At 51.8% G+C, this 60,948-nt stretch overlaps 2 protein-coding genes across 4 annotated transcripts; both read left to right on the forward strand.

The window, feature by feature from the left end:
* The first annotated feature begins 14,139 nt into the window (after positions 1-14,139).
* JDP2 (Jun dimerization protein 2) lies at positions 14,140-35,829 on the forward strand. 3 transcript variants are annotated; one of them, XM_068946598.1, is made up of 5 exons: positions 14,227-14,303; positions 22,694-22,732; positions 25,831-26,054; positions 31,186-31,290; positions 32,180-35,829. In XM_068946598.1, exons 3-5 carry the CDS (start codon positions 25,854-25,856, stop codon positions 32,363-32,365), a joined length of 492 nt encoding a protein of 163 aa, XP_068802699.1. In that variant the 5' UTR covers positions 14,227-14,303; positions 22,694-22,732; positions 25,831-25,853; the 3' UTR covers positions 32,366-35,829. The 3 variants fall into 3 exon arrangements, with proteins under 3 accessions (XP_068802698.1, XP_068802699.1, XP_068802697.1); XM_068946596.1 differs by lacking the exon at positions 14,227-14,303 and adding an exon at positions 20,491-20,669; XM_068946597.1 differs by lacking the exon at positions 22,694-22,732 and having other exon boundaries at positions 14,140-14,303.
* A 14,404-nt stretch (positions 35,830-50,233) lies between these two features.
* Positions 50,234-56,729, forward strand: BATF (basic leucine zipper ATF-like transcription factor). Its single transcript, XM_068946600.1, has 3 exons — positions 50,234-50,867; positions 52,750-52,854; positions 56,082-56,729. Exons 1-3 carry the CDS (start codon positions 50,802-50,804, stop codon positions 56,289-56,291), a joined length of 381 nt encoding a protein of 126 aa, XP_068802701.1. The 5' UTR covers positions 50,234-50,801; the 3' UTR covers positions 56,292-56,729.
* Positions 56,730-60,948: the final 4,219 nt, after the last annotated feature.

Below are 60,948 nucleotides of genomic sequence, written 5' to 3' on the forward strand. Positions count from 1 at the left end.
AGCCCTTCCTCAGCTACAGACTGTCTTCCTCTTCCTCATGCTGTGAACAGTTCATCTTTCAGTGTCCCTGAGACTGAAAGGACAGAAGCAGTACCAAGTGCCCTTGGGCCAGCTTTCCATCATAAGAACCCACATAGCTCACCCAGAGCCAGCTCAGTGCGTGGAAAGGGATCGTGTACCACAAGTGCCAGGAAGACTGGGCCAACATGGGATAGGGCCAGCCTGCAATGGCAATGTACCTGCAGTGGAAAATTGAAAGTCAGCTTCTTTTCCAGTTGCTTCAGATCGGTGAAGGGAGCTCCAACAGCAGCATGCACACCACATGCAGTAAAAAAGGTTACTGGAACTCCTCTAGCAATGTCACCTGTCACTTTTTTCCTGCTTCTGGACAGCCTGGCTGAGAGCTGACCAGCTGCCCCATCACCAGCAGGCCCGTGTGTGCTGCAGTGAACCTCTCTTTAGTGACAGGGTACCTAAACTAAGCAAGCATGGGTAACCCTGAACTGATGTGTACTGAAATAGCTCTCGCTTGTGGTTGCTGAGCTTGTGTGATGCTGCTCAGAAATCTCCCCAGCAAGAGAGCAAGCTAATGCTGCCACAGGAAGAGGAACCACCATCTCCCCACAGTAACCATTGCCCCACAGACCCTGACCCTTCCCTTCCTACAGTGCCAACCAGCCTGGCTTTGCAGGACTCTGACAGGAGCAAGCACTGGGGGCATGGTCATCCCTTTACCTTCCTCGGCTCCGTGGCTAGAGCCAGCCATGTCCTGCTGTTGAAGTCCAGTGCTAAAATGTCCAAAAGATGAATGGAGAGTCCTATGAGACTAATGCTGGCAGTAATCTGGAGTGCAAATTTCCCCCTGTCCCTCCCTAAAGCAGACCTGCCCTGAAAGCCATGAAGGGCATGGATAAGTTAACTCTGCAGCTGGGAAGACATGTGCGATTTGGCGAGGATAGGTTCTTTCCACAAAGGCTGCTATTTCTGCATGACCTAATCTGGGTTTGCTGATTCTTTGCACTGTGAGTCACAGTGTGCATGGTCCCCTGGTCGCTGTGTCGGGGCTGCAGGACTTCACAGTGGCCTTTTGCTCTTCCCAGAAAGAACAACTGACTTTGGTGCCATGTGGTGCTTGATACTTTCCCCTTTACACGTAGTAAGATCACCATCGTTGTGATCTGCAGTGATAGTGGATTGACATGGCAAGACCTGCTCAACAACAAGCAACATGTTACCTGGCCAGGGCTCACACTAGTTCAGAGCAATGCCTGTATGAACAGTTTCTCTAAAATATGTGTTTACAGCTCTCCATAAGTGAAGGCCTTGGAGAGATGCAGCAGCTAGTGTAGGGCAGCCTGTCTCATCAAGGTAAAGCTTTACAGAGCTGTGTGGAGGGGAACAAAACTTGGTATAAAAATAAAGCAGAAGCTGGTTACCCATGGCAAGGAGAGGGCTGCCTTCCTCATCAGCCTGCCCAGCACGCATGGAAAAGCATGTGCCACCAGTAAGCCCGGCTCCTCAATCTGAGAGCTCTCCACCCCAGCCCACAGCTAGTGCGGCAGCTGAACCCTGAGACTCTGCAGATTCCCAAGCTGCCAGCGCTGGGCCCTGGGTACCAGATTAGCTCTTTTTATTTCCTTTCATTTAGCAGGATCCTGCAGAGCTGGGCAGCTGCCAGTCAGTCTGTCAAGACGCAAACTATTTTGGGAATTTTTATGATGGAACAATATTTTTTCGGTAAACAAACGGAAAGCTGTTAAACAGGGACCTTCACCTCACAGCTCCTGGTTCAGCTCCCTCACTGCTGCGATACCACAGTGACTGTACTGTCCACTCTGCAGAGCTCCCTTCATGGCTCCAGCAGGGGCAAAACAAATAGCAGCTTTTTTCCCCTTTTCATGAACTCCTCAACAAAAAAAAAAAAAAAGAGGAGAAGAAAAAGAGCCATTTTGGTTTTAGCGGCAGAAGCATTTTCTTGGTGGAGTTAACCCCTCGTGCACCCGAGGGTATGCTGTATATTGGCTCATTAGTGGTGCTGAGACTCTGTGTGCTGTGTTACCCAACTGTGCAGCATTTAGCCACATCCGAGGCTGGATTTCCTTGGGACTGCTGGAATCAAATCCAACCCAGCAGTGACACAGGGCTGATTGCACAAAAGGAAGATTTCCTTTTTTTAAGTGTGTTAATAGGAAGCCTTGATGGAGTCAGAGGGTGCATGAATGAAGATGTTTGTACAGAAGGATGAAGCAGGGAAAAGAAAGGCAGAAATCTGTGGATTTCTATAAACGTGGATTACTAAAATGGAGGTACCACATTTCTCAGGGCAAGAACCCATAAGGGGCCAATTAGTCCTTTTTGCTGACTTCGGCTAAAATTGATTTCATGATTCCTCATGTATCTTTGGCAGTGGAGAACCCAGTCTCACGTGGGGTGTATCTGCCCCGGACTTTTGGGGAATTGGTTGATGCCAATCAACTGGAGTGAGCCAAGACATTTGTATGCACTAGTCCGCTCCACACACGTTTTGTCCACGTCACAAAGGCTTGTGGTTTTTCTCAGTTCCTGGAATGTCCAGTCCAGCTTGTACAACAGTGTTGGCTCACGCAGGCCCTACTGGCAGTCCGTTAACTCCACAGCAGGCAGATCGCTGAAGTGTCTCGAGGGATGGCATTCTGCTTCTCTCCTCTGCCCCTTGTTCCACTGTCAAACCCACCAGGGAGTTGTAGCGTGCCCCATTGAAAACTCATAGAGTGGGACCTTTGGCTTGCCCCATCCTGATTCTGCCCTGGGATCTCTCTTGTAATTCATTAACTGTTCTCATTCTGCGACTCGGCTACTAATGACTTTTTCAGAGAAGCCTTCAATAAAGTTGCCAGCGAGCAATTGCACCTTCTCCCTGGCTAGCTGCCTTCCCTTCTCCATGGGCAGTAGCAAGCTCTGCACTTTCCTCTCATCCTCCGGTTTCTCTGGTTTCTTCTGTTTGCTTTTACAGCCTCAGCAGGCCAGCAGAGGAGCCTTTGCCCCTTACCCTGCTCCGTCTCGCTCTGACACTTCCTGGAATTCCTCCCATGCTCGCTCGTACATGTGAACCTCTTCTCACTTGCAAGTCTTTAAAACCCTCCCAGGCCAGCTTCCTTACCCTGTTATTACTTCTCTTCCTGCCCTTTACCCAGAATGGCTTTCTTTGGCTTTGCATTGAGTGTCCTGCCCTTTGCCTTATAGGAGAGGAACTTGTCTGGTCCCACCGTGCAAGCCCCTTTGCTGTATGCTAGGGATGAGAGTCCCAGGAGTGCTCGGAGGACACAACATGAGCGTCTCAGGAACTGTGGCAGGGCACTATAGGAAAGATGCACACCGATCCTCGAGCCCCCTGGCATTTAGGGCAGCCACATTCTGCAGATGGATATACAGAGACCAATGTGCTTAAGTCTTTTGGATCCTAAGTCTTCATGCACTTTAAACAGACACATAAGCTGTCAAAATCCCTGTGGCTCCTATTTCCTGTGATTACCGCTTCTACCGTCTGTTATTGGAGCCCCACTCCTATTTCCTCTTCCTGCTTTGGCTTCTCTGTCTTTACGCACTAACTTCCCTTCTCTTCTTCGCACCCTTCATCTCAGCCCCATGAAGTTCAGCATGCTTATCTCTCTGCTCCATCTGCCTCTCAGAGAACATACTCTGTCCCTGACAGACAACCCAGCTCCCCTCCTCTTTATCTTTCTCCTGAATTGGTCTTGCTCTTCTGTAGGGCCTTATCTCTCTAGTACTCAGTGACTTACCTAAACCAGCATCTCTTATGCCTGTCACTCCCATTCATCCCACTCAGTCTCATTCCTTCCCTAAAGAAGACTTCACTTTCTGCTGCAGTGTTATTCCTCCAGTTTTCATGAACCTTTGTATCCCTCAGGTCCAACTGCACTTTGCCTTCTATGCTAGCCTAGGGGCTGCACTCCATAAAGGTAGCCACATTGGAGAGGGAGATGACAGGAAAGTGCAGGACAGTCCTACAGCAAGTCATGCCAATGTAATGTGTTCCCCTGGTATCTTATGCCTGTCTGGTCTTAGCCAGTAGTTTTCCAGCCCTTTCTTCTTAGTGTCAAGCCCTTAGAGCCAGCTTTACGATCCCCCACTTGAGTCTGAACACTGATCACATGCGGCATAGTAGAATACAGTGTCTTATCCCAGCTCCTTCTCTGCTGCAATTCAGCCACAGCTGCTTATAGCTCTAGAAACTACACACCAAAAGCGCTCTGCAACTAACCCTAGTAATGATACCACTCCCTCAGGTGCAGGCACTGGGGTGATGGAGTAGTTCCCTGAGCAGGATCAGGTGCGTGAGCTGTCAGTGGGCCTCCAGTCATATAGCTAACATCTGGAGCTCTCACACCCTTGGTGCTGGGGGTGGGTTTCAGACAGCTGCCAGCCTACTGCTCGTTTTCTTTTCAAAAACATCAGTCAAAATATCTGAGCTTTGGGAGGCCCATCTAAGAGACAGCTACCCCTAGGGAGGAGCTGATGACTTCAGCCCTGGTGAATGATATTGCTACGGATGCCCAGGGTAAATGACAAAGCTTAAGGCAGTGTTGTGTTCAAGACTATGGCCTGGCGGCCTCAGTGGGGGTATCAGGAGGCTGCCAGAGAAACATTTGCCCACCTCACATGTGCCCAGTCTCTATAGCTCCACGCGGTCATAGGTGAATTGGCCCATTTGTTGCTAATGGATAGGGCCGAGTGAAATTAGTGTGGCTTTTCTGTGGCCATTGTGGCTCTTCTGGGCTATAAGACTTTGCTGGATAGAAGTTGAAGGTGCATGAGTAGAAGGGCCTTTATATAGGTGTTTTCCTTTGCCTATGGTTTCCCCAGCCACAGAGTGGTTGTGGCTGTTCCTTCAGACAGATTGTAGGTAAATACACCCACAAGGCTGGAAGGAGCTTTGTCCCTCTGTGGCTGTGACAATACCTAGCTGGGCCATGGGGTCATTTTGGCTAGGGATCCTTACACAAGAGTGCTTCTGTATGTGAGAGGAGCAAGGAAAAGGTCTTGAACAGTGACACTGGCAAAATCAATACCCTTTCCAGGAGCTTGAGGGCCTGCCTTGTCTTTGCTCTGTCTGCCTGTGCCTCTGTGAAGGACATTCTTTCTCTCAGCTTCCAACCTGCAGGCATCTCCTGGTCCTCTGTTGTTTATGACACTGCAGTTTGTTGCCTTGGAAATAAGTGCTGTTTTATTCCAAACAGAGCCTACAGTTTCACAGCGCAATCAAGCGCAAGGAGCAGATGGTTTCCCCCATCTCTTCTGTTGTATTTCCCATTATCCTCATCTACAGTTGGATGACAGGAATCTATGATTCAGTACAGATATCTGTGGCCCGGCTGTATCTACCAGTGTCAGCTGGGAAGCCATGTTTCTGCAGGACATGACATGTCTCTGGGTCTAGCATCACTATTTTGGCTTCTTGTGAATGGAACTTGACCAAAAACCTAAAATAAACATCTTTTCTTGCTGACTTCAGTGGTGTCTATGAGCAGTGGCAGGAGGAAGGTTTAACACCTGCAGTTTCTATTTCCCAGGGCTCTGTAGTATCTCTTCAAAGGCTTTCAGCCCTCTGCAAGCTCATTTCACTGTTTTATATGTTGAACTTTGGACAATACATCTCTTGCACTCTGTGCAGACACTGTATTGTCCTTCCCTGCAGCTCTCTTGGGCTGAAGCTCTGCTGCAGTTTGGCGACAGCTGTGCTAGGTAGGACTTGGGGAAATGGGTGGGAGCTATGTCATGATGCAAATGTCTTTTCCTGGAAGCAGTTTTCAGAAGAGGTTTTGATACTGGGGCGTAGTGGGGTCATGGGTTCTAATAAGCACATGGAGTGCCAGAGAGATGTGGGCTCAATAGGGCTTTGGAGCCCAGGGGATCCAAAAAGGCTGGGGGAACCAGCTGTTCCAAGCCTGAGATTAATTGCTCTGCAAACCGTTCTGTTTTCATTCCTCAGCTTTATTCTGTGTGATTCAATCTGATTTGTTTGAATCCTGTTCTGAGGCTTATGTCCTACCCAGCACTTTGCTGCCTGGATGATGTCTTTCATTGCCAGAGCAAATGGAAATGAATAAATTTAGGCTGGAGATTAACAGGATGTTTCTTCCTTTCAGAGCAGTGAGATCCTTGAACAGCCTTCTAGTGGGAACAGTGACAGCAAAACCCAAATTGTTTTCAAGATAGAGCCTGGTCAGTTTATGAAGGGGATTATATAAGTGATGTTGTTAGAGCTGGTGGCTGGATTCAGTGATCCAGCATGCCTTCCAGTCCTACCTTTCCAGGAGCTGGAAGGCAATCTATGCAATCTATGTTTAAAATTAGTTTGAAGATGGGAAGATTGTCCTCAAGATTCAAAATGTTCTGCATTACAAATGGGAAACAGATGAGAGATTATTGAAAACTTTGATTCTTGGTAATCCTTTCCTAGAAGCAGGCAGGCTGCAAAGCCAGGGCTGCCAGTAGGCAAGCAAGGAGGTTGGTTTGTGGAAAGGAGCAAAATTCCTGTAGTTTGGAGTGGAGATGTGGCATGGGGAGGGCAAGGAAGGAGGTGCAGGTGCAGGGCTGGAGTAAGAGGTGAGGGGAGGCACAGACCCATGAGATACAGGTGGCAGGAGGACAAAGGAAGAGAGTTGCTATTCCAGTGTACGCGTTATCTGACTCTGCTTATCACTGAATTTATCCTTTTTGCAATGAGTATCTGACTAAGGCTGCTTGTGCTGCTGCACCATTAATCTGTGGCTTTCCATTAACAGGCAGGTGCTTGTACCCGGGAGACCACCGTGCTGAGTGCCAGAGATTCCTGGCATTGGGTACTACGGAGTTAAGCAGCCAGGCTGGAGTGTGCAAACAAACAGCAAGACCTGTACTAACAGCACTGCTTTGTGTCAGTGGGAAGCACAGGCACCAACTTCTTCCGATTTCTCACCTGTCCAGACTGGTACAGAGATAAAATGCCTCTTGGAGCTGCAAAAAAACCCACACCTATTTACAGTGGATTCCCCAGGGCCCTCCTGTGGGGTATTAACCCTTTATTCCCAGGGCAAGAATTTCCTGTGCTTTCTGGGGAAATGAAGGTTTTTGGCACGAAGGTTTCCCCCTGCCATCCCTGCGGAGTTGAGCTCTTCCCCTTCTGCTGCAGAGATTTCCTGTTTGTTGTCCAGGGCATTGGCCCATCCTCTCCCTAGAGCAGGACACTGCTTTTTCTTTCCTCCCCATCTGTACAGATATCTCTGTCCCTTGCATAACTGTGCGCTGGGGCTCTTTTGTGGGAGCTGGGCTTCCTGACACAGCTCCTTCCTCCTGAAAGCAGAACTTTCTCCGCTGTGTTTGGGTTGAACCTGTGATTGCGTCTCTGTTTGTCTCGGATCCCACCAGGTTTCCCTGAGATACCAACTCATCCCCCCTCCTTGAAGTATCCTTGTTCCCTTCAGTCTTTTTCCTGGTCTCACTGTTTGCTTTCCCTCTTTTCCCTGGTTTCTGAGTTTTCTCAGAAGGAATTCCATGCTCTGGCCTCCTCAGGCTGGAGTGTTGTGTTGTTGTTTTTCCTTTCGTCGCTATGGGCAGGGATTTCAAATACTGAGCCAAAGAGAGGGAGGGAAAGAGGGAGGCAGTGAAAGAAGGAGGGAGTGCAAGGGGAGGGACAAGGAAAGTCAGGAAAGTGAGAAAGCAAAGTGTGCAGGAGAGTGGGGTGAGGAAGCCGTGGTGAAGGAATGAAATGCAGAAGGAGCAGAGAGGGCATTGGGGAAAGAAAGAGTTTTGCATAAATATGAAGGAGAGCTTTTTCATTGATTGTTTTGCTGATAACACTATTGCAGCAGACAGCAATATGCAGAGGAAGACAAGGAACCATCCCCCCTCCCCCCTGTCTGCCTGAGATGTAAGGCTTGAGAGGTTATTCAAGGCAAAGATACATCCTTCAGAAAATGACCATCCAATGCTAGAACAGCCAGTAGGAGCACAGACTGCAGCAGGGAAAACGTAAGATGGGAATTTGGTGGGTAAGGAGAGAATGTGGAGCACAAAGACCCAGAAAATAGCAGGACCTTCTTTAAGTCTGTTGAGAGTAGGAAGCCTGGAAGGGGGCTGGCAGGTTTTCTGTGGACAGGGAGGAAGGTAGAGTGGCTGAGGAAGATTAAGGCGCTGCAGAGAAGCTAGAGGATTCCTATGCTATGAAGAAGAAAAGATAAACTCCCTAATAGCACAGTTCAGCTGATAAAAACGATGCACCCTCAGGCAGTGAGAACTTACAAGAGGAAACTGATGTGTTAGAAAACAGCAGTCCCCAGGACCGGGCACTAACACCTCCAGAGCAGAGTGACCGACAGAAACCAGCAGCTGTGCACAGAAGTAGGGGAGGGCGGAGTGAGCAAAATGTGAGCCAAGGAAATGCAGACACAGGTCTTCTTTTGATGCCAGGTAAGTTGCTGGATTCGTGATTAAGGATCTGCAGGTCCCCTCTGCACACCCACCTGGTCTGCAAAATTGCAATGTTAAATCTGCAGCTCACTTTCTTGTGCAAAGGAAAATCATGCTCCTCCGATCTGCTGGAAGTTATGGAGTGTATCACTGTTGTAGGAAATACAGCACAATGTGGATTTTCACTGTCTTAACAGTGTCTTTCAAAGGAATTTGTCCATGAGACCATGCAAGCTCAGAGCAGTTCATGTTGGGGCTGTGCAGAGATGGTTCTATACTAGGATGGAAGCTAATCCAGAGGATATTGTAATGCCATTCAGTGAATGTGGGATACACCTTCATCTGCAATACTCTGTATAACAATCTCATCACCCTCGCTGGAAAAGATACAGGAGATACAAGCAGTTACTGAAAGTTATTAAAAAGATGAAAACACTTCCATATGAACAGAGATTGCAAGGAATGCAACATTTCAGTTTATAGAGAAGATAAATGAGAAAGGGATATGAATTAGATAGGACTATAACTTTTTTAAGGAAAGACTATATTCTTCAAAGTCTAAGTCAATGCCTAACTAACAAAGACAAAAAGGAAATTCCTCTCTAGAGAGGTTATTCCATAACTGTCCGACATAAAGATTATTTAACTTAAGGATCTAGCGCTGTCAGAGACAAGCTCTTGGGCAACATTTGTCAGCTCCAGTACTAAAACAGTCCTGTTTTTAGAAATAAGCAGCCTGGGGATCAATCAGCCCATAGTCCAGTGTCCATTAGGGTGCTGTCAGTCCAACCACCATGGCTATGACTGCTTTGGGCCCAGCACTGACTGCCAGCAGCCCAGCCCCAGCTACTTGCCTCCAGCTTCCCAGCAGTGACCTGGGGGAATTTACTGTCCTCTCACTCCTATTGCTTGTGTGAGTCGTCTCGTCATTCCGCAGCCCAGTTCTGCAAAATGACTGGAAGTAACTTAAAAAAAAAAAAAAAATCAGACAAATCAGGTAGCGAGGGATAAAGGGAATAGCTAACTCAGAACTAAATGGTGGCCAGTGGGGCTGATGTGATATGTAACCAGAAGTGGCCAAAGGGCAGTACCTCTTGACTCTGATCGGCACCACCCTCCCCTGTAGGTTGAAGCTGCCTTTCCTGCTGTAGATAGGTGCTGTACTCTGGCTTAAGGAGTTCAAGTGAATTTTGAAGCCCTAGGTTGCATCCTTCAGAGGAGGCTTTTCAATACTGACCATCAGGTTTGCAGATGATACTAATAGTGAAGGCAAAGCAAAGAGTCAGGAATAAGAGAACCAAATTCCCGAGGATTTGGATGTTTTAGGTGGATGGGTGACAGATGGAAAGCACTGCTTAGCATAGAAAATGTTAGATGATTAGTGTGGGGGCAAGGAGCCAGTCTGAGGAATCTGAGTTAAACAGAGCCACAGCAGAGCTCACTGAGCCTAAGTGGGTGGAAGGGAAATCATTAACCCTGTCAGCTCTGCAGGGAGAGGCAATAAGAAAGGGAATCCACATGGAGGAGGTGAGTGTGGCTTTATGTCTGTCCAGACGTGTTCCATGTGCATATTATTGCCCTAGTCAGCCCTAAAGAGGTTATAGAAAGGGGATGATACTAGACTGGCTAACATCCCGATTAGACCTAGAATAGTAATTAGTATCATGCATTAAGACTCTGCTCAGAAATGCCATGAAGAGATTTAGGTCTAGGTCTTGGCTTTCTTGGCCAAGAATGTCCCAGTGCTGTTACTGCTTGCTCGTCTCCACTGATGGTGGCATCAAGAGGGCACAGAGTGCAAGCAAAGGGCACAATGATAGCATTGCTGAGCTTGGAGGACATGACACGTTAAATGTCAGGGACCATCAGGAGCCTCGTCAGCGTTCTGGCTCTTGGCACTGTGCCATGGATGGAACTAGAATGGTAACTATGATATTGAGAAACTTGGCAAAACGGGCTAGTACTTGCTCTGCTTCCCCTGCCTACTGTTAGAGGGCATGGGCCTGCCCCAGGGAGCATCCAGTGCTGGTGTGAGACAGCAACCAAAGGTGGCAAACAGTCGAGAAGAGAGGGGCGAGAAGGACAAGGGTTGCAGCAGTACAGTCACATGATGTCCTGGCCTAGGCCTGAGCACGGCTTACCAGCTGCACAATTCATACACCTGTGGGGAAGAGACAGAAACACATGCTAATAGCTGACTGCTACGTTGAAGGCAAAAAGCAAAGACTTTTTTTTTCCAAGGACTGATTTCTTTGCAATCAAATTCCTGTGCTGGTGCAGCTCTGTCTTGCTCTAGAGTTCACTCCGTTCCTGACAAATTTTTGCCCCCCGTGTTGTGTTGTGGGGCTGTGTTTTAACACCCCTAAGCCTTCGCTTCCATGCACTTTATTTTGAGCAAAAATATGCAAATCATTCTTTTTGTTTGAGAAGAAAACCATCTTCCAGCCAGTGAGATATTGGCAGCTTTTTATATTTTGTGCAGTGGGACCTTTGCTTTTTTCCCAGCCTCTCCTGTCTCCATTGCAGATGCCGCCATTCCCACTTGGTTAATTTGTCCTTGTCAGCACATGTTTCCACAGCAGTGGCAAGACTGGCCAGCCCTGGTAGGGCCAGCTATGTTTACCCGGCCGCTCTGCGTCCTTTAGTGAGCGGTGTGTTGTTGGTGACTTTTTTGTTCACTTTTGCCCACTGAAGCCACAAATTCTAAATGAATTCTTACGCCTTTTCTAGCCCAAATGAAATTGTATCTGAAAAGTAAACATATTTTGTGTTTACATGAGGCAAAACTCAGCTTGGGAAAAGAACAGTTCAGGCACAGGCGGCTGCAAGAACTAGGAAAATTCCCTTGTGAGACGAGAGTTCCCAATTCAAGAAAAAATGATGCAAGTTTGTCCCTTTAAACGTGCGTAAGCACTGTCCTGGAGAAGGATGCTTCCCTGAAACTAGCTCTGAAACAGTTAAGTTAAACGGTTAGGACTAGGATTATCATAATAATGGAGTCTCGGCTGCCCCCAGGACCTGCAGAGGGGAAGCTCTGTAGGAAAGACAATGTAGACTGAAGCGAGATTCAGGGAGATTCAGCTATACCCTCACCTCACCCCTCACCCCTCACCCCTCACCCCTTCCCCTCCTGCCTTCAGCACAGTCTAGGGTACACAGCTTTGAAATCAGTGCACAGCAAACATGCGCTGCACCCAGTTATAGCTGCAGTGCCTGTGTGGAGAGCCTGTGAGATAAGGAAAGCCTTTCTCTGCCTCCTCTGCCTCCTGGCTCACTGGCCTACGGCAAGGGAGGTGTGGCTCACAGAAGATGGCAGGGACTGTCCAGCTGTAGCCAGGAGCTAGTTGCTTTAAGGCAAGAAGCTCCGGTGCCTGTGTGGAGTCAGGGCCAGTCCCATTCAGACCCATAGGTACAGGGCCCCTGCTCTCATCCGTTGAGGGCTGAGTAAAGGAGAAGAGGAGCACAGATGAAGAGGTCAGCACTGGAGGCTGGGGCTGTAGATGTGTACATTGCAATGGGGCATCTCAGCACTGCCCCATAGAAAAAAGGGAACACTAGCAAAGGAAAAACTAGAAAGGGGTGGAGGAAAGAGAGGGAACAGCTGTCTTCCTTCCAGCCCTCACTTGAGGGCTCACTTTCCCGCCTTCCCCAGGACAGAGGAAGGGCTGCTGGAGAGGGGCAGGAGGAACAACACGCTGGATGTTGCTCAGCGAAGTCATCAGCCTCCTCTGAAATTCTCATGTTTTTCCCTCTCCCTTCCCTCAGGACGCAGGAGATGCTGGGGAGCTGCCATGTTCTGCCCCAAAGGCAACTCGCGTGCAGATCACCAGAGAGTGATATTATTTGTCAACCGCACTGGGATCCTTCCAGCTGAAGGCACTAAAAAAGTGCCTTAAAAGTGCCTGTCCTATCTGATGTAGGAAGGTGGAGGAATGTATATGGGAAAAATATATCTCAGCTTGCACTTTTCCCTTCCCCCCCGAGATAAAGTGGCAAGATTAAAGAAATTGTGGGATTCTCTGCAAGGGTGTGTAGGAAGGATTCTGCCTCTCTGAATACAGAAAGGTGAAAGACTAGCAGCATGAGGACAGTGAGAATGAAGTGCAGAGCCAGGCTGTTACCTTTTTCTGTGGGACAACTTGGGGCACAGCATATCTTATACTGAACACATTTATTCTGGTTCCCTGTTCCTGCTCAGCCCAAGCTCCCCTACCTAGTTCTCTCTTTTTCCCTGAGATGCAGATGAAGAAGAGGATGGGGCTGAAAGTGCTGGCAATGGGGAACTTGTCCATGACAAAAAGCATGAATCACTAGTCGTGAAAAGAGACGGAATTTGTGAATGATGAAAAGAAACAAGGATAAGATAGGAGAAGGCAAACAGGGTGGGATGGATGGTGTCTGTCTGTCTCTGTTTAGCTGTGCAGTTGGGAAGGATAGGGCAAAGAGCTGGCAATAGTGTTACACGACTGCTCCAGCCTGTACTGACCTTCCCATGGGGAAGGTATTCCTGTCCTGAAACGGAAGGAGTTGCTTTAGGAGCAACAGCACCAGAGCACCCAGTGCGTGCAGCAGGTCCGGCATAGCCCTGCGGCTGTGCAGAGCTTCGCTTCCCAGAAGAGTTTGGTAGATGCAGGTGGGAAAGGGCCAATGTTGGAGAGGAAGAGGAAGCATGCAATTCAAATTCATGCAAATAAGTTACCAGGAAGGCCCTGTCCCCTGTGTCCTCTGCCTGCTCCTTCATCTCCATCTGACATCTCACTGCTAGAGCATGGGGCAGTGTGAGTGTGCCTCAAGCAAAAGGTAAGATGGGATGTCCCAGTGATGAGATAAGGGGAAAAGAGCAAAGCCGCTGGGCAGGGGAAGCCTTGAACCCCTCCGCTTCTCTCTGGCTCCTCTACATCCGAGCGGAAGGGCTGATACAGCTGAGACTGACAGCCCTTGCCCTGTGTACGGGGTTGTGGATGGAAGTGCAAGGAGGTGCAGGGGGAACGCAAAGAGGAGCACGAGGGACACACAGGGGTGGGTGCAGGGCACTTGGAAGGCCTTGCCACTGCTGGTGCCGCTGCATCTGGCCGAGAGGGTGAGGGTGGTGGGACATGGGGCTGTGGAGCGCTGGGGTGTGGAAGCGTGAGGAGCCAGGATGCAAGGTGGCAGTGGGGTGCTGGGTGTGGGGTGCTAGGGTGAAGAGATGTGGGGGTGCTGGGTGCAAGGTGTAGAGGAGTGGGGTGCTGGTGTGTGGAGGTGCTGAGTGCAGGGTGTTGGGGTGCTGGGTGCAGGTTGTGGATGTGGGGGTGCTAGGGTGAGGTAATTCAGGGGTGTGGGGTGCTCGCGTGTGGGAGTGAGGGGGTGCTGGTTGCTGGGATGCGGAGCGCCAGGTGAGGCAGCGTGGCGAGGCAGGGATGCTGGGTTTGGGGTCCCGGGTGAGGAGCAGTTGGGGTATGGAGGTGCGGGGATGCTGGATGCAGGGTGCTGGGGTGAGGCAGTGCAGAGGTGTGGGGGTGAGGTGGTGCACGGCTGCGGGGTGCCGGGTGCCGGTGCGGCCGGGCTGCTCCCACCCCCGCGCGGCGCTCCGCTCCCCGCCCCGCGGCCCCGCTCCCCCGCCCTCCCTGACGTGTGGCGCTGGCAGCCCGGCCGGTTCCGCATTCCCGACCCCTCCCCGCAGCCCAGGGGCCGCTATATAACCGGGGCTGATGCAACCCACCCCGCCGCCCGCCACAGCCTGCGGGAGGCGCGCACCGGGGCGGCGGCGGCGTCAGGGGGAGCCCGGGGGTCGGGGCAGCGGCGGCGGGGCCGAGCCTGCAGCCCGCGGCCGGCCCCTGCGGCCGGGCACCCGGGCAGCCCGGTCCCCGTGCACGGTGGGTGCGGGCGCGGCGGCCCGGGGCGGGGGGGGCAGCGCCGTGCGGGGCCGGGATTGCGGCGGGGGGCGGTGCGGCGCCGGCGGCGGGCTCGGCGGGGCGGCGGCGGCGGCGCTGCGGAGGCCGGGGGGGGCCGGGGCGGCGCGGCGGGCGCTCGGCGCGCTGGGGGGCCCGGCGCGGCGCGGCGCGGCGCGGAGCGGAGCAGCCCCGGCAGCCTGCGGCGGCCGGCGAGGTGCTGCCCCCGGGCGGGGCCCGGCTGCGGCGGGGATGGGCGCACCGCAGAGGTGCGGGGAGACCTCCTGGGGGGGGGAACAGAGCCGCAGATGCGCATCAGAGCGGGGCTGTGCCCCCCTCGCCCGGACCTAGCCCTTTGGGGGGGGGGGAGGTTCTAGCCAGGTGCCCGTGTTGCTTTGCTGCTAGGGTGGAGGGGAATAGGATTTGGGTGCCAGCGGTGTGCTCCACTTCACCTGTCTGCCCGGTGTGTGGGTGCCCCGCGGGTGAGCGAGGGGATCCGGATTACATCTGGCTGCCGTGTTTGCGCTGCACGGAGCATTGATGTTGCAATGTGCTATGCTTCCAGCTTGCAATGCCCTGGAAAGGAAAGGGGCCCTCGAGACTCCCCCGCTGCTCAGTCCCAAGTCCGCTGTAGCAGTCAGGCATGGAGTTGAATGGAAGTTGCATTCTTTTGCACGGTCTGCTCTAGGAGGCACTTTCTTTTTCCATGGCAGGGAAATAGGTCTGAGAGCAAATTGGGGGAAAGGGAGAAATACCGGGGGAGAGAGAGCGAGCGAGCAAGAGCCACATTATGTTTCCATTTTCTTTAATGAAGGCCCTGTGGAGGTGTATTTGAAAACACAGGGTCTCCTATGCCTTCAAGGAGGGTGAGAACACTGTGCTGGCTGGTTCCAGGGCCATATGCAGTGTATGGTGGCCAATGAAACAGGGCCTGGCTCGTTCTGTTGCTTGTCTTGGCAGCCTGCTTCATGGCTTGTATTACCAGCCCTGGAACACAACCACTGCCAAACTGTGTGTGTGTGCGCGTGTGTGTGTGTTTGGACTCCGAGAGCTCAGCAGAAACAAATGCTTCAGCACTCAGACCAGGAATTTTTAGCTAGTTTCTTGAAGCTTGCATGAAAATCTCTATCTGGAGGCTATTGCCAAAGTCTGTACTGGTTATTTGCTAGTTAGTGCTTCCATGGGGATGTCTGGGAATACCAGTTGTTGGAGTTCAGATTCTTAGCCTGAATCCCAATGACTTTAAAAAAGGGAAAAAGCCAGTCTGGGGGATGAGTGGGTGGGTGCCGCTGTCCAAGTTGTCCCTGTGTCAAGCAGTGATTGGCTGTCCCAGGTTTTCCTGGTTTTCTGGGGTTTAACAAGATCTGAGAGTTAAAGTACAGGTTGCTGCCTATGTTTCCTCACTGGAACACCTAGGGATGCTTCTCCCTCCTCTTTACAGTTGAATGTTTCCCTCCTGACAGGATGCAAAGGTCTTTGTGCTGTGGCCCTTACTAAGGGAGAGCAGATACACCCTCACACCTCCTGCCTCTTCTCCTGCCATCTCCAACTGAGCAGTACCTAACTAGACAGCACTGAGCATTTACTAAGTGGTCTCTTTCCCTGTGCTGAATTTGATACTTTAACTGCATTGCCTGGGCCAGGCACTTGGCAGCACTCAGTGTCTTGAATGTGAAGCTGTTCAGAGACTCTTTCCACTGCAGTAAGTTGTGCCTTGTGGATCACCTGGCCCCAGCTTGCCTGAGAGAAAGGGAAGGAGAGCCATGGTGTGTGATACTGACCCTGTGCCAGGTGGCACATGTCCTCAGTGCCAGCGCAGCAAGGAGGGTGCATGGCAGACATGATGCCATCTGTCTCAGGCTGCCTGCATGGATTGCCCAGTTGCCTGGAGTGTCCAGAGTATTGATCCAAACATTGCAAGGTGTTTAATGTGCAGCCAGGTAGCTGAAGATCCATAGGGGTGTCTCAGCATAGCAGGCTATTGCAAACTAGCCAGAGATTATCTTAATATGGGTTAGAGGTCTTTGTGGATGTCCCTGGAGTTCAGGGAATAATTTTAAGGAATTTGCAGGGGGCATTATTGTCTTGGAGCCTGTGCTTGGCCCCTGTGGTTAGTGAGCTCTGTGCTGCAGGAGGGCTGTTGTCTTGAAGAAGATTCCACCCTGACCACAATGTGGCCATGAAAGGTCCCAGGGGATTTTAAGAAGTCAGTTGTGAACCTCAGTGTTTGAGCTGTAGCTGAACTCAGATAGGATATTTCCCCCTTTGAACTGTTTCAGTCAGAAATAGGATAGCTTTTACCTTCCTGCTCCAGGCTGCTGTTCAGTGCGTGGTGCAGCATTATTTAATATCTGCCACATTATACTCCAGAAAGAACTGATTAATTGTAATCTCTGTTGTAATAGCTGTGAGGAGTGTTGGTGTGCCAGGCACTGTACAAAACTTGCTGTTACAGGTTGCTTACAAGTCAATCACTGCATTGCAGTGGTGGGGTAGTGTGATGCTGAGCTATAGCTTATTACTAATCTGTGAGGGTAAGAATTACAATGCCGGGGGAAAAAGAGCACTCGAGCTGACTGCTTCAGCAATGGCAAAGAAGGGGTTATTTCTACAAGTTGAGGACTGGCGTACAGAGATGAAGGTAGTGATGAAGTTCAAGAGGTCTGAGTTGGTGGGAAGAAGAAATGGAGCAATAGATTTGCAGGGCTGGGAAAGGTGGCTCACCCTGGTGAGCTGGAACCAGATGATACCTGTAGAGCAGGTGTCCCTGTGACTGTGTCTGGAGGGCTGTAGTGGAGCCCCAGCAGAAGGCTTGGTGTCACCTCCTCCTGTTTGAAGAACTGAAGGATGTGGGGTCACTCCCAGGAGGTGCAGCCTGGTGGCCTTGTGTGTCTGTTCAGCAGTAATGGGGAATAATAAGCTAAAGCATCAGGTAGATGGGGTGAGGGGGTGATGATGCAGCTCTCAGCTGGATGGGAGCTGCAAAACTGCACTCTTGCCGAAGAGAGGACGTCTGCTCTGTGCTACTGTTTTGGTGAAGCGTAGGGAGATGTGTGCTGCTGGAGAAGAGGGAGGCAATGAGGCTCTGGCTTTCAGGAAGGCTTTCACAGCCTTCTGTCTGTGAATGACTTGCCTTCTCCCTGCCATTTGTGTGAGACTAGACATTCAGGGCTTAGGCAAACTGTTTCCACTCAAGAAATAGGTTTAGACTTCTACCTCCTGAGGAAGTGACCTTCTCAGGTGCTTCTTCTCCTTAGCATTTTAGCTCCAGCGAGTGGATTGCAGGGTCCAGGGTGGGACATGACATGCAAGGGTGTTCATAAACTCTGCTGTTCCCCTCCCACCTTGTGGGGTTGCCTGTGGGAGGAGGGGGACAGCAAGGGCAGCTGGGGGTGTCTGTGGGAAGGGCACAGATTCTCTTCTGGCTCTGCAAACCCAGGGTCTGGCTGAAGGAGGTGTCTCTCTCCCTTGGGACGGAAGGTAGTGTGATACTGTAATGTCTGGCATACAGAGGCTGGCATGCTACAGTTCAGCACACCTTGTAGACCATGCTGTAGGTCAGGCCTCAAAGCGTCCTTTAGAGAAAGTGTTACAAAGCTTTTGGGGAGATTCCCCCTAAGTGATCTTATGTCCTTGGTAAAGAGGCAGCATGCACAGTTTTATCCCCTGGGTTCACTACAGCTCTTCAGTGCACTCCAGGTGTTGGATTCCTCCGTATTAATAGGTTCAGCAGATTAATGGACAAATGCATGGTGGTTGTTACTGAAGTTCATGTTTGCCAGCGCTAAGATATAGGTATCTGAAAGGACGGGTTACAACCATGGGACTTGGGTACTACTGTGTTCTGATGATTGGTAAATAACTTTGACACTGATCACTGTGGCCTCTGGTCAGTGATGCTGCATTCTTCTATGGCGCTGGAAGTTACTGTTTTTAAAATTAGACCATGAGAAGCTAGATAGGAAATGGAGTGACCTGCTTATAAGCTGCTCTTTGAGACTAGATGCAGCTGATGCATCTATAACAAGCCAGAGAGAACAGGTGCTTGAGAATGGAAGAGTATCACATTTTAGACAACAGAGGTAAACTAGAATTGCATGATTCAGGACCTGTGGCACTAGGAATATGGGCTATTGGCTTTCTGGCTTCAACTTCATAGCGCTTACATGGCATTCACAGAGGGCTGAACCTTGAAGCGGTGGAAGGTCTATAGGCTCCAATGACTGACAGCCCTCTGTAGTCTCCACAGCCAGAAAAGTCCAGATAGAAAGAAGCAAGTGGCTCTGTGCTTCAGAGAACAAGTGATAGGCAAATGTTCTGTCTTTGTTTAGAAAGTTGCATTCTTGAGGCATGAGAAGTTGGGCATGTCAGGAAAGGACTTTCATATAAATCATCCTTCTAGCAACACAAGGGGACTAGGAAGATGAATGTAAAACATACAGGCTGAGCAAACTTGATAGCCAGGAGCTTAAAGTTTTTGTTTTTTTTTTTAAAAAAAAAAAGGACAAAGCCATAAAATTCTAAGGGACCAGGAAGCTGCTTCACGTGGATTGTAGCATTGGTTCTGATCTGTAAAGCACAACTATGTTTATTGGCCAGGAGCAGAGGAAGGGCCAATTGCTATGACTTAGAGGCTGCAAGACAATACATACAAATGGCAATTCTACATTAAGTGATAGCACACTGATGAAGAGATCCAGTATCACTTGTATGGTGGCTTGCAGACTTTGGCAGTCTTCTGATGCATGGCAACTGATGTGTAGTGGCAGACAGCCAGATGGAGCTTGGAATGAGAGAACAACGGGCAAGTGCGGCCTTGGTTCCTGCAGGCAGAATGGTGAAAGACTGGTAGGACAGACTTTGCTCATCTCTGCACTTACCATGGGCAGAGGAGAAGCACATGGGTATTTACAGAGTGCTGGAATCGCCCAGCTGGCAACATCTGGTGCTGGGCTGGCTCTCTGGGTGTTGCAAGGGTACTTGGATTAAGTACTGCAGATGTCAGAGCATGTAAAAGAGCTCATGCTGGAAGGAGACCACAGTCTCACAGTAGGACACCAGAAAGCTGCTGTCTATAGACAGCAAAATTAAAAATAAGGTTGCAAACTGCCCCTAGTCCCACTGAGAAAGCTGACAGCACAGATAAGATAACTAATAGAAATTTAAACTGCAGTGACTGGTGACTGTCTGACCTCACTCTGACATGATGTGATCCCCTCTGTATGAGAATGCTGTTGATGAAGCAGCAGCTGCATCTGGCTTACAAAGAGGCAAATGGCTCCTTTGAGTGAGGATGCCTGGGGTGGTCCTGGGGGAACAGTGGATACAAACTAAGACCCAGGGATACGAATTTATGATTTCAGCATGGGTAGGCAATCCAGTTTTAGTCCATGGGTAAGAATAGTACTGCAGAGGTGGCAGGAGGGGTGTGAATATAGGCTGGCAGCCAGAATGCAAGCCCCCAGGGACACGAGGTTACATGGATTATGCCTACACATGTTAGAATTATGCCATAACTGCTCTGCAAACATCAGCTCCTTCAGAAAGAGTCCCCAGAAAAAGCAGCAGTGAAATATCAGTTTAGAAGAAAATCAAACAAAGACTTGAACAGTGAGGAAAAAGAACAGGAGGAAATGCAAGGATAGTAGTCACTGAGAGAACTGAGCAAATGCATGGGACAGTGACAACTCTGTAAAGCATCTTCCCACTAGTTAGAGAACTCCAGTGACAGGAGAAAACCAGAGTATTGCACACTGTGTTTAAGAAATAGGCCAGTGTTACAAACTATTGACCATAAAGACATAAGGGGGACAAAGCACTGAAGCACTCATCGCTGTTGTGAAAGATGCAGCAAAAGCAAGTTGAGAAAAGGAAGCTGTACTATTGTCAGCTTCTGGGGATGAGAGTGCTGATAAAATAACTGAACTTGCCAACAGAGTGGATGACCAAGACCAAAAAACCCAGCAATGCTTAAAGCAAAGATTCAAAAAGTGATTGCAATAATTAGGAGGGGTTATGGGCCTTTTAGCAAAAGGTCAAATCTTGTAACAGCATTTTAACCAGCACAACAGTAGTTTGGAGGCAAAGCTGAGGAAATGCAAACTGAATTTTGACCCAGGAAATCATGTGCTGAAGAGACTTTTTTTTTTTTTTTTTGCTGTAAGGTTAGCTGCTTAAGAAAATTGAATGAAACAAGCTGCTCGTCCTTGAACTGAAGTTTTAAGAAAGCCTTCTCTGTCTCATAATTTGCTCTGGAGCACCTTGAAGTGTTGTGGCGCAAAATAATGAATAGCATCAGTGCTGAATACATAGCTGCAGTGAATGTAAACTTGGGCAGCTGGTGTCACACAGGTACCGATGTCAGATGTAAGACTACACATTCTTATTTGCTCTAGCTGCTTTGCTTCGCTCTTTGCTCTATTATGTGAAAAAGCATAGCTGACACAATGCAGGAATTGTGTGGTTCAACAGTAGGACACCAGAAAGCTAGGTTTTACTGAAGACATAACTTTTTTCAGCTCATGTAAAGAGACATTGAAAGGCTTCCTGGCATAGAGAGAAAGATCATCATAATCCTTTATGAAAAGAACAAATTAATAAGAATCCCAGCAACTCCCAGCTAAGGCACCATGCTAGAAAGTGAAGGAGTACAGAGGTGGGTTGGTTCATATTCCCTTGCCATGTTTGTTATTGCAAAGGAATATCTAGAAAGGAATTATGAACTAGCAGGACAGCAACAGTATTCACGAGCTCAAACAAGATCTGGCTGCTGGAAAACTGCATCTTAAAGGTTGCACTCAGATCTTGAACTTAACTGTTATTTCTGCACTACCACACAACTGTGGTAAAAATATGCCAGGCTACAGGCAGACATTAATGTTAATGTTCCCCAAAATAACTGCCTCTTGAATAAGACCAAGGTATTAAATAGAATTACATAGCTTGGCATTTGTGACATGATCCAGGTACAGGAACTCTTTACTTCTAGAGTTATCCAGAGCAGAAGGTGGAAAACCTGAGACTTGTGCTGGGTTGAAACAAAAGCCTCTGCTACAGGCAGAAGAAACAAAAGGAGTTGAATGAGAGAATCCCTCTGATCAGCAGTGAGCGACAGTGTCTGCAACTGAATGGCATCAGGGACTGTGCTGGATTAACTGTTGCTGTAGAGTAGGGTGATATCTCTCCTGGTTCCCTTCTTATTTCTGTGGCTATAGTCTCGCTGGGAACGGTTTTAAATTCCCCTCCAAGGTCTAGCTCAGCTTGACTCTTGGCAGTTCTCACTGTGTTCCTGAGCTTCCTGATCCCTAAGCAATGGCTCGCTTTGAGAAGTCCTTGAAGTCTGCTCCCCTGTTCCCACCTAGTTCTCTGATCATCCTGATATGCAGGTTCCTTTTCCTCCAAGTAGGAGCTCTTTGGTGTTTTGGTTTGGATAGCTTCAGGTTCAGTTTACATTGATGCATATGTTATCTGGGCTTTGTCAGTGCAGCAACTGGATCTAGGATAAGTTTTTAGATCATAATAGGTATTAGGCCAGTTCCTTTACTCTGAGCTGTGCCTTGTGTCATGCTTTGGTACAAAGGCTATTTCAAAGCATCTTAAGCCACCACCTCAAAGAGGAAAGCTGAAAAGGTGGGACAGGGAAAACATAGGTGATGGGCAGGAGTCCACTTCATTAGATATTTAGCCAGCATTCCCTATGGAGCTGCCCAGGTGTAGACCACTCAGTGACAACCAGGCACTCAGTGACCTGGTTGTTCCACAATCAGGAAAACAGATTTACCATTTTTACCCCTTGTATTTCATAAATTATGGTGACCATGGATTGTATAGCTGAGAACCTACCTGTTAGGCCCAGTGTGTGGGTCCTGAGCTGCATCCTGTAGTGCAAGAAAATTAAAATCGGGCCCCCCCAAGTCCAGAATGGGATTTAAGTATCCAGCTCTAGGCTCAAGTCCCTTCCCAGGCTGAAACATAAAAGGATGGATCACAGCCCAAAATCAGCATGTGCCGGAGCAGTTCTCACAGTATTTGCCTGAGGGAAACATCAAGGGGATGTTCATGTGCTTCTGCTACTGACTTCCACCCTTCCCCCACCCCATAAGCTCAAAGTCTTGAGGTCGGGGTATGCACCTCCATGGGATTCCCTGTGAGGAGATGGCAGGAGGTGGTCCGTGCTGCGCTGTTCTCATTGTGCTGCTTTGCCAGCACACTGTGTCACCTTAGCAACACAGCTAGGAAATTTTGAGCTCCTAAATACATATAATTATCCCAAAATGGTAAATTGAATTTGTGGGGTTTTTTTGTGCTGCTCAGTCTTGCAATGGTATGTCCTGGGAAGAGTGTCTCAAGGTCACCTACCCTTTGCCTTGTCACAGGTACTTTCCTGCCGAAGAAGGGACAGTTTGAGGAAGATGGTAAGGCTTTTGGCACAGTCCCTGAACACATGATTGCATTTTCCTATCCAGAGTGCTGCCTAGGGTAGGAGAGTGCCTGGTTTCTGGAAGAGGGAAGCCTCATAGCCCTCTATAAGCCTAAAAGGGATGAAAGGAAAGGAGCATGCTGCTTCAGGGCTCTGCTGGGTGGGGGTGTCTCCTGACACTGTACAACATTACCAGTTCCAAATGTGGAATTACAGCTCTCTGGCTTAGAGATAGTTATGGGAGAATGAGTACTTTAGATTGTTTTAGGTCTTTGGAGCTTCAACCAGTTGATGTTTAGCCTTCTCCAAGGTCAAATATTATTACCAAGTATTCTTTCTCTTTTATTGCCAAATGGGCAGGCGTACGTTTCATCAGGTAGTATCACTGTTCTTTAGCTATTACTCCTATCTCCTTTCTTTCCTGTCTTCTCCTTTTCAGGCTGCACAGTCCTTGTGCAGATCACCTCCCCCCAGCCTGGCTTCCTCTCCGCACATACCAGTGCTGCCTTACCCTCCCCTTTCTGTTCTTTTCTCTCAAAAGCGATGACCAGGGCAGAGTGCTTGCTTCCTGTTTGCGGCACACTGCCTGCTTACCGTAGTGGTCTCGCTGCGTTTGCTTTCTATGTTCTGTCTCCAAGTCGCACTGGTTCCTGCAGCTGTCTGTTGAGCAAACTCTGTCTCGGAGCAGCTTGCATCGGCACCTGGGTCTCTTCAGTGGCAGGTTAGAGCATATAGCAGCTCATAGCTTATCACAGCTCGTAGGCTCTCTCTGAGGCGAGTTCCCTTGTCAGCAGTAGCTGTATATCACTTATTACCCTGCTGCGACCTCTGGAGTTTTCATAAGCCTCCTTAGTCTTGCCTAACCTGAATGATTGGCTTTTCTTCCACCCCCCCCCCCCACCCCCTTCACTGCTCATCTCCTGTTCGCTTACATTACCAAGCATACCACATCTGAGTAAAGACATATGCCAGTGCCAAGAAATGCTTAAATTCTCTGCTTGTCATGATTAACCTTCAGCCCTCTCTTGCACTCAGTTTTATCTGTTTGCAGCCTGTCAGGAACACAGATTTGCTACCCCAGGACAGCTAGTGTTGAGCCAGCTGCCGCAGTCGCTCAACGCTCAGTCTGTGCCTCCGCTTAGCGCAGCCATACCGCATGGACCAGAAGTCTGCATCGCCCATTACCTGGACTCTCAGTGGCTGATAGTGGGGGCTTTGGGAGGGAGTAGGGCAAGTATAGACCACCCCTCCCTTAACATGCTTCCTTGCTTGGACAGTCAGCACTGTAGGACCTCCCAGAGGTTTGTGTAGACTGATTGACAGGCCTGGTTGGGCTCCTCTTCAGCAGGTTTGCCTGTCTGCTCATTGAATTCTGGGTTGGGACCAGCTGTGGCGGTTGTGGGGGCTGCTCAATGAGATTTCTGGTTAGCCTAGTTTTCTTTCCACCCAGCTCTCTGGGTGCAGGACATCCCTGGTCCCTAGGTGCCTCCTTGCCTTGGGGGCACGATGGGGCAGAAGCCTGGAGGCTCCTGGAGTGCACTGCTACCGGCCCGTTGGGCAGAGCAAGGAGGGCAGCACACAGGCAGTGACGTAGTTGTGCTGAGGGGAAAAAAAATGGTTGCTGTGTGGACAGAAGTTGATTCTGCGTGTTGTAACTGGGCCACTTGTGAGCATCTCAGGCCCGTTACACAAACGAAGATGTAATTATGTTGTAGCCAATAGCCACCTGCTCCCTTTGCCTTTTGGCTGGCACAGCAGCTCCAGTTCTGCAGACTTATTTTAGATCTATTTAAATAATTTGTATTTCTTTATTTATTGACCACTTGTTTCTCACATTTCCTGGCAACTCCCTTCTGGTTTTCCAAAAGTGACCTGCCAGAGCTTGTCCCAATCTTAGTCTCGTTCAGGCTGTACTTTCTTTCCTGGGCAGAAGAAGCTTTTTACACCTTGCTCTGTTTTCCCCTCTCCTCCAGCTTTTGTTTCCTCATGTTTGCACTGGGAGATGTTTGTTCTGTGGCAGGTTTTTCTCTCAGCAGCTTTTTTGGTCCTTGCATGCTTTTTGTCCCAGCCTTGACCAGCAGGCTGAGCCTGCCCAGAAGATATCCTGCCTGAGGCATGTTATGGTCCTCTTAATACCACTTTCTTCCAGTCCTAATACCTGCACATTAATCGAAACTCATTTAAGAGTGAACATTGATCTTCTGCACTACAGAGAAAGGTGTCAAAAATAGTCCACAGGACTACATCGCAGTTATCCTGAAAGAGTCTTTGTAGTCAACTTTGTTTTCTGGTGCTTTGCCTCGCTGGTATCTCTCCTTCCTGATCTGCAGGCCAGTAGCATGTCCCTTCTGGTAGGATTAATAATTTTTTTTCTGTCACCCAGGTTCTACATAGTCCTCACCTTCAGCATCCCCTCCAAGGACATCTCTGCATGGCTGGCACAGTAAAGCTTGCCTGTCCTTTTCTTCCTTGGTAGTTCAGAGGCAGGATTTGCAGAATCCCTGCTGAGTGCTGAGTTGAGCTGTGTTCCCTGTCCCGCTCGCGTAACCCATTGGAGCATGGGCAGGTCTAATCCCTTGCTCCCCTGTGTCCTTGCTGCAGGTTGCTCCTGTGTGTGAGACACTGGGAGAGGACTCCACAGTGCATAATGGTTTCTCTGTCCCCTCAGGAGTCCCAGCAGGATTTGTGTTGGCAGTTAAGCTGGTGATGGCGAATAAGAGCTAAGAAACAGCTCTGGCTGCCACCTTGTTCTCTTTGCAGGACACAGTGGTGTCCTGGGTGGTCTTGTACAGGCTGCCTGAGGTAAAATTCCCCAGATATTCCCTGGGGTTCAAACTGCACTATGGAGGAGTGCAATTTGGAGTGGAGGAGCAGGCTTGCCTCCTTCTGGGGCACTGGGTGTTTCTCACTTTCTTGGTAGCTCTAGAGAGATTTGTCTCTGAGTACAGGATGTGCCTTGCAGTATGGTGCCCTATAGGCATGGGGAAGTGCATCTGCTTTCCCTCGTTCACACCTGGTTAGATGTTAGATTGTGGAATACACTTGACTTGTGCCATGTGGGTTATAATGGGCCATATCTCTGTTTCCCTCTAGCCTGCGGAGCTGTTTCCCCTGCTATGATGCCAGGGCAGATTCCCGACCCGTCCCTGACGGCTGGTGCACTGCCTGGGCTCGGCCCCTTGACGGGACTGCCTGGCACAGCCCTCACTGCGGAGGAGCTGAAGTACGCTGACATCCGTAACATCGGGGCTATGATCTCGCCACTCCACTTCCTGGAGGTGAAGCTTGGGAAGAGACCCCAGCCTGTGAAAAGTGAGGTGAGTCCTGGGGCTGTGGACAGCCCTGCAGACGGAGAGCAGGGGAGAGAGCTGTCACCCACACACAGCCTGCCCCATGTCCCCCTCCTGTCTGTGCTTGGGTTTTTTGCCAGGGTGGCTGGTGAAATGTTGTACAAGTTACTTATGCTGCCTCTTTGGTGATGTGCATGTGTGTTGGCAGCTGGACCACCAGCCTCATCCTCCTGCTCCCTGCCCTGCACCTTATTGTTGAATTTCTGTCCCTGTAGCATGGGCTGGGAGTGGAGGCCTTGGTGTCCCAGGCCTGGTTGGTCCCTTGCAACCTTTGGTAACCAGCTAAGTTTGAACTTGGTCTATGGAGCAGGGTCTGACACAGCCAGCCTTTGCCTAGGCTGGGACAGGCCTCCAAAGGAGGAGCTGTGCATCCTGTCAGAGGGCTTGCATGAGAGGAGCTTGCATCCTGTCTCCAGTGAAAATGAGCTCTGGTGCTACTGGTGTTGACATTGCCTTTTCCACTGGGATGAGGTGTGTGGGAGAGCAGTGCTTAGTGGGAGGCAGTGACTTGCTTTTGCTGCAGGCCCTACTGGCAGGGGCTGCCTCTCTGGCCTGCTGCTGGGGAAGGGCACGGGCTTTATCTCAGGGCTCCTGGAAAGGGAAAGGCGGGCAGCTTCTGCTCGTACCCCAAGCTGTCACATCAGAATTAAACTACAGGGACTTGAGACATTTGCACAGCATTTTATTTTTGTGGTTGTCTCATATTTTGGTTGTCTATGCTGACTCCTCAAACCTCACTGTATGGAGCTATTTAGAATTTGCATCTCCCATTCCCTCAAATGGAGTGGGAAATCCATCAGTCTAGAGGCCCCAAAACTGTGAGTGGCTTCTGTCAGCAGGTCCAGTAAGCAAACCTTTTTGGTCCATTTGTTTCTGTGAGAATATTTTGGGCAGTCCCACATGAAGATAAGGTGTTGTGCATTGTCTGGAGATGCTTACATGATGTGAAGTGACCCGTGATGATGCAATCAGCTGAAGAGAGCGAAATAGCAGTACAAAGGAACAGCCCAGTGCCTGAGCAGGTGCTGATGGTTGCTTTGGCCTTAATTCTTATGGTAAGAGCTCAGCAGCACCCAGGCCTACCTTCAGGGAGGATGCCTGTTCCTTCCTTTCCCCCCTGTTCCTTATGGTAGATTCCTGCTGGGAGAACCAGTACGATAGAGTCCAGCAGATGACCTTTCACTGGAGCTCTGTACCCAAGATGATGTCAAATTAGCTCCTCATATAGCACAGAGCCATGTGAAGCTCACCTGGGTGAGCAGCGCAGGACACGTTGGCAGCTCTCTAACAATAGGGGCTGAGGCTAGGAAGCTGGAGGATGCTATCAGAAGGGCTCAGGAATGCTAAAGGCTCTGCTTGCTCTATCAGCAGGGCAGCTGAATTGGCAGCTGAAGCTAAGTGCTACCCGACCTTTTGGCATGCTGCTTTTGCGGCAGCTTGAACTGCAGATTCCAGGGAAGCCTTGCAGCTGGCTGGGGATATGCTAGCTGGCTGGGTCTGGCACTGGGGGTTGGGGAGAGGTGGTGGCTCTGGCCTGTGGATGGGAGTGCGGTAAAAGGCATGATATAAGCAGTAAAGAAGAGCTGTGTAGCTTTGTAGCTATGTGGCTGAGAACATTGGATGTCATGTAACAGGAGGTGCGAGAACCATGTAGCCTTATGCATTGGGGAAGAAGTAGGGAGCCTGTCTATAGGCTCTGTGCCATCTTACCAGGACACAGCCTCTCCTGGGGAGTCTCGGGCACCTCTGAGGATGGCCCTGCAGCTGCTGTTTGCCCTTGGCACCTCTAAGCATGGGGATGTGGTCTCATTAGGCCCTGTGTAACAGGGACAGGGTGGTTCTGCCCCACAGCAGGCACTGAAAGTGCTGAGAGTCCTCCAAGCCAGTCTTTCAGACACTATGTGGAGGAAAGAAAAGGAGAAATCCATTGGCAGGCTCTGACCAGCCCCCAGATGGGTGCCATCCCTGCAGCATGTCCCTTCCCTGCATGGCCTGTGAAGCAGAGGAGTTGAGGACAGCAAAGAGAGCTGCCCCTGGCACATGTTTTGCTGAGAAAGCCTGAGAGAGCTGAAGCAGTAGCTGCTTATTCCATGAGTAGCCAGGAAGCAACCCACACACAGCGCTGCAATGTGGCCTGCAGCCTCTTTCCTCTTGTAGGGCCCTGGAGCCCGGGGTGCTGGGTACTGGCAGGCCACATTCCTCTCTGGGTCAGGCTTGGGAAGGCTGGCTCCTCCCTGCCAGAGAAACAGGCAGTTATGGCCACTGTACTGGCAGGAGAAGCATCTTCTGTCAGGGGTGTGTGCCTGTATGAGCATATAGAAAGTGTGGTGGGTGCTGAGAATGAGGCTGGGTCCCAGCTCCCCTGTAGGGTTGTAGAGAGCCATGCTGGGTGGACTGCCCTCCTCGCTGGTCTAAACCAGTGCAGGGTGTTCCCTCAGGGACAGAGGTGGCAGTCCTGGCCTTCAGGCTGATGGAATTCATCTTTGTCCCTAATAGCTGCAGACTGAAAGAATTCAGGAGACAACTCAAAGCCACCACACCACTGTGCTCCCTTGGAGCTGAGCTACTGAAACATGTTATGGGCTGATACATCATTGCCATCCCTTGTGTTTCTAACCTGAGCCAAGTCCCAGCCTCCAACACCAGAGCCATGTGACCTTTTTGAGCAGAAACGGAGGCAGAAAAGGAGATCTTGAAGTCACAGGAGCTGTGGACAGAAAAAGGCAGAGCCAGGATTTCAGACTTCTGCTGTTTGTGCTGAGCCACCCTCCTTGAGCAACTGTAGGCCCCATGTAATATGCTGTTTGCCAGGCCCTCTGTGGGGTGGAGGAGAAGCTCTTTTACTGATGTGTGTGATATGGACAAGGTCATTTGTTTTTCCCATTCAGGTGAAATGAAGCAACAGGGCATGGAAATGTGTCAGTCAGTTCCCAGAGAGACAGCAAGGCTTGTGCTTTTGCTCTTGCTTCCAGTCCCTGGTATAACCAGGGATCTGCTTTGCAGGAAATCTTTGAGCACATGTTCCCTCTCTGCACCCTTTTCCTAGTAACTTCTTGGCTATTTTAATTCAAGGATTATCTAAGGGGTAGAGGAGTGGCTGGTAAGCGTGCAAAGGAGAACCATGACTGTCCTGAAGTCCACCTCATCTTGCAGCTCTTCCCAAATCTGTGCAGGGTTTCTGTGTCTTCATGGGTAGTATCTGGACTCTTCCAGGAGGCCAGAAGGAAAGAAGTCAGCAGAGCATGGAGTTAGAGCCTTCCTGTTCACTTCTGCTAATACAAGCGATGTCTGAGTTACATGGATGTAGTGAGAGCTGGCACCTTCTAGCTGGCCCTACAATTCCATCGCTACAGTTCCAACCCTGGTTCTCACAAATGCGGTGCATCTATATTGGTGTGATATCCCAAGTGCTGTCTTGGCAGAGGAACGGATGCAGCCTGACATTGTGTGAAGTCTGTGTGTACCTTTGGCTGACTTTGCTCTGTACTTCACTGCCATCTAAAATAGCAACCTTGGTATCATGACTGAAGTAAAGTGGAGAAGATAAACCTATTAGTGCTATAAAACTTACTGATTGTCCTCTAAAGCCAAACATTAGATGTGCTCACCTAAGGAACACCTTCACCTTAACTCTGCCCAGTTTTTCATCCTGTCCTTGAATGTCACACTGAGATATTTTGAGAGGGATTTGGACTCAGTGAAGGTTAGCAGCTTGCACAGTTTGCTATGGATGATGGAGCTTGTAACTGGTTTCCTGGAGGCACCACAGGTGTACCTGTGTGTCTGGTATAGTCTGGTGCCCCCCAGCTTTGTGTCCTCGCTATTTAAAAATCTCTGACTTCCCTTCTGAGGTCCTTAAGCCCAGGTGCTAGAACACCACATCACTTGAGTCAGTTCAGATGGTGTGTGCTGCAAGAGGCTCGTCTAGGAGATGTGCCCCTTGACCACATTGCCCCAGAGAACTATGAAAGGAAGGGCACAACTGCCTTGTCAGTGGCTGTTATGCAAATAAACAGTGGAAGTGATTGTGAAGCAAGCGTTGCTGCCACTGCATTTGAAAAGGTGTATGAAGGAAAAGAAACCAGGCAGTTCAGTGTGATGTCTTGGGTTTGGGAGTCCCAGGCTGAATGTGGATGAATATTGTTTATGGGGCCTCAGGGCACTTGAGCCATTTTCCCTGCAGCCTCACAGCAAAGTCTAGCTTGAGTGTTGAAGTCACAGGTCTTTCTAGCACTCAGATTTCCTTGAAAGGAGCCAGTTTGGGTTCTCAAACGTAAGCATGCCATAGGCCTTTTACACAGGCTTTGTAGTAATACCCCAAATACTTTGATTATGGGTTTCTAAGCCATGTGGCGTATGGTCTGGTCTGTGTGGTTTGAATAAAATAGCACAGATAGCAACTGAGTCATGGCAACTGAGATGCTACCTTGTCGTGCCCTGCTGTAAGGGACATGGGACCTGTCTCCACCTTACTGCAGTTGGCTGTGATCTGGCCAGTGAAAGACATAGGCAGACAACCAAATATACTGGAAGCAGGGAAACAACCAGAACCAATTGTGGGCTCTTTCAGGTGTCTGCCTCTCTTGGCCTCTGCCTGATGCTTTGAATGACTTGGTGCTCACTGTAAGCTGTGCCCATAGATGTCTGTGACAAATTGTGCCTGTCTCTTGCTGGAGGATCTTGGGTGCATGGGGCTCTTTCCCCCGTGTTTTTACCCCTTTCTGAGGAGGAGGCAACACTGCAAACACTACCCTTGCCTGTTCCCTGCCACCTGCCTCCTGAGGGCTGCTGTGGACGATCCCAAACTGTGGCTTAAAATACTGCTCTGGTCTCCTTTCTCATGTCCCCAAAAAGTTGAGTTAGGGGTTGTGGCAGCAGTGCACCTTGTTCCTGGTAAGGATTTGTCCATGTCACTAGTGAAATGTGTCTGCCTCCCTGACCACTGGTAGGAGAAGAGGGCACCAGCAGTGCTGTGTGCAGGTGGCTGCTACCCTTCCCCTTGTCCTGTGCCAGCTGGGGTGCCAGGGTGCATGCTCACTGCCTCTTCCTCCAGTCCCCACATCTGACGGTTCTGCCCTGGGCCTCTGTCTTGTTGCAGCTGGATGAGGAAGAAGAGAGAAGGAAAAGACGCCGGGAGAAAAACAAAGTAGCAGCAGCACGGTGTCGTAACAAGAAGAAGGAGAGGACAGAGTTCCTGCAGCGGGTGGGTGCCCTGCCTTGTCCCCAGGGTGCACTTGGGACTTCCACATGGGTTACTCCTTAGGCCATGTGGTACTCTACCTGCAGGGAATGCTCCTTCCTGAACTGACCCTCTGCCTCTCCTTGCTCCTGTGTCCCCATCTGAGAAGACCCAGACCAGTGGCCCCCACTTTCATCCTGCTTGTGAAGGTGGTGGCCTTGTGTGCCCAGTCAGAGCTCCTGGGTGTTCTTGCACCTGTGACACAGGGGACAGAGAGGCCTAGAGGGGTTGTGGGGGGAGGGCTCTGGGCTTGGAGGAGAGAGCATCTCTGCTGCAGTGCTGGAGGAGGAACACCCATGGGTATGTGACACAGGATATGCGGTGGCAGCAGGCTGGCCCTCTGCACAAACTCCTAGAGGTTCCCTGCTCAGAGCCCAGACAAGCTCTTGCTGTGAGCCCAGGGCAGAAAAATACCTCCAGCACCCACCTTGCCAGCTTTTCCGTAAGGGGTTGTTGGACGTGGGCAAGCGATTCAGTTGGGCACAAGGAGCTGTTTCACAAGGGCAGGTCTGTGCAGGGAGGGCTGGGTGAACCTTGCAAAGATGAAAAATGCACTCATTTCAGCCTCTGCAAATGCTCTGCCAGGCAGACCATTAGCTGTTGTGCAGCAGAGACCTGTCCTAGGAGATGGCTGGATGTTTCTAGCACTGACAGTAGGTAACGCAAGGTAATGGGACTGGGTATGATCTGCCTGGAAGAACTTGATGTCACGGCAGGTCTTCAGGCTGCTCCTATGCTGCAAGGACTAAGGAACAGTACTGAGCAGAGGTGGCTGGTTTTCAAAATTATTTCTCCTTGCATGTTGTCCTGTAAGAGTGAAGTCCATATGTGGTTGTGTTTCCGGCCCTGCTAGGAGTCTGAGCGTCTGGAGCTCATGAATGCAGAGCTGAAGGCCCAGATAGAAGAGCTGAAACAAGAGAGGCAGCAGCTGATCCTGATGCTGAACCGGCACCGTCCGACCTGCATCGTGCGGACAGACAGCATCAAGACACCTGAGAGTGAAGCCAACCCGCTGCTGGAACAGCTAGAGAAAAAGTGAAAGTGGCTCTGGGCCAGGAGGAGGAGACAGTGGCGCAAGGTCTTCCAAGGTCTCTAATGTATGTACTGTATGAAGAACTTTGCACCGAGGCCTGGTGCAGCCAGGACCCAGTGGGCTTCCTTGGGATTTATGGACCAAACAAATATGGGGACACAGAAGATCAGGAGCGTGTCAATCATCTACTCTGACACTGAACCCAGGAGCAGGGCTAGTGGCTCTGGTGAGGGCAACCTCTTTGTGATACCTCATCACGGCCCTTCAGCCTGCTTGTGGCCCCGGGGACCCATGCTGCTGCAGCACGTCCTGTGAGGAGACATGAGGGAAAGCTCCCACTTTGCCCTCTTTCCTACAGCTCACTGTACGCTGCTGGTCGGGAGCAGGGCCTGCACGTGGGAGAAACGGCCGTGGGGCAGCGAAGCAGAGACCGCACGGCCTCCTGCCTTAGCAGTGTGCAGGAGCCATCCCCAGATGCTGCCACTGCTCCTGGTGCGCACTCCGCATGGAAACCTGAAACGAAGAATCGCAAACACTTGACACAAGCCCCGTCTGGTGGGCAGGCCTGTCGTGGCACGGTGGCGCAGGCGCCCCCCACAAGCACACTCTCAGTATAATGTTTACAGCCCAGCTGTCCTTGTCGGCCGTGCTTTTAAATGCACATTTTTACACTTTTTTAAAAATATTTTTTACAAAGTTTTTATACAGCGATCTCTATATGGATTTATATAATCACTAGATGTGATCCCATAGAAATGTATGTTACGATGGTCTGTTTGTTACAAATGCATATGCCACAGTAATCTCCATTGTGTTACTTGTCTGGTAGCATCCGGCCCTTCCCCCCCTCCCCCCCGCCCCAGCATGCTGGGAAGGGGGCCCATGCAGCCCTCCACAGTGGTGCCGCTACCATCTCCATCCATGTATGTCCTTCATAATACTCAGTTCTGTATCTCTCAGTAAATGTTACCTTTACGTACCCCGACCTCCTGTGCTTTGTCTGGGTCAGGCTGTGCGTGGGCTCTGGATGGAGCTCTACCCAGTGGGAGCAGCCGCTGGGCTTCCGACTGTGCCAGGTGAGTTTCTGGCTGATGGGGAGCTGGTCCCAGAGCTGTTTTGATGGTTCTCTGTGTCAGTAGTGCAGAGGCAGCTCGGACTGTAGTTAAGCAGAAAGTATATTTAAGTGCTGTACATAATAGGCCACGCAGGGCATGACTTGCATGCTGGAAAGGCAGAGGTGTGTGAGACAGGGAGACCATCTCATTCTTATCTTTCCTTCTTGTTTCAGGCATGAGTACAGCAGCTTGAACTCCTTTCAGAGGAGAGAAAGAGATGGGGGAAGCTGTCAGTGTCTTGGTGGTCACATCCTCACAGACAGAGGTGGAGGGCAGTTCCTCTGGGTCACTGCTGGGTGCCTGCCCTGCCTGTGACGAACGTGGTGGGAAACCTGCTAACTCCTTCCCAGGTTTGACTCTACTGAACACAGTGGTGTGAAGGCTGAGAAGATAATCAGCTGGATGTGGGGCAAATGCTAGGACTGAAGGAGTTGCTGGGATTGAAAGAGTTGGTTGTATCTATCCATAGATCTATGTATATAGGGCTTGGTGTCCATTATCCATATCACTATAGCACTATGTTTTTGAGTCTTGGAGATACCAATGCAGTTGGAAAGTGTCTTCTAGTCTTCAGTTAATATCTGGATGTAAGAGGACTGTGTCTTACACATGGGACATTATTGAGAAGTGGTGTTGATTGTGTTATCTCAGAGGAGCAGTGGTGAATTTAGTCATCTTCTACCCTGTGTCCTACCTGTTGTCAGTGTGGATGGGGCCGCTGTGATGCGGACTGCAAGTGAAAAGTGTTCAGCACTTGGTACAGGTGCATGCCCCAGCCAGGACTGCTCAGGTGGTGGTGGCGGCGGGGAGAAGACAAGCTTGGCCTAAATGGGAGGAAGTCTTCTCTGAGCATGACTGCTTCTCTAGTACATATTTATAATCTCTCTGCAGTCCTTTCTCCACCCCCCGCAATCTCAGGATATCTGACATCAGCCATTTCCCTGTCCCCTATGTTCTTCCTGGATTTCCCCTCCTTTTCCATGACTTCCATCTTTGGAGCTTCTCAGAAATGCTGCAAGTTCCCTTATTTAGTGTGAACCATATTGGATCTGTTACAGGCAAAGTTTCTGCTACGGGAGGCCTCTTCTCACCTAAGGCCTTCTAGAGGGATGTGCAGGGAGGGAATCTGAAACAAACCTGATGGAGAACAGCAGTGTCTGTCTTGGCCTGACTCCCACCTCTTGCCATGCAGCCCTTTAAAGCTGGACAACTTTCCCTGTGTGTTTCCTTCCACTCAGACCCTGCAGCAGTGGCTTAGATCTGACCCACTTCTCAGCTGCTGGCAGCAGCCTATCTTGGTACTTCTAAGGAGTGTGATTCCCTCTCATCATGCTCTGCTGAAAGGATGCAGAGCACTTTCCATGCTGTTTTCTCTCTTCAGGATTTTATTTCCCCTGCGGAGCGTACATGGCAGCAAGTTTACAGGTCCCTGCAACAAACAGTTGTCTCTCTGCAGGTCAGTGGGAGCTCCATGTCAGACTTCAGGTGATCCAGCCACAGACATCTCATGCTTCTTCCTCACCCAGCTAGCTTGTGCGCTCAGCAGTTGCCCCTGTGTAAGGGGTTTGCCCCTTGGCTCTGGGTCTAGCCAGTGCCCAGCAGGGGCTGGGCTGCCCTTCCTCACCCTGCGTGCCCACTGCTGCCAGTGGTGTGGAGCCCCCCTCCCTGCTGCGACTCCCCTGCCACACACCTTCCAGCAGTGCTGGCACTGCCCCGTGCAGGCAGGGGCCCTTCTCTGGCAAACAGCTGCGCAGCAGTAAAGCGTCCTGCTACGAGTACGGCGGGCTTGAAAGAGTAATATAAGATCCCCTTTGAAACCAAGCACACTAGAAGCAGCTTGCAAAGGCAGCAGGAGGATGGTGACAAATCTATGCTAGTTTAATGCCTGGCTACGCCAGCCAAGGCTCAGGCAGGCTCTATCCGAGCCCTAGCAGTGCCAAAACAGGTTTTTGCCCAGTTCCCTGTGTCCCTCAGAACAGCCTTTAGCTGCACTCCAGTCACTGCCAAGGTGTTTGCCACTCAGTTCAGGATACTTCTTTTTCAGGGAGCTCAGGCTATGACCCAAGGAAGTTAACAGAGGATTTGGGCTGTGGTGAGGATGTTGAGAAGGCTCCATTCTCTGCACAGCCTTGGGCTGAACGCCACTCATGGTTCCTGTTGAGAAATAGGATATTTGATGCTCCTGACCTGGCAGCATTAGGAGCCCTGTGCAGAGGGGAGCTGAGGCATGGGGCATCCCTTCTCCCCAGCTGTCCCAGGGCCTCGCTGCATGCTCTGGCCTTCCTGCTGTCAGCCCTTGCTTTGTTTTTCCTGCCCCTTCCCCTCCACCCCTTAGCAGAGATGTGGATAGTGCCAGGTGATGGAAGGCCTCGCTGGGCATCTTTCATTCCCCCCCCCCCCCCCCCCCCCCCCAGTGAACTGCAGTGGCATCTCCTGGCAGGGGCTGGGGTACCAGGCACATGCCAGGCACAGGCCCATGAGCCCTCCAGGGCTGTGGCATTGCCTTTGTAGCCAGACCATCTTCCCCCTTCTAATGCTGGGTGGGCCAAGAGCCTTTCTGGCTGTAGAGGTTATTTCTTCTTAAAAGTCTGGGCCTCTGGGCTGGTATCTGCTGGTGCTGGTGATGAGGCTCTCTGGCTGCTGCTGTTTTACTGTGCCAGGTTGGGCTGAGAGGGGAGATGGCCTTTTGTAAGGGCCATAGAGGCTGCTGACAGCTAAAGGACTGAAAGGGGTCAAAGAAATTTAGGCAGAATCCCAGCTATGCCACGAGGGAGGCGAGATGAGAGCAGCCTTCACATGGATGCACTGCAGTTCTGCATTAGTGCTCAGCTTGGCCTGTCTACATTTCTTAGGCTCTTTTCCCATATTACAACCAGAAAAAGCCCCTGGCATGTGCACACATACCTCCATCAAGGTTCTCTCCCTCCTCTGTCTGTGACTCCTCCTTGGAGGAGCCCAGCACCCATCTATCTTGTGTTGCTCCATGCCAGCATGGTGCTCCCAACCCCAAAGAGCAATAGGCTGGTACCTGTGGTACTGTCCTCCCACCTGAGTCCCACGCGCCCTTCGTGTGAGCGCTGGTAATGGGGATTTACTTGGAAAACACAATGGACACTTTTCAAAGGTCAGCCAGCTACCTCACGGGCCTCCCCCACCTACGCCTTCGCTTTGCAGGGCAGCACTGTGGGCTGCCAAGAAAGCAAAGCAGATCGTATCAAGCGCTCCTGGGACAGGGCTCGGTGTTGGAGCCGGCAGCGGGACAGATGTGAGGCAGCTGCTGCTGAGGGTGTCCCCAGGTCCAGCCAGTAGCGAGGCAGAGCATGTAGTCCTGATAGGGGTGTGCACATGCACACACACACACACACACATATATACGTGCAGCTGGTCACACTGCCCAACACAGGCTGAAAATGGTGCTTTTATGAGCTCCCATGTAAACACACAGCACTCGCGGAAACATGAATGACCTGGATGGCCTGATCCTGTCCTTTCTCTCCAGCTTGACAGGTTTGAAGTCTGCAAGAGGAACATATATATATATATGTGTGCGTGTATGTGTGTGTATATATACTATATATATATATATAGAGAGAGAGATACGCGCGCACACACACACACACACATGCGCCCCATGGCTCCCTGCAGTAGCTGATTTTAGGCAGTCTCCCTGGTAGGTGGCCCCAGGTCCCTGGGTGTCCCCAGTCGCTGGTGCCCCGGAGGCTTGCAGCCCCGCTCCAGCTGCAGGTGCGCAGACCTCTCGCCTTACTCACTGGCTAGTCCAGCTTGAAGTTTGCTAGTGCTCACGCACCCGCCTCTGACCGTAGCGTGCACCCACGCAGATGGTTAGAAACAGGTATTAACGAGAATATCGGCTACGCTGCGGCGACCGAGCGCAGGGCTGGACAAGGGCCCTGAGCAGCCGCCCGCGTAGGTGTACTCGACGCCTTCGTTCCCTTTTCCCCTCCGTTTCCCCGTGCCGGTCCCCCCCGGGCCACCTCGCCCCCTCCCTCTCGCTCCGGCCCGCGAACAGCCCGTGACGACCCTCGCGCGCTGCCCCCGCAGCGCGGCCGGGCGCCCTCCCCGGTCCCCGCCGGCGGCGGCCCCGCAGCGCCGCTGCTCGGTGCCCGCCGCCCGCCGCCAGGGGGGGCTGCGGGGCCGCCGCCGCCGCCGCGCGGCTCGGGGCGAGCGGGTGCTCACAGCACCGCTGCGGCCACCGCCAGGGCGGGCGGCCCCGCGCCGGCCCCCCGCTCTCGCCCCGCTCCCAAGCCCCTCGCCCCCTCGCCAGGCTTCCTCGGCTCCCACCCGGCCCCCGCCGTCCCCGGCCCTTGCAGCCGCGGCCGGCACCAGCCCTGCCGCTGGCTGCCTCGGCGCCCGCTGCCCTAACCCCGGGGCCGAGGGCGCCCGGCCTCCCCGCCAGGCGGCCGGCCTCCGGGCGGCAAAGCTTGGAGGCTCTTTTGTTTGCAGCTTTTCGTATTATCGTTCTCGGCTTTTTTTGTTTGTGCTTGAAAAACTGCCTTCTCGGCCCATCTTAGCAGGGGCTGAGGGTGACTCCGTGGCACTGCGGTAAATGGTACTAACTAACCTCTGCCAGTGACCTGCCTCTCGTGTTTCATTTTGAGCCAAGGGCAGCAGGTATTCATTTATCTTTGTCCTTATTGGCTCTTCTACTCATCTCGCTGGAAAATAACCCCCCCCAGAAATCCCCAGCCTTGGTATTTACCAAGAGACACGGAAACTGCTCTGGTGAAAACGGGTGTCTGCTCCGCGCAGCGCGGGCATCGGCGCAGCCCGCAGCTGGGCAGCAGGGCCGGGAGCGGGGAAAACGCCGCCCCGCCAGGACGGGAGCGGAGCCACGGGAACAAGTTGGAGGCGAACCTGACCGCCTCTCCTCTGAGCCCAGAAACGTTTGGTGCCGAGCAGCAGCCGCGACGGCTGGGCCTCCCGCAGGCTGGGACGTGGGTGCGGGCAGCGCCCTGTGCCGACACCAGCCCTTCCTGCTGTAGGAGACCCTCCTGGGGGCCGCCAGGTCCCCTGGCGTCAGCTGGCAGGGCCAGCGAAGAGCTGGCACTGGAGCCCGGCTGCCAGGGCTGGCGCCTTCCTGCGATTCAGACTCCCCTGAGTTGCGGCGCGGGAGCCAGCGCGCGTTGCCTCCTCACAGCGCGGACATCTTTCAGTGCATGGTGCCGACATCCAGCGCCTGGGATCGGCGCTTCTCTCCCCGAGCCGCTCGCTTGCGGCACGTGCAGCGGCCCTCCGCCGGCCCGCGGCTGTGTCTCGGCCCCGAGCGGAGGCGCGCGCAGTTTGGCTTTGCACAGCGCACGCAGGGAGATGGAGGAGCGGGAGCTGCCAGCGAAGTGCAGAGCAGCTTGGACAGGCCGGAGATGGGCTCTGCTCCACAGGCATTGCCTGGGGCCAAGTTTGGATCGTAGCCTGGCTGCAGATTTAGTGTATGGTCGTGGGATGAGCCTTTGGGTTTGTCTGTCAGGGCTTACCAGAAATTCATCCAGGTTAGCTAAAAACAAGGGCTAGTGATGGTTTTTAACCTTCCCCTGGATGCCCTCCTGCTGAATTAAAGCAGGTTTACTTTGGTTTGGCTTTTTAAGTGGAGTGGCCAACTGAAGCTGCCTCCAAGCTGCAGGGGCACGGGTGGCAGAGGCAGCAGCGCAGCCTACGGTCCTGCCCTGCTTGGTTTCTGCCTCGTGGCAATAGGCTCTTTGGGAGCCAAGCCTTCCCGGGGGCAGGGAGGTAAGCACGCTTGCATCAGCACTGCTTTAATTCTGAATAACTGCATCCTCAAAGCGGTTTGATGCCCGTAAATCACATCCAAATTTAATACAGTTTAGCTATTCTGAATGTTTCTGTGAAGATAGGCTCTCGGTTCCCCATCTGCAAGTGACTCGCTCTCCCCTCTGCAGCCCTGTGTCCGGCAGTACGTGCACCGAGCGCGAGCTGGCTGCCTCGGTGGTGGAAGGAGGCCAGCCCTCAGGCGGGAGACAAAGTCGCCAGCACGCGAGACGAGGGCAGCCGCCAGCGAAGGGCATGTGAGGCCACGCTCGGCGCCACGTCCCTGCTCAGCTCGAGAAACTGTTGCAAGACAGAAATGGCCAACGTTAGCTTGTTCACGGGCTTTCCCAGCCCTGGCTCCCCTGGGAGTGAGGGGAAAAGGTGCAGCACTATGAGGTGAAGCATCGAGGAAAAACCAGCGAGCAGCTTCTTCCAGAAGGCCGTGTGGGTCTAAGCAAAGGCCGCGTTAGGGCCTGTCTGACAGCGAGGTTTCACTGCAGCCTGTCATGTCTCAGATGAAGCTTCAGGAACAGGATCCTTTGTCAGTAACCACCACCTTGTGCTGATGTTATCTAGTTTCTGCAGAATGAACTTGCTGAGCTGTCATCTGTGGCGCTGTCAGGGGAAGTCCTGACTCCTGACACTGCAGTTCCTGCGGCCGCTTTGCCATAGACCCAATTCCAGCAGCATCAGCTGGGCTGGCTGGATTTGCTGGAAACCTGCTTGATCTGAAGAGGTCAGGAGTCACCAGGAGGAATTAGGCAGCACGACTGTGGCACAAACTGGCGGGCCCAAATCCAGTGGCACCTTTACTTTCTGGTTGAGGGTAAAATGGCTACTGATCAGCTCCTTGCGAGATGATGCTGAAGTCATGTTGTCTGATGCGTTAGCAAGAAAAGGCTCTTGCTAAAGCTAATTTGGGGGTATTGGTAAGTCCTCTCAGTACATGGGCTACCAAATTTTGAAACAGAGGAAAAATTTGTGGGTGCCAGGCAGAGTCACTGCTGCAGTTCTGTAGACATTTACTGAGAATGAGGCGTTCTCTTTCTTCTGGGGAGACCTTCCTTGTAAGCAAAGTGACCCGATTCATCCATCAGCTCCAGCCTGCAGATGACAGATGTATATCAGAGCTAGTGAAGGTGCTGAGGACCGCTGGCATGTGCTGGCACTGCTGCGTTGGACAGGCAGGACGCTGGCAGGACAGACCCCGTGCTGCAGGCGCCAGGCAGCCGCTCTGTCTGCGGGAGTGTGGGAGTGGGGCTGGCTTCAGTGTGGCTTCAGGCATCCCCTTTGCTGCCCATAGGACACGTCAACGTTGGAGGCTGACGGACACAAGGGTTTAAGAGCAAGGCAGGCTGCCAGGGTCCCAGCAGCCAGGGGGCCCCTGGCTGGCAGGGCCCTGCAGCAGGTCCCTTCATCTGACGGCAACATGTGTTGCAGCTGCAGGGCTGGGGTGGCCTGGGGGTGGGCTCACCGCACAGGGTTGCAGCATCTCTGCGTTTCCCCCATCATGCTCTGGGGTGCCTTGGGTGCTGGCAGGCACCTATGCCCTCCTAGAGGAGAGTGCAGAAAGGGTCAAGCTGTGCTCAAAATTCAGTGGTGCAGCAGAGGGGAAAGGAGTCAGGATACCTGAGGAATGGGATGAAAAAGAGTCTGTCCATCCTTTTACACCTGTAATGCCATTGTAGACAGCTGTGAGACAGCCTTCCTGGCACCTTGTGTTTGTTTCTGGCCACCCTACTGCGACAACAGAAGAGATCCAGAGATGGGTGCTGACCTAAATTTGGGGTGTAGGAAAATTTCCCTGTGAGGAGACTAAAAGTCCCGCTAGTTTAGAGCGGAAACTGGTGAAATGCCGCGTGATAGAGATGTGCAGAGCAATGCCTGGCTTTAGAGATAGCTCTGTTCCTCTGCTCACCCCCTCACAAGATGTTCAAAGAAATGGAAAGACAACTCATTTCAAACTGGTAAATTGACACACTTCTCACAGAACAAGCAAACTGGTGCGTGCAGGTGGACAAGATGCCCCATGGGCCAACAATTGCGAAGGCTCACAGAGGATTGGGTGGTTACATGAAAAACAAGGATACCCAAAACACAGGTCAGAAAGTCTGGCTTAAAACAAACAAACAAACAAAAAAACAAAAAAAAAGAAGGAAAATTCTCAGTGCTCTACATTGGGTACAGGTAAAGAAGGACAGGCAGGAATTTCAGTCTGTTTTCAGCCCCTTCTTTGAAGCAGGAGTCAGCAGTAGTTACCGACAGTGCAGAGACCTGTTCTCCAAGCCAGAGCCTGGCAGCATTGCTCGTGACAGGGCTGAGGATGCAGCATTTCTCCCTCCTCCTGTCTCTGAAGCACTAAGATGGTGGCTGTCACAGATGAGCTGCTGCCAGGGGCGGGCAGGTCAGCCTGTGTCCGGGCACGGACTCTGGCAGCCCCTGGAAAAACCACCACAAAAGCAGCCGGGCGTGAGGTGCCAGCTAAGAAGCATCTCTCTCTCTTGAGAGGGGACACTGAAATGGGAGAACGGAAGGCACAGGGGCTCCATAACCATCTAAACCTGCCCTCTCTCCCTTCCTCGGCTGCTCCTGAGCCCCTCGGAAATCCCTAAGAGTGTGCAAGTCACTTGAAGTAGCACTAACCAGGTCATCCGTCATGTCCACACTGTGGACCGTGAGCCTCAGGCTTCGTTTTCCCCTTGAAGGGGAAGGCAGAGGATGGAAGGAGGTGGAAGGAAGAACCCTGAGCTGGCTTTGGCGACCAAGCGGGCGCTCAGCTCTCAGCTGGTGAGAGCGGCTTGCCGTCTCTCCTGAGTTGTGTCTGCCCTCCTGCCAGCCACGACCTGCCCAGGCCCATTGCTCCTCCAGCGCTGCTTGCTGTGCCGCCGCTCCCGCCTTTGGCAGTGCGGTCTGCCATGGGCTCCCTTGCCTGAGAGCGGCCAGCACTTCATGGCTGTTTGCACCAGCCAAGGGGATTGCGCCAGGTACCACACAGGGCTACGGGAGCGCCAGCGTTTGCAAACGAAGCACTCTGGCAGCTGGAATACATCTGCGTTTGTGTATGTTGTGATAAACCCGCCAATACGGTGTTGCCGACGAGCACTGCTTCTGCTGGCTCCAAGCGCTCTTCCTGCACGTTTCCCCCACCCTCGCTTTCACACCTGCTTTTGCTCCGTGTTGTCTTTCCTCCCCCTTGCCTCCTTTACACAGCGTACGCCAACACCTCTTGTACGAGCACCACGCACGCCCCAGCCCAAACCCAGGGCATGTGCACCCACAAGCGCAGCCGCTTGTGCTGAACACCTCCTCCACTCATCCTGTGTGAGCCTAGGGATTCAGGAAGCTCTCGTTCCCATGACATGGGGGGAAAGGGAGAACAAGTGCACACCTCCCCTCCCCCGAGCCAAAAGCAATGTAGGTCCCCTTGGGGTGGGAGTATGGTGCTAACATTAGTGCTGTTCACAGTCGTCATCTGCTGATAAGGGTGTCTTGGAGTCTAGCTGCAAGAACATGCCCTGAATAAGCTGTACCCAGTCCTTGGGAAGGTTAGTTACATCTTATGGGTGGTATTGCAGGACCCTTTCCCTCTGGATGGGTCATGGAGCAGTCAAGTCAATATTAATTTAAGAGTCAAGCAATGCGTTCATGTCTCTGCTCCTATGCTATGGGGCATGACTGCAACCAATGCCCAGTGAATATCAGACACTCCTGTTCAGGCTGTGGTCATCCCCTGCGAGTAACATTTTTGCTCTTTGATTGACGCAGTATCCCTAAAGCACAAGCCCAAGGTGAGATCCTGCTGCCACAGCGGCAGGGCTGGACAGACAAGCATGTGTTCTGCCTTTGCGTAGCCTGGAAATGCACGCACCAGGCAGCGCGAAGGAAGCTGGGCTACGGCCCCCTTACCAGTGCCGCTAAATCTACCCCTGGGTGGATCAGCCATTCTGGTTAAACGGGTCACTGCCCTTCCTCTTTGGGCCTTCCCCATCATCACTGAACGAGACTGCCACTAAAATGAGTCAAACCGTCAGACAACATCTGCACCCCTCCACACCCCCTGTCCATGCGCTTGGATAGTTCAGCCGGTGGGCTCAGGCCCAGGCAGCGGAAGCAAAGGCACCCTGTTTTGCTGGGGGGGGCGGGGGGCGTCTGGTGGCGAAGCCTTTTCAGCGCCTAATAGCAGCAGGTACCCAGTGTGGCTGGATGCTCTGGTAGCTTCTGGCCAGATCCCAAGAGCTGGACAGGGCCTGTGACACCAACGGGGAAAGTCTGGCCTTGACTTCTCAGTACTTTACCAGATTTGGGGATCTGCTGACCAAGGCCTCTTCTTACGGCCTGTAAGAGTACATTGGAGTGCTTGCTCATGAGCTCCTAACTCCTTGCCTGGAAGAGATTAGATGTTGCTCAACTAATTGCCCATGCAACTGAATATTTCAAACTCAGGACAGGAGAAGGAGACTGTGGTCCTTCGATAGCCTGGGCTGAGCTCTAACTATATCTATGCCTTGAGACTGAAATTCTCATATCTGTTGGAGGTCAGATCCTGAAAACCTCCTGCCTGCCACTGAGAAGCCCCTTTAGCTGGGACGCTCTGGTCAGGCAGTCCCATTTGCTGTGCCCGCAGGGAAGCACCCCCCCAGTGGGGTCAGCTGTGACTGCACCCCTGGGCCTTGGAGCTCCAGGTCCTGGTCTGAACGCACGTAGGTTTGGACTTTCTATAGTTTGTTCTGTTTAAAACACAGCTAATGACATAAAAAACATGCTAATGACATTAAAAGAATCATAAAAGTTGCAAAGACAAGTTCCAAAGAGTTAGAAATTGGCATATGGGTTTGACTGGACAATCTAGTGTCAGCTGCGTTGTGCATGTATCTTGATTACCACCTCTTCAGCACGCAGCTGGTACCCCCACCCAAGGAGATGATAAGCTGGTCAGCTAAGCTGCCTCCTTGGTTACTAAGGTTGGGAAACACCTCATTGGGCAAAGACTGCAGGAATAAGAAAGGACCATCGCCTGGGTAGGACACTTCGCCCCTCCCCAGAGAGCTGGATCTGTGTCTGCCTCTGTGTCATGCCCCTGCATGAACAAAAGCTTTCACAGGAGCAGCGGGGGGGGGGGGGCCTCATTTGCTGGGTCTCATTTGCAGAAGTGCTAAGCATTTACAGCTGCAGTTACAGGCATCAGGAGCTGGGGTTTGGCTAAACGAAGTGCTTCACAGAGCTAAAAACACCGAAAAATTAGATCCTAGCTGGTTCAAACTGTTTGCCCCAGATTAATGAATACTTATAACCTAAATCCCTCTTTGTCTCTTGTTTCTCAATTGTTAAACAGGGATAGCTCACCCCCCCACCTGAAAAGGTGGCTGAGAAAACAAGTTCATTAATAATACCGAAGCACTTACTCACATAATGGGCACTAGAAAAGAGTCCATGAGGAAATGGATAATCATGTTGTCAAAGCAAGATCTCAGCACAGGACGGTGACAAAGGCAAGGCAGCAACCCCAGGGGGGGAACGTAGGTGGATCATGCAATTACAGAGCACAGCATGATGCACTGGGACGGGAGCACAAATGCAGCACACTTACAGAAGCTAAGTCTGAGAGCTTGACTTACAGCCCTTGTCATTTATCACAGATTCTGTGCATAAAGTACGTGTTTCCTATACATTAGCAGGCTGTGCCCACTAAGGGTTAAAAGCATTCATGTGATGGATACTTGCTGTCTGTTAGGTGGGATGAATTTACTGGGACTCAGTCTGAGCTCTCCTGCCACAAACTCACTGTGATACTTTGTATTAACTCAGCAGAGATGGTACTATACAGGTGATGGACACAAGCTGTCCTATCACCCAGGGAAGCTGCCCATGTCACAGATGGGACAGAGGTGCGCTAACAGGACAGGACGGGACAGAAGCTTGTCTGGTAGAGAGCACAGGCTTCATTCATGCCACCATTCACTTAACAGTTCTTACCAGCACCCAATCCCGCACAAGAGTCTTCAAAACTAATGTGGGAAATGATATGCAAATTGCTGGAATTATCCAAATATCATAAATTATTTGCATAAAATGTTACATGTGAAGCAGAAACAACCTCGGTGGTTTACAGGAGGTTGAAGCTGACAGCTTCTTTAGGTGGATTTTTAAATAGCGCTATTCACAAAATGTGCATGCAAAAAAAGAACCTCTGGATGGGCTGAGATGCAGAGGTTTGTACGCTGCTGCTTTGTGTCTACAGTGGGGGAAAGGGCTCAGGCAGTAGGTTTATGCAGGAGCTGTAGCCGTGTCCTGTCCTGAGAAAGCTGTTTGCACGAGTGGGATGTAGAAAACTTTCCGGGCTTCTGAGGCAAAGGGACCGGCTGCACTTAAGGCCTGTGAACTGCCCCTTGTGCTCTCTGGCCTCTGAAAAGCCTTTTCTTTTTCTAGCTTCCTTTGTAGCTAAACGTAGGAAACGTAGCTTTAACCCATCCCACCAAAGCAAGATTAAGCCTTGGACCATTTCTGACAGAGGTTTATTCCTAGCTGCTTGATTGAAGGGTATTGAATAACTTTGCTGAACGGCCTGTGCTAAGGCCTCACAAACCTTAAGTCATTTCGAACCTCTGACCTGAATCTTCTCTGCAGCAGTTTAGGGCTGGCGCCTCTTATCCTGCATTGGGCGCGCAGAGAACAGCTGACCACTCTTTCCATTACAACATATCAAAGACTGCTCCTTCCTCCCCCACCCCCTTCCCCCCCCCAAGACTTCTCTTTTGAGGGCTAAACAGACCCAATTTCTTCACTCTTTCCTCCTAGCACAGGACTTCTGCAGATTTATCCTTTGTGTTGTTTTCCTCTGGACTTTTTCACTTCTGGGCCCGGGGCCCAGCACAGGCAGCATGGAGCAGTTGTCCCCTTGGCCCAGCAGTTGTCCCAGCAGGCCCAGGATGATGCCTGGCCCCGTCGCAACAGCTCCACATTTGGTGACACTTCAGCTTATGACTCCCTGCAACTCCAGAGCTTCCCTCCCATCCTGCTGGTTAGCCAGTTATTCCCCGCTTCTTGCATGTACATCTCCCTTTATTCTCCATTTGCATTTGTTCTTGCCAAACTGCATCTTGCTGCTTTCAGACCACGTCTCTGGCAGCCGTGATCACTCTAACCCCGAGGCCTTGCAGCCACCCTGGCTGAGCGTCAGTTGGAAACGCCGAGATAACATGTCTCCCTCCTGAAGTGTCCATGTTGTTCAGGAAGAACCAACGCAGAACTGCTGGGCCTCATCCTTCCCCTGAAGGCCTCTGAGAAAGGTCCTGGATCCCTAAACCTGAAGGTAGGGCAGTAACCTCACACTTGCTGTGAGTTCACCAGTGCCCCTGCTAATGACTTCACAGCTGCTATGATTAAGATCAAGAAACCTAAATGATCCCAGACAGAAAGACAGGAGATGTTATTCACAGTTGGTGTAAATTAATCACGTAAATTAAGCACAGAGATAAGGAGGCTGGATCCCAAAGGTTCCCTGCCTTGTTCGGGGAGAGGAAGAGAGTCTGGCTGGTGTTGAGTTTCAGAGCTGGGCTGGATGGCTCTTCTGGGTTGCCCTGCAGCATGGTTTCTCCTCCATGGAGCAGGGTAGAAAGCCAGCAGGACAGCATGCATCAGGATACCTGTCCCCTTTTGGTGTCTCTGGCACTTGGCCAGCTGCTGGCAGCCCTGAAGGCAGCTGTGCTGGGTGTGTGCCCTCTGGATGGGGCACTCACCTGCCCTGCCCCAGAGACAGCTCCGAAGGCTCTGCCCATATCCTGCCAACAGCCCTGATCTCATCTGCAGCACGTTTATTCATGGCTCACAGCTGATGGGAGTTCACCACTGCTGCAACCTGCTGGAGGCCGAGGTGGTGTTTAGGTGGGAAGGGCAGAGGGTCTCTCTCCTGCGGCAGTCGTGCATGTGAGGCTGAGCTGGCTGCCTAGTGGCTTTTACCTACCTGGGCACAGCCCTCACCACCACAGGCACCCTCTGTGGTATGATTTAACTTTTCCCAGGGCAGCAACACCTGGACCTCTGAAGAGTGGGGGCTGTCAGCAGCATGGGCAAGTGTTTGAGCCTTCTCCTGCACTCTTGCTGTTTCCCAAGATTCTTCAGTCTGCCCCAAGCTGTTAGTAAAAGCCCAGGTAAGGGCAGGCCAGGGGTGGCTCAAGGCTTCTCTACTGCCAATCAGTGATTAAGTTTTGCCCGTCGCAAGATTCTGGCCAGGCTCATACAGACTGGTCGAGCTCGTGCCTCAGCATCAAGCTTTCCTGTGTCCTGCAGAAGCATCCCGTGCCTCCCTTCAGCTGCTGGGCAAGCTGAAGGGAGGAATATGCAAGGCAGGAATTCAGCTTATTTGCCCTATAATGGAGCAAGGATGTTTTTTCCCTGAGGAAGGAGCTCTCTCAGTCCCACCCTAAGCAACAACATCTTGCAGCGCTCTCAATAAGGGCTTGAAGTGGCTGCTCGTGCCTGTGATGGCACTGGATGACCTCCCTGCAGCCTGGGCAGCCCAGAGCTCTGCTTGCAGTGTGAGAGCGTGGGCTTCTCCGGGACAGTGGGAATCCAACCGTCTGCTTCCTGGAAAGGAAACGCTGCGTGGGGTTGAAGAGTTCAGAGGAAGTGTAGTGATGCAGTGAGTGAATGGATGGTTCGATGGTTCGGCTGCTTGCCTGTGACTTGGGAGGCCCGACTTCAATGTCCTGCTCTGGCACGGGCTTCCTACGGTGCTTTGGGCAAGTTTTCCGGGCCCTATTTGCACTTGTAACTTTGGTTGCTCTGTTTGTGGAGCCAGGCGCGTTTTGAAGAGCCCTGACGGCTACTGAGTGGCAGCACTTCCAGGAAACAGGGTCCCTCAGGATGTCTCGTGCTGAGCAAGCAAACCCCAGGAGCCACAAAGTGCGGGCTGCACTTCCTCATCTGTGGAGGATCCTAGCATTTCCCTGCACCACACTCTGAAAATAAATACATTCAAGGCTGTGAAATGCTCAGATAATAGCCAAGGGTACGGTACCAGTGCCACAGGACGTTTCTGAAAAGGAAAATAGATGGGCATATGTAAAAGCCAGCAGTTATGCTACTGGAACTAGGCCAGGCAGTTTCCCTGAGCTGGCAAGCCTATAGCCACATGCGGCTCTTTCTTTTGGCCCTGTTTGTTCCTGTGTTGTCCCTCTGAGTGACAAAGTGGGGAAGAAATGCCAGGAATGGCCATACAAGATGGCACTGTGTGCTAAGCATGGTCTCCTCAGCTTGTATGTTATTTGTGCTGTGATAAGGCTGCTCACTCAAAGCTCCCAAAACTTTTGCCTCAGTGACTGACTGCATCTGTCCCATTGCTGCTGGGAGCTTCTTGCCATGCCTGGCACGGAGGCGTCTCACCAGGTCCATGGCCAAGCACAGGAAGCTGAGGCTTGGCATATAGTCACTAGGCTGAGCAGCAGCGTGTTTTTCAAAATTATTGTGCAGAAGGCAGGAGAAACTCAACTGAAACTCCAATATTCGGGGAAAAACAGTAAAGTGGGAACTGGGAATTGCTGCTTTCCATAGGATTGAGTTCCGGTGGATCAGCTCAGCTCCTGCCAGTTTTTGTATCCACTTTTGATGGCACATACAAAAACTTAACCACCCTGAAGATGTGCTGCTGTCTGTAGTTGGAGAGTAGATCCGAGGCAGAGATGGGTTTGAGTAGGGGCTCCTGAGCCCCATGCAGTGACACCTCCAGCTCCACTGACCTGTCAGCTCTACCAGCCCAGGGGTGCTGAGGGGCTGGACACTCAGCCCTGCTCCACCATTTCCATTGGGCTGCCCCAGCCTAACCGCATTCTTCCTGGCTCGTCCACACTGCCTGCGCCACGTGCTGACAGAGAGTGTACACAGACTGGAAATAGGGAAGAGCTGGGAGGAACAACACAGAAGAAGAACAAAGAAAGCAATTGGGGTGAAGACATGTGAGAAAAGACAGTTGAATATGGGTCGGGGAAAGCAGCACATGAGAGGAGGAAGAGGCAGGATGAAGCCAGGCTACAGTGTGAGCATTGCCCTGTCGGCGTGTGGGCCCAGTTCTTTCCTCAGTTCTGACAGCATGAGCAGATTAGAAGGCAAACGGCCTGTGATTTTTGGCAGCCCCTTGGCCCCTGCACAGTTACCTCCAGATCCTCTAGTGCGGAGTCCCGGCGAGCACTCCTGGAGCACTGCTGTCCCAGGGGCTGCCTGCAGGTCTTCAAACTACTGAGGCTCGTACTAAAGATGGAAATAGTCCCAGTAGGCATAGACTGGGGGATAAATAAGGGATGCAAAACAACTCCTCTTCACTGCTGTCCAGGGGCCATTCTCCAAGCTGAGCACTAGCAGTGGGAGAACAGCAAGGACCCCCACCCCCAGCATGCCACAATATTCTTGTCCCCCATGGTGCTGCCACAGTGTCTCCTAGTACAGGCTGTGCTGAGAAGGGGCTAGAGGGAGCCCGGACCCATGTGCAGCAGCGTCAGTTCCCCAGGGTTAAAGCTGAGCTCGTATTCTGGCGTGGAGGGAGAATTAGGTCTCAGGGTTAGCTTCTGGCTCTGTAGCACCGTTATCACTTTACAGTGCTTTCTGGGTACGAGGGATGATGTTATTCCCCTACGGACTAGTGGTAAGGTATTGATTCATGTTTCAAAGAGTTAAAGAACTTTGTCCTATAGAAAATACCACTTCTAGCAAAAAGCAGTCCTCCCGACAATCCCGAATCTTTCTTTTTAGGTGGGATTGGAGCTTCAGAGCCATTTGCACAAACAGCTTTTGTGTGGCACCTGCCAAGGGTACTGGCCTCGTCCCCAGGACCTGTGATGATGGTGCTGAGGGCAGTGGGATGGAGGTGGGTGGGTTGTACGGATGTGGGAGGCTGCCTGGGAATTTCCCCAGCCAGGCTTGGGTAGCAAAGGCTGCCTGGCACTGGACCGCCCTGCCCGCGCATCACTGGTGCCGCGTGCGGCTCTGCTTCTCCTGCCGCTGGAATTTCTGGGGGCTCCCAGCACCACCTCCTCCGCACTGCTCTCCTTTTAGGGTCCAGGTTTCGCAGTCGGAGCTGGGGCTTTTCTTCCTTTACATCTCTGCTGTTTGTCTCAGAGGAAACCCATCTTGCTGTTTTTCAAACCGCCTGAAGGTGTTTTTCGGGGGTTTTTCAGGCTATTTTGAAGCTCGTTTTTCCCAGATGTGCTTTTTTATTTTTTTCTCTTCTTTTTTCTTCTTCTGTAACTTTTCTTCTTCGTCTTAAAGTTTCCGGCCACGTGACTTTCAGCTTACATCCCGTAGGTTCTGAGAAACCACAGGAGGCTGAGACCTAAAGGGAAGGTGCAGAGGCTCGGAGAGAAGAGCCAGAGAAAGTGACAGAGAGGGAAGAAGGACAACGTGTCACAGGGAAGGACGAGAGCAGGGAGGCAAAGGACCATCTCAGGGGAGACACGGAAGGGCAAGGGAGAAAGGAAGGGAAAAAAGAAAGAAACCAAGCACACCAAGAGCATAAAGGAAGCCGAAGAGGCCTCAGGGAGGCAGAGACGGGAGCCATGCCCCACAGCTCTGACAGCAGTGACTCCAGCAGCTTCAGCCAGTCACCCCCTCCCAGCAAGCAGGTAAGGGGGATCCCTCCCCAGCTCACCCTGCTTCCTGGCTGTCCTTCACAGGTGGGTAGGGGCCTGTGTGGTCAGGAGGAAGGGTAAGAGACTGGCATCCATCATTGGCATTTTCACAGTGCACTATGGCGGGGCTTTCTAGGAACAAGTATGGGGGGAGAGGGATGCAGAGCCAAGCAGCAAGCCCAGGTGGGAGCCACAGCCACCATGCAGAAGACAGGCGGAGAGATGAAGCACATTAGCTGGGGCTGTGCCAGGGACGTCTGGGGTGTCGGGACCCTGGACGCAGTGGATTATGTGATGCCCACCCGCCAGCCAGCAGGCAGGAAGCCAGAATGTGAGAGCTGGTGCTTTGTGAAGAGCCTGAGCACGTACATCCTCTCCACAGGCTTGGAGGGCTCAGGGGAACCTGAAGGCTTCCCACTGCCTCAGACATCACTTAGGGACCAGGAAAAGCCCTGCCACTTTTGGTCTGCTCTTTCTCTGTTCAGTCTCAGAAGTTTTTCATCTCAGAGTAGTGCTGGACAGAGAGTTTGTTGTTGTTATTGCATGGAGCACCTTAATGGTAGGTCTTTTGCTAGCAGATATTGACACATGCCCAAGATATGTTCATCTCCTCTTCTGGCTAAGCTTTATTATATTTATTGATTGCTCTCTGCCTAGAGCTGAAACATGGGCAAGTATCTGAGTCTTTGTCCAGAAATCTCAGGGACAATCAGGGCAGATGATCAGGGCTTCTGACATGGGATGGGGAGAAATCTGGGCAGAGAAAGGGACTAAGCAGAGAAGCTGCTAAAGAATAAGGACCAGATCTGATGCAGGACTTAGGAGCTGCCATGGCTGCGAAGTTTGCAAGGCATTGAAGGGAAGGATAAAAGCGTTAAGTTCAAAGAAAAGAAAAGCTCTTGGGCGGGGTGGCGGGGGGGTGGGGGGAAGAGGATGTGGACAGACTGATGGGCTGGGAAGATAACTTTTGTGGCTGAGTTTTGTAGTCATGTGGGGGAGCAGTGGTGTGAATGTTAGGGAGTCCACAAAAGAGACAGTGACAGTGTGAAAATAGAAGATGAAAGAGTCTGCATGACAGTTTTAACTGTCAGAAGGCAGCAGAAGGACCAGATCTGAGCAGGGAAGTGCTGCTGCATGAAGCTCATGACCTGGAGCAGGGAGAAGAGTGCGCCTCTCTGTGCAAAGGGCTTGAGAGTATTGCAGTTAGCATGTTAGAGCTAGACGCTGCTACTGAGGGACTCCAGAAAAGAGCAAGCATAGAGATGAGAGAGCTGGAGCAACTGAGATGTGGGGAAAAAACAAAAGCTCTGAGTCTGTGTAGTTTAACAAAGGGAGCACATTGCACTGTAATGGTCTGCAACAAGTAAAGTCTGAAGGAGAAAGGTGGTGGAAGGGAGTGGGACCATACCTACAGGGATGAAAGGAGGAAAAGAGGCTCAATCTCCAGAAAGATGGTTTAGCCAAGAAGCTGGAATGACGGTGGTGCCATATTGCAGCAGAGAGATGGAGAAGGAAAAGTTTTTTCTGTCCCAAAATTGTCTGTTTGGGAGACAGTCTTGTCTTGGTACCTCAAGCCCTATCCCATGTCTGTTTTTGGTAAAGGGTGAGTGGTCTTTTTCCTGCTGTGCCAGGATGATTAGGGTGTCAGATTTGCCCCTCCTGGCAACAGGGATGCTAAGAGCATCACACGCTCCTGGGGTAGGGCTTCACCCTGGTGCTCAGGGGGTTGTGTCCCATGTCCTGTGCTTTAAGGATGTTCCTTCAGAGCTCCTCTGCTGTCTCCCCTTCCCACCTCTCTCAGTCCTTCACCCCTGCACAGCAGGAGCAAGGGGAGTGAGGGGACACCCCATCATTTCCATGCCTCATATTTCTTTAGGACTCTTCTGATGACATGAGAAAAGTCCAGAGGCGGGAGAAGAACCGCATCGCTGCCCAGAAGAGCCGCCTGAGGCAGACCCAGAAAGCAGACACGCTGCACTTGGTGAGCGCTCCCATCCTTTCTCCATTCTCAGTGCTGAGGGCTCACTTGGGAGAGAACATGCTTTTACTCTGGGGACTCAGAGCAGAGGTGCTCAGTTTAGGCAGGACAGGAAAAGCAGAGACCAGGGCAGGATGTAAGAGTCAGCGCTAGCAGCAGCTAGAGCACATAACCCAGGCAAAGATAGGGTTTGTCCGTTCAGATGCCCAAAGACACTTCCCCTTCATCAGGTCCCTAGTGAAGTCCTTTGCTTTCGTGGCAACGTTATAGGCTTCCTCTCTAGGTTTGATCGGTGTCACTGGTACTTGTCACCCCCTTCAACCATGGGATGTCCCATCTTCTGGCACACGCAGGCCTGCTGCCAGGATTCATACCAGGGGTCCTACTGTCACCATCCATCAGAAATGACAATGGCCACTCAGGCCCTTAGTTTTGCAAACAATTTTGAATTCATAACAAGACTTCATGTCTCACTTCGACGTTACAGAGTTCCTTTTATAACCTCTACTGGCCAGCTCAATTAGAAGCTCTTTGAAAGCATGGGCGCACATGGGCTGACTCTCCCTGCTTTTGTCCTTCATGCCATCACTCACACATCAGTGCAACAGCACATGTTGCTGCTTTTCTGAGACGGTAGCACTTTGTACTCATTGCTGTGGATGACTCCGCAATGCAAAATTGAGTGGACAATCTCTTCTGGTCTGTTCTCTGGGACTCTACACAAAATGGATATATAAATATTATTCATTTTCTAATATTTTAAATGACCCTAGGGTAGGGCTTGTATATTTTTCTACATCTGAAAATTGTACAGTATCTGGAGGGTTTTCCTGTTGTGTAGCATGGATTTTCCCTGTGTTGGTTTCACCCCTGCTGTCCCATTCTCTGTCCCAAACTGCTGGCAGTTTGGGCAGACTTCTGACACTCATGCGACTCTTCCCAGCATGAAGAGTTAGGTGTTTGCTTTTCGGGAGGGATGGTCACTTTTGGTTGTGTGTGTTTGGGCAGCATTTTGCTGACAGTGTCAGAGCTCAGGGGCTGGACTCCTTTGCGTTTTGCATTTTGGTAAGTGAAATCCCATGTGTATTTGGCTACTGGTGAGCTGAAGGGAGAATTTGCAGCCTGCAGTGGGCAGAGACCTCTTTGTCCCTGAGCTAGACTGGCTGCCCTTTGAAGAGTGATGGTAAGGCTTGTGTTCAAGAAAGAGGATTACAGACAGGGTGCTGGCAGAAAGGGAGACAGCTAGAGGAAGGGACAGAGATAAGTAGAGGACGGATGTTGAATTTTTGCTAATGTTTTCCCTACTCCTTGGTCACAGTGACTCTCTGCTGCTCTTGGGTTCATTCCCTGAGTGCTTGGGTTGGCTCAGCACTGGGGACCACATCTGTCTCTGATGTGGTTCTGCTCAAGGAGTGGGGCTTAGCCTGGGCTACTGGTGGCGTGAAAGAACCCAGCAGCTCCATCTGCCCCAGGACTTTGTAGCTTGTGTCTTGAGGGGAATGAGTAACTAGGAGGCTGGGGCTTCCCAGCCCCTTGGTGATTCCCATCAGCTCCTGAGATCGATGTTGGTCATGATTTCCAGAGCATTTCTGTCATGTCTGAGAGATGCTAATTTCCTTTGCAAGGTCCTTATGTGATAGCTGCTGTAAACAGTGGGTGTGCAAGGTACCCCAGCATGCAGAGAGTGGGCACCTCCAGGCTTCAGTGTCATACCATGTGCCAGGCCAAAGGGCAGCAGCTCTGCTTTACAGTGGGTGGGTGCTGAGGGGTGTAATTTGGATGGCTAGAGGGGTAGGAGGAGGAAGAGGTTTTCAGGACCTCTGAGCACTGACCGCTGTGTCTCGCTTTGGCCGTCCTGGCTGGATTCCCACCGTCTGCCTCCTGTTTCGCCGGGTCCTGCCCCGGGCCGCGAGCAGCGCTGCTCCAAAGCAGCTGGCACCCAAGGTGCTCCAGGCTGCGTTTTGGTAGCAGTGGAGATAGGGAAGACTGTGATTTGCTCAGGATCTTTGAGACAAGACTAAGCATCGTTATTAATCCCTTTGTTGTTGTTATTATTAATAACAGTAATAATTTTGTTCTTCTGAGGCCTCAGTTTCTCTTTTCTTCTGACTCAAGCGTCTCCCCCTCCACACTCGCGCTGTTTAGCAGGTTTCCCCGGCTGCTAGCAGGAAGCAGTGAGTCTTTTCTTTCCAGGGCAATGACAGGTTTCCTGTGGCAGGTGGTTTTCTGGTTAAAGACGGCGGTTATTTAGCACCCCCTCCCCCCGGCTGGCAGCCGCGGGAAGTGGCCCGGGAGGCGCGCGCGTGTGCGTGAGAGGGAGCTGAGAAAGCCTGGGCGGGAACCCGCCGCAGTCACTTCTCGTAAGCGGGTGCCGGGGCGAGCGCGTCGCTGGGGCCCGAGAGCCTCGCTCCCCGCCGCCGCCGCTGCCGGCCTGGCCAGCTGGGGGAGGGGGATTTGCCCAGGCGCCGCTCCGCTCCGAATTTACCGGAAATATGTCATTCTGGAAACTCTGCGGGGCAGAGAGGCGCCGGGCAGCGACCCCCACCCCCGGCTCCCCGCTCGCGGCCCTTCCTGCCGCGGCTCCAGCCTCTGCCCCGGCCTCTCGTCCTGCCCGGGGACCACGGGCGCAGCCACGCGCTCGGGGAGCAGGGGCGCCCGTGGCGCCAGCGCTCCCTCCGTGCAGCCACCTCCTCGTCTTTTCTTCAAGGCCCTCAAACCCGCCGCTGCTGTCAAGCACGCAGGAAGCAGCAGCCCGCTGGCAAGCGTCAGGCGAGCGGCGGCTGCACTCGCTGGCCCTGCTCCGCTGCCGACCGAGCGTGCCCTACCCCGTCCCCAGCTCCACGCTCTCCACCCCACAGTGTGGGCTGGCTGGCAGGGTTTTCATTTCCTCCCCTGTCCAGCCCAGCGCCGTTGGGACCTGGCTGCCTGCAGGTGCTGCGGTAGATATCAGTGTCAAGTCAGCACCTCCTGGGCAAAGCCAGGTGGTGCAGGGAGATCAGAAAGGGCCCGACTCATTGCACTGCGCTATGCCCTAATACAGGGAGACACACAGACTCCGCTGCTCTTAGGTCTTGTGTGTAAAAATCACAATATAGCTGGGTGCCAACCAGCGCCCAGGGGCTGCTCCACCTTCCCCCGTCAGCTCTGCACGATGTTGCCCCCAGCCTGCATGCACTGCTCATCCTGGTGGCTCCGTGCTCAGGAAGGCCCTGCTGGTTTTGTCTCCGCAGGAGAGCGAAGACCTGGAGCGGCAGAACGCAGCCCTACGCCGGGAGATCAAGCAGCTGACGGAGGAGATGAAGCACTTCACCTCGATGCTGAGCTCCCACGAACCGCTCTGCTCCATCCTGACCGCAGCGCCTCCGCCGCCCCCAGAGGTGCTCTATGCCACGCACTCCTTCCACCAGCCCCACATCAGCTCCCCACGCTTCCAGCACTGAACCGCCGCCGGACACGCAGCCCATGGGCGCCACAGGTGGCCAAGACCACTGTGCGGGGCTCGCTCTTTCATCCAAGGGAGAGGGACAGACAGATGCCCCTTCTCAATGTGCACGCTCCAGGTGACTTGTCTAAGACTTGTCCCCTGCACAGAAATGGCAGAGCCACCGGCAGGCATCTTCGGGGAGTTTCCGGCTTGGATCCTGGCGAAGAGGAGGCATTCACCAAAGGGCACCAACCCCCTTCCCTGGAGTTTGTGTTGGGACACTCACAGGAGTGTGTGCGGCATGGGCAGCCTCCCTATGAGCGGCCGCTGGGAGCACAACAACGGGAGCTCCAGCAAGAGGAACAGGAGCAGGGCAGCAGGGAATTTCGGGGGCTATAGAGTACCAGGGCAAAACTGGTTTATTTTTGTAAAATAAAGAATGAAAAACGCTTAATTCTTGTTTCGAAAACAGGTTGAGCTGCTCCTAAGGCCCTGTGTGCTGCAGAGGGACCCCAGGCAGCCACAGAGGAGAGCCTGGTGTTCTGGGGGCAGCCCTAAGTGCCCTGGCATCCAACCCAGGGGCAGCGGCTGGAGCCCACACTGAATGAGGGCTCATCATGCGCATGGGCAGTGATTTGTGGGGAAATGGGGGTCCTCCTTGCTGCAGGGCTGGCCCTTGCTCATGAGTCTGGGTTGCCATGTGGTGTCTCAGCTCTCGCTCCTGCTGACTCCCTGATGGCTCACCTCTCCTCTGTCGACAGCTAGACCACGACATGCTCCCCTTACCCGCCTGCAGGCATGGTGCCATACCCTGCCACCTCCTGTGCTGGCACTGGTGGAGCCTCTAACTTGACAACCAGTGCATCTGGGAGGGAACATGGCAGCGTGGAGGTCTGTATAGAATAGATTCACTCTGCTGGGTCTGAGCTAAGGAAACACAAACACTGTGCAAATGGATGGTCTCTGTATCTAACATCCTAACCAGCCAGCAGTCAGGCTGTCTGCCCATACATCCCTAGTCTATACCCAAGGCTGCCAGTGCAGGGCGGGTTTCTAATCCTGGCTCAGGACTACTGCCCTCTCTAAGGACCATCAGCTGCAACTTTTTCAGCGTAGAGTACCTTGATGAGGATCTGAGCTAAATGGGACCAATTTTTGGATGGTTCTCTTTCAGGTGCAGGGAAAGGGAGTATTTCCAGAAGGGCTTTGGCCCATAACTGCAGCCCTCAAGAGCAGTTAGGAAAAGTCTGTAACATGCTGTGCCACGCCCGTTTGCTCTGTCTAGCTTGTACCGGTGAGCAGGGTGAAAACTGAACACACCCATCCTTCAGAGGGCACTCCCCAGACAGGGTCCAGAAAGCACTGAAATTTTTCCTGCTATGGGCTGTTGAAGATGCCTGTGGACCTCCTGCCGGTGTGCTGGCATGGGAAGCACCGTGGCCTGGGACGCCTGGTTGTCAGCATGTGAGCCTGGGTGTCACCGTCCTACAAAAGCAACGCCTACCCTGAGTGATCATGCCCTAGACTGTGCAGCTCTACAAACACCTGAAAGAGAAGCTCATACACAGGCAAGAATGGTGGTTACTCTAGCAGGGCAGCTGGGTTTTCTGTTATATGGGACAAGCAGAATACATCTACAGGCAGCATAAAGATTCTAACCACACCTGAAAAAACAAACCAGTGGGAGCAATTTCAGTATGTCTTATACTACCCTCTCTCCTAGATCTCACACCAATAAGCATCCCTCCATCCGTTCATGCAACAACCAGAGCTGCTGTTCCCCTGCACAGGCCATACTTTGAGCCACCCAGGCTGCAAAGGTCCTTCCCAGACTGCGTTTCTCTGGGATTTCTCCCTTTAAGTCTGGGAGAGGCAACTATCAGCAGCTCTACAGGACTCAGCTTGGTTTTGCTATTACAAAATCTGCTTCTGCTCCTCCAGCTTCTGGAGGGTTTTCTCCTGTTTTCTTCACTCACTCTTCCCTAGGCTCTGATGCCCCCATGCTTACTGGGTGACAAGGAATCAGAGAAAAGAGCTACGGTACTTTGCTTGGGGCCTGCCATAGACTCGTTTTCCTCAGCGGAGGAGGCAACAGAGCCCTAACAAAGCTTGCGCTGATTTAAAACACAGTTTCTACTACACTACTGGGAAATCTCCATCCTTGCTGCCAGCCTTAGTGTTTTCCCATGGCTTTAAAACGCTAACCTTGGTTTTAGCTGCAGATGGAGAAGGTCTTACCCTGACAGACGTGTATTGCCTGTGCCTACACAGACATGAAGCCAATATTTCTGTTGCAGAGCTGTCAGAGTCTGAGATCTTGCAGGTTGGGTGGGGTTCTGTGTAATGGCCCACAGAATTGTTAGACTACCCACTGGTAACGTCTCAGACTTATTACTGCAACTCAGAACGAAAATAAGTGGTAAGTGGTGAGACTGGAAGACGGATTTGCAACAACATCCTCTCCAGAACCTAAACAATACTCTTGGCATCATCAGCTAGACTGCCTGCCCCAGACATATGGCTGTCTGTGAGCTGGAAGACCTCCAAGCAACATTGTGCTCAGCCGTTTGGGCCTAACACTAGACATACGTTGGTGCTAAAGGACACATCTTCCAGTCTGACTCGTCTTTGCCTCAATTGTGCCCTCAAAAACCTGATCACAGATGATCTGCACGGTTCAAGTGGTTTTCGCCCTCTCATTGTTTCTGGTGATCGTTAGGTCTCTTGCTTTGTTATGGAGAATGGTTCCCCTGGGAGACAGACCTTAGCACACAAACAACAGGGGACAACATCTCTGCTCAGGGCCACCGGCCATTCAGCCAGTAGCTCAGATAAAGCTCCTTTCCTGAGGCTTTGCAGAGCTGCACCAGGTGCTTGCTCAGGCTATGTGAAGAGATTCATTCACCTCTATTCCTGTGCTGTGCCTTGCTTCCCCTTCCTAGGCTCCTGTCCTCTACTCAAGGCTCCTCACCCAACTAGCCAAGTGCCTGTCCTTGGGTTGGGCCCTCCCTTTTGTCAGCTAATGAACTGTTAACTAGCTCAAAAAAGGGCAAAGGGCAAGGGGAGGTGGTGGCCACAGCAGTCATCTTCCATTGTGTCTCTCCCACCCACAACACAAGTTCTTTTGCATTTCATTTCAATGGCACCTTGCCTTTTTAAAGTTGTGTGAGTATTTTCCAGCCATGCCATGCCCAGCCCCAGGGAGCAGTCTGCTGCTTGCTGGTCCAAGGAAAGGGGCTTCTGGGCACACAGGTGAAGCCAGGTGCTGGCCAGGCCGGTGGCAGCTTGTCCTATTTTGATCCAGGCAGCTTATGGCCTAGTGTCAGTGCCTTTCCATTGCACTATATAGGCCCATATTCAAGAGCTTTCTCAAAGCAGCAAAGAAAGGATGAAGGCTCACAGTGTGCAGAGAGACTCTGTTTTCAAGCAGAGGAAGACAGGTAGAAAGTTAAAATTGCTCTTTCCAGTAAGCACATGCGTGCTGAAATACTGTGTTTGTGCTGGCCTCTACTGGGCAAAAGCAGAGCTCTCCTGGCATCAGCTGTCCTCAATTTTGAAAAACTTTTCTTTTTGCACTCCGATATGGCAGACCTATCTTAAAAGATCAGCCTGGCTATTACTAGGCACTGTGGAAAGGACTATGAGGATCAAAGTCACTGTGTGTGAAGGCCAGGGTTGGGTATGGGTGTAAATCACTGCCCCAAGAGGGATGTACAGGCCCAACTATAAACATGAAGCTGTGGTCTCCCTTGGCCCAAGGATTTGGTAGCTTGGGCCAAGGGTTGGTTCTGCTCTGTGATCCTGGCAAGTTTCCACCACTGCTGAAGAGTGTGGGGAGCTCAGTTCAGCATCCCCCCTGCACCTCCCGTTCCTGTAGGGCTGGCAGAGCCATGTATGGACAGTGCTGTGCCGATTGTAGAGGGGACTGAGCACACGGAATCCCGAGTCACAGGAGAGCAGTAACAGATACATGCTTAAAAAAATATAGACCTGGCTGAAGTCCTGACTAACCATAATTGCCTTTACTGATTCTCTGTAATATATGAGGTGAGACTGGTGGATTTCTCTGATTAGAGACCCTGGAGACCTCTTCTAGAAGTGCTTGGGCTGCATTTCTGTCCAGCAGCCTTGTCCCTAGGGCTCTGCTGTGGAAATATCCTTGGCTAAGCCACCTGAAACCCAAACAATTTGGGGTTAGGAGAACGGTGAGGGCAGGTGGAAGGTGACACCAGGCTGCGGCTGCTCTGATGCTCTTGAAGCCTTGGTGACTGTTGTCTCCAAATTTACACAGCTGGTGTCTTCTCTGCAGTAAGACAACACAGAGGTGTGGCAAATATCTGCCGACACAGTCAGAGGATGGAGATGGGAATTGGAGGACACAGGAGTTATGTTTTCCTTTAAGGCGTTCACTGAATCTCATCATCTCCTACGGATGTGACATCAAGATAACTCTGTGCAGAGGGGAAGTAAGTCATAAAATTTGGAGGGTGTCATAATTTTCTGTTTTCATCCCCCTAAAAGTGCAGACTCAGCACTTTGCAAGTACTCAGTATCAGCATTTCAGGGCTGCTTCTACAGAAAGATGAATGAAGATATGACATTCAGTGCTGACTTAAGCTTAACATACCTCCCCGGATGGGAAGCTCAGGCTAATCTTTTATGCCTGGTATTCC

The sequence above is a fragment of the Struthio camelus genome, chromosome 5 (genome assembly GCF_040807025.1).
Source record: "Struthio camelus isolate bStrCam1 chromosome 5, bStrCam1.hap1, whole genome shotgun sequence".
Taxonomy (NCBI): Eukaryota; Metazoa; Chordata; class Aves; order Struthioniformes; family Struthionidae; genus Struthio; species Struthio camelus.

Coding starts and splice junctions, on each gene's coding strand:
- JDP2 (XM_068946596.1), top strand. CDS start 20,603: ATGAATAGCATCAGTGCTGAATACATAGCTGCAGTGAATGTAAACTTG. Junction 22,733..25,830: donor GGGACAGTTTGAGGAAGATG/GTAAGGCTTTTG, acceptor GTTTCCCTCTAG/CCTGCGGAGCTGTTTCCCCT. Junction 26,055..31,185: donor CCCAGCCTGTGAAAAGTGAG/GTGAGTCCTGGG, acceptor GTCTTGTTGCAG/CTGGATGAGGAAGAAGAGAG.
- BATF (XM_068946600.1), top strand. CDS start 50,802: ATGCCCCACAGCTCTGACAGCAGTGACTCCAGCAGCTTCAGCCAGTCA. Junction 50,868..52,749: donor CACCCCCTCCCAGCAAGCAG/GTAAGGGGGATC, acceptor ATATTTCTTTAG/GACTCTTCTGATGACATGAG. Junction 52,855..56,081: donor AAGCAGACACGCTGCACTTG/GTGAGCGCTCCC, acceptor TTGTCTCCGCAG/GAGAGCGAAGACCTGGAGCG.